At 39.5% G+C, this 72,089-nt stretch overlaps 5 protein-coding genes and 1 long non-coding RNA gene across 9 annotated transcripts in view; 4 read left to right on the forward strand and 2 right to left on the reverse strand.

The window, feature by feature from the left end:
- Positions 1-13,348, forward strand: part of si:ch211-214e3.5 (zinc finger protein 518A) — a 21,687-nt gene extending 8,339 nt beyond the window's left edge. Inside the window, exon 3 of the mRNA XM_010737129.3 lies at positions 5,180-13,348. Within this exon, the coding sequence (XP_010735431.2) occupies positions 5,200-9,366 (4,167 nt within the window). The 5' untranslated portion in view covers positions 5,180-5,199 and the 3' untranslated portion in view covers positions 9,367-13,348. The remainder of the gene's footprint in view (positions 1-5,179) is intronic.
- A 4,538-nt stretch (positions 13,349-17,886) lies between these two features.
- Positions 17,887-31,849, reverse strand: adgra1a (adhesion G protein-coupled receptor A1a). 2 transcript variants are annotated; one of them, XM_027289723.1, is made up of 6 exons: positions 31,731-31,849; positions 26,367-26,494; positions 24,702-24,825; positions 23,298-23,449; positions 22,685-22,780; positions 17,887-22,595 (listed from the first exon to the last, which is right to left on the reverse strand). In XM_027289723.1, exons 1-6 carry the CDS (start codon positions 31,731-31,733, stop codon positions 21,098-21,100), a joined length of 2,001 nt encoding a protein of 666 aa, XP_027145524.1. In that variant the 5' UTR covers positions 31,734-31,849; the 3' UTR covers positions 17,887-21,097. The 2 variants fall into 2 exon arrangements, with proteins under 2 accessions (XP_027145524.1, XP_027145525.1); XM_027289724.1 differs by lacking the exon at positions 31,731-31,849 and adding an exon at positions 27,832-27,878.
- Positions 31,850-31,966: 117 nt separating this feature from the next.
- Positions 31,967-36,033, forward strand: LOC113747906 (uncharacterized). Its single transcript, XR_003463983.1, has 4 exons — positions 31,967-32,050; positions 32,258-32,389; positions 34,765-34,889; positions 35,965-36,033. It is a non-coding gene; the product is annotated as an uncharacterized LOC113747906 (long non-coding RNA).
- LOC104935193 (transmembrane protein 26) lies at positions 35,064-40,002 on the reverse strand. Of its 2 annotated transcripts, none has more exons than XM_027289735.1 (6): positions 39,738-40,002; positions 39,511-39,574; positions 39,338-39,421; positions 38,062-38,264; positions 37,853-37,932; positions 35,064-36,229 (listed from the first exon to the last, which is right to left on the reverse strand). In XM_027289735.1, the coding sequence occupies exons 1-6, from the start codon at positions 39,923-39,925 to the stop codon at positions 35,979-35,981; spliced, it is 870 nt and encodes a 289-aa protein (XP_027145536.1). In that variant the 5' UTR covers positions 39,926-40,002; the 3' UTR covers positions 35,064-35,978. The 2 variants fall into 2 exon arrangements, with proteins under 2 accessions (XP_027145536.1, XP_010749301.1); XM_010750999.3 differs by having other exon boundaries at positions 35,072-36,229; positions 39,511-39,607; positions 39,738-39,997.
- A 2,291-nt stretch (positions 40,003-42,293) lies between these two features.
- On the forward strand, positions 42,294-47,899 carry cabcoco1 (ciliary associated calcium binding coiled-coil 1). Its single transcript, XM_010750997.3, has 6 exons — positions 42,294-42,580; positions 42,682-42,773; positions 44,892-45,061; positions 46,105-46,249; positions 47,348-47,420; positions 47,493-47,899. Exons 1-6 carry the CDS (start codon positions 42,515-42,517, stop codon positions 47,571-47,573), a joined length of 627 nt encoding a protein of 208 aa, XP_010749299.2. The 5' UTR covers positions 42,294-42,514; the 3' UTR covers positions 47,574-47,899.
- Positions 47,900-60,217: 12,318 nt separating this feature from the next.
- LOC104935189 (AT-rich interactive domain-containing protein 5B) overlaps positions 60,218-72,089 on the forward strand; it is a 33,066-nt gene continuing 21,194 nt past the window's right edge. The window contains exons 1-2 of one of the 2 annotated variants that reach the window (XM_027289709.1): positions 60,218-60,523; positions 60,737-60,991. In XM_027289709.1, coding sequence (XP_027145510.1) covers positions 60,503-60,523; positions 60,737-60,991 — 276 coding nt within the window. In that variant the 5' untranslated portion in view covers positions 60,218-60,502. The remainder of the gene's footprint in view (positions 60,524-60,736; positions 60,992-72,089) is intronic. The other variant, XM_010750996.3, reaches the window with a different exon arrangement.

Here is a 72,089-nt window from a genome sequence, read left to right on the forward strand (position 1 = left end):
AAATCTCATGCTCACATTTCTTCTTCTTGGACACAAACATTTCGCTCGCACTCAAATATGTCCTGTGCGCACTCAGATCTAAAGCTGATTCTCTTATTGAAATGTTTAACAAGAGATGATGGGTAAATAGGCTAGGCTACGTAATTTAAAAGGTATAATGAAAAATACGCTATGATGTTAATGATTTTTAGCATAACATTGGTGCATGTAATGCAGTGCATTATCTTCATCTACTACTAATTAGTTAGCCTATTTACGTTGACACCCGGGGGTCAAAGCCAGGGGGCGCATAATTAGGTTAGTGTTGGGTCTGTGTATGTTTTGGTCATTGGATCCGTTCGGAAAAGGATATTAAAAAACAAAAAAAATTGTGGTTATTTGATTTTCATTTTAAAATTAAAATAAAAAAATCAAGATATTTTCTTTATCAGGGTCAAGAAATACATACAACAAAAAAAACTTAACAAATTGGTTTTCATTTCCTGTTTCTAAAAACAAAAGATAAAATCTTTGGAAGGCTCCTGTTTATTCATATGAGGATAGTGCTGTGTATATGAGGGAGAATTTTGCCGCTGCTGTGAAAGATGATGGACATGGATCAGTACACTGTTTTTTGAAACGATAAAAGAGTGTACTGAAGAGGACATGACTGCAGAACAACAAAGCCGCATATTTCAGGTAAAAACTAAAAATAACTACATATAATCAGGAATTTTACCTCTTATTGTTATTATTATTCTTTCTCTCATATTCTTAGAATTAGATATGTTTGAGGCATGTGTGAGCTCTCAGATTGCGTCTGAACAATTCACACAGTGTTCGGAATTATTTATTATCTCATAAGGCTTATAAAAAATAACTAGTAACTCACATATAGGCTACGTTGGTGATGGACGCCTAACAGTAACTCCAGCACCCGCCTACTGATTTTTGTTGAGAAATATAAGCATATTAACATGCTCTGTGGTCAGACGCAAGCGAGGCCTGGTGACCGTCAGTCAAGCAGCCGAAAACACCCATTCTGAGGGGACTGACATTACCAGGATGCACAGGTACCTCCGAACTAACTTGGCCAGCCTGGAGAACCTTATTCCATTTACTTTCCACCAGTCTGTTGGGGTGCAATCTACAGTAGGGGTGGGGGTGTCTCTCTCAGAAAGTTCCAGTTCCGGATGCCAGTCTCACATTGAGTGAAGTATTGCTCCCCCTGGAGCAGTGCCATAACAGAGACCTGGGTGGCCGCTGCTCAAAGGTTTGCGCTCTCTTCGTTTATGTCAGACAACGCAGCCTCCTCTCCCCCAGCCTGTGGGATAGCCTCCACTGCCTCTCCCAGTTCAACCAGTTTCGCATTAGCAGCCACTCTCTGTGTCTAAGAAAGCCCAGGTGCTTGTGACGAGGGTCCAGCATTGATGAGATCATCGGGCGGATGACACAAACTCATCAGACTGAACCTGTAAATCAATAATCAGAAAAAACGCTGTATCTAAATATGCCTATTTACAAATAGCAACGCAAATAAGAGTAATGTGTTGTGGAAATCATGTCAGCTAAGTGAAAATGTTTAGCTTACATTCATTTGCTTGATGACGGAGGACCGCACTTTTGTCTTGAATTCGATGACTCCAGGCCGGTCTCCTTCTGTGCACATGAGACGGATATTGATGAGGCTCAAGGTGACGGGATAAGTGTTTGAGATGGAGGCGTCTTTCTCTGCAGACATAACCGTGGTGGCACATTTAATGCTTGACAGCACAGGCTGTGTGTCCTCTATCAGCTGCCAGTACTCCTCCTTCAACTCCAGGATCCTGGCATCTTGCAGCTTGATACTCTGACGTTAACCAGGGTCGGATGCACGTTGTTCAAGTGGTACATCAGTCGTGGAGGTGTTGTACTTATACACGGCTTCACAGTGAACTTCCTTATTTTTTTTATTCAAAATGGTTCCACGCCACACTTCGCTGTGACCTCTGCATGGTTAATTTTGAAATCTACGGAAACTCGCAGGCAGCTGTGTATACTGTTTTCTTAGTCAAATATCGCCCCCGGTTGGTAAAATGTTTCATTGCTGCCACACAGTGAAATTCATTGCATTGCTTCAAGACTCACGCTACGCAGCACAACCTTTATTTAATACAAAAGTTTTATCGATAAAAAATTCACATGATCGATACAATTCTTAACGATCAATTAACGATGATTGATTAATCATGCCCATCCCTAGTTCTGAGTTTGTCTGACCAGTTTGTTATTAATCGCCCAGCCAAATTCGATTGATTAAAAATATCAACAAGTTTATGAAATTAGATCAGGTCAGATTAGGTCAAAATCAGGTAAAAATGAATTCTCAGGTCTAGGACTGTGGGGGTGTGTCCACTGAATGCACTGAAACCACACCTACTCGTGGGAGCAATCAAGCAGCCATTTTGAAGTGACCGAAACTTGTCAGAGGAGTTCAGAAAATGACATGACTAACTTTGAAACACTCTGAGCGAGATGAATTCATCTCTATCTCTCTGCTCAAGGTGGCCTTAGCGTGTCATCGAGCCACCCTTTAAGGACCGCCCACAACATCCTGGACCCCTTTAAGGACCGCCCACAACATCCTGGACTGAAAACTGGTGAAAAACAGTTTGAACCTCTAACTCCAGATTTCAGACATATATCGTTCAAAGTCTTTTCACATGTTTTCAGCAACCATTTTCCAACATATTTAATGTGTTTTGAAGGAAACCTCAAAATTGCCTTTACACGGACTCAAGCTAACTGGTCCTCTTCAGAGTCGCTTTCTGAATGGGGAAAAAAGATGAAGAAAAGTGCAGAGCAGAGACAAGATGGGGCTGGATGACATGGCAAAAAAATCTGATCACAATCATTTATTCTCCATGAATCAATTAATATTGATGTTTATCACACTATATACCGATAATGCATTTTAAAGAGTATCCTGATAATGACTGAACCTTGAAGAAACTATAGGATTATTAGGATCATTAGTTTAGACTAACACAGAAAAGAGGAGGATAGTAAGCATTTAAATGTGACTGACTGACATGACTAAAAGAATATATCACATCTAAATGTGAACCTTTTAAATTTGCAAACACACCATCTGCATCAACTAAACAAGTTATCTTGTCTTATTTATTATAATAATGCTGTGGCTGCTGGGATAGAACCTTTTAGCAGCTGATGTTATTGTGTTGGTTTGGCACCGAACAACAGCATACAGTATTTTGCTGACTGTCTTAATCTGCACTTCATTACTTTTGAGATATCCAAACCATATCAATGGCAGAATGGCCAAAGATTGTGTTCTGCTTATTCAACAGGTGTTTGATAAATTGATCATACTGTCTCCCCTTTATTGCACTTCTTGATTATGAGGAGTGTCTTCACAGACTCCAGTAAAATGTATCTTAAAGCCTGTTCTATCCCCTCAACTGTGAGTTCTGCTCTGAAGCTGTCTGTGGAGGAGGAGCCTGGCCTTGCCCTAATGCAAACAGGCAGTGACACGGAGACAGCCCCTCACTTCCACTCATCTTTCTCATTCTCACTGCTGCTGTGTGAGAGACTACTAGATCTTTCTATATCGAGAAAAAGTTCATCATTGTTAGTGACCTAAATTATATCACAATCTTCTATCAAGATCGTTTTATCACCCAGCCCCTGAAACAGAAGTCGGTGTGTTTGTTTTTCAGTAAGTGGTGGAGAAGGGGAAAAAGTGTGTTCCTCTGTGGTGTTAAACATTCTGTCTCCTGTTATGGTGTAAATGCTGTGGGGTGCAGGACTATGTATAAAATGGTAGGTCTGTGTATAAAATGTGGAAATTTAAAACTAGCCATAAGATGGCAAAAATGTAGTATAGTTACTTTTTCTCTCTATCCAGCTAAAGTATAGCAATATCCCGTGTTCACACAGAAAGTCAGAACTGGCTTGGACATCATTTAGTCTGTAGACTGGAGCTTTGTAATTTAAAATCTGTTTTTAACTAGATACAGTCATAACAAACACTTGCTGAGCGTTATAAGAGGAATTTAGTGTGGTACACTTAAACTCAAATCACGTGGAGAAGCTGTGGTATCCTAAAAAAACTGAAAGACACAAATCAATTGCAGATCTTCAAGATCCTCAAGTGTAATCAATGATTGTATTAATATTATTCAGTGTTTTGAATACACCAAATCAGGTATTGTGGAGTGCAGGGTTGTGCAGGGGTATGGGTGTGTTAATGCAGTGAAAGAATCCTAAAATATTGGCTTCACCCTCTCTTCACTTGACCACAGCTGTTCTCTCCCATCCACCCCAGTGTGACAGCAGGTCGCATTTCTACAAAAGCATTTGTTTCTACATCCCATGCAGCCACCACTGCTGTAGCCTAAATGCCACCACTTAAATCCTCCAAGGCAAATGTACTTTGTGACTTTGAGCTATACAAATTGAATTGAATTAAATGAATGGGAGGGCAATGCCTAATTTAGTCTGCTAAAATAAGTGATACTGTCAGAAGTATACACCTAAAGTCATAATTAGAAGTCTGTCAACTCCAATACTGTGGTAATAAAAGTGAGTTGAATATAGACAGTATATAGGTGTATGGTGTGAAAACTAATATCTTACACTATAATCACTGCTTGTTCAGTTTGTTGTGTACAGCTTAAGTTTGTGACCAGACACCATTGTTTTGCTCAAGTTGTTTAGCTTTATCTGTTTGTGGTGAATTACTCTTAGTACATTGTATTACTACCTCTTTGTTGCTCCACTTCTGCCACTACCACTACTGTTTTTCTCCAAGGCCAAAGATCTAAGCCAGCCAGGTCTTTATGTATTTTTTACATCATGAACAACTTACTAAGTGGATTATGTTATGGCCTCACAATATATAGCATCTGAGGTATGAAATTGTATCTACTGTTTTTGTCCTGTCCTGTTTTTTTATTTTTATAAAAGTGTTAATTTCCTCTTATCAAGATGCCCCGCCTCTGCTATTAAATACAACACCAAACCCTGTGTGGTTTGAGTTGCCATGAAATCATGATGAACATGATCAGCACTAGCTCTGTACAGTTCATTATACATCAGTATTATTTGTCTGCTCTACAGCAATGTTCAGTGCATTTAGAATAAGTGGCATACTTCTTCCTGTATTAATGAAAAGCACATTTGATTTGTTCTCTTACAGATATCTGCAGGTTTACAATTATGGAAGAAGACCTCACAATACCTCATGATTCTGCCAAAAACTGCAACATATCAGTAACGGAGGATGAAAAAGAAAAGGTAAAGGACTTTGTGTATAAGCATTTCAGAGAAGTGACAGATGGGTCACTCTTCAATAATGCAGAAGAATCTTCTATTAAGGAACACGGGAGTTCCACCAAGAAAGATAAACTCTCTCTTAATAAGGGCCATTGTAGAATTCAGCAGGGGGCTGTTTTCTCTGGAAAAATTCTGAGCTTTGAATGCTCGGTGTGTAAAGATGCTTCCACATATAGCCCCAATGATCTCCTCAAACATTTTCGAGCAGCTCATAAAGGAACACTTCCGACATACCCTTGTGACCTGTGCAGTTTTGTCACACACGAATTCCCTGCTCTTCAACGGCATCGGATTGAGCACAGGAATACTTTGGTTACATGTGAGCTCTGCAATGATGATGTTCAGTACTCTCTGCTTTTGCTCACTAGACACTACATAATGTGTCACAGTCTAAATGGACATTTCAACTGTGACTGGTGTGAGTTTACTACGGTGGATGCAGGTACATTTGTCCAGCACATCCATCATCATAATGAGAATCATTGGAAGTGTTCAAAATGCAGACATATCAGCTTGACCGAAGAGGATCACCAAAAGCATACTAAAGCTCACTCGGGTACATTCCCCTTTAGTTGTCAGATGTGTGGATATGGTGCAGCAAGAAACGAGTACCTTAAAACACACATGACAGCTGTTCACAAAGAGGAGATGGAGAGAAGGAATGCATGGAAGGGTATAGAGGACAGTGGCACTCCAGCAAACTCATCTGCAAGCTTAAAACATTTGTTAAAAAAGAGTGGTGAATCGCAGGAGGCTCAGAGGGTATCAAAATTGAACTGTCTTTCTGGGAGTTTACCAAACCAAAATGGCAGGTTAATCAAACCAGAGATATCCTTAGAGGAGGTCCATCATGTTGCAGATGGGAATCTAGCAAAAAAAGACAACAAAATTTGGAGCAAAGCCTCTCATAATTCAGAGCAGTCAATGCCAGTAATGTTACAGGAGTGTGACAACTCTGCAATTTCTGATGCTGTAAGTCACACCAATCCTAATGGACTGACTGTTCTGATGGTTAAGAACAAAATCTCTCTTCCCCCAAACTGTACAACCAAAGTGATGGGATTCAAGATGGTTGATGGGAAAAAACATTTAGTTCTCAAAGTAATACCAGCAGCAAAGCAAGACTCATCTACTCAGAACCAATCTTTGGTTGAAGATGTGGGCTCCTCAGCACCAAATCCTTTGTCGGATAGAAGTAAAATCACTGAGAATGGGGAATGCTCTGATAGCAAGAGCTCAACGTCACATTGCTTTGCCGTTTCTCCAAGAAGTGGATCTTGCATACAGATGGATCAAGACGATATTATGGCAGTAAAAGTAAAGATTGAGGAGGAAGAAACCTCTGTTTGCAACCTTGATTCCAGCCTGCATAGAGATGATGTTGAGCAAGAAACTAATCCTTTACTAAATAGATCTTCAACATGTGCAGACACATTATATCCAATGGCAAATGAGTATGATCACATGGCTGACCAAAGTCATCCACGTCAAGCAACTTCTTCAGAGAAGAGTGGTTTTGATAGTAACTCAGTCTCTGCAACATTCAACTCTGATGCAACCAGTTATTGTGGTTTTAATAGCAGTAATACTTCAGCAATGTGTTCTGGCAAAGTCATTGGTTTATCTTCACCTTCAAAAGTTACTCAGGAAACACTGCTTTCCAAACAAGTCTCCCAAAAAACTGTTGAGAACTGTGGGGCTGCAGATGAGTTATCGATGGCTGAAACAGAAACAGACACACCCACTGACAAACACAAGTGGAACTCTTCTTTTCACACGATAGAAAATGATAACCAGTCTTCTCAGAGTACACCAGAAAAGGGCAATCTAGATAGGGTCACAACTAAGATTAAACATAAAAATGGCCAGAAAAACTTTAAAAAGCTTTTGACAAATCCATCACCTCCATCAGAGTCATCCCCACACACTCCCGGTAACTGCAGAGAAAGTGCCATGGGCTCAGAAAATTGCACACAAAATTCACCAAACCAAGAAGTATTTACTTTTCACAATTATTCTAAGGAAACATTCAACACCTCACCTAACACTACACAAAACTTTGAGAATATGTATGAACATTCAGCAGACAAAGAAAGCATTTGCGAATCATCGCACTTTAGCTTAACATTGGCAGAGTCTCCAGAATCATTCACAGAAAGTGGTAATGGAGACGAGTTAACTCTGGACGGCATGAAGAAACTGTCAGATAGTGATTTCGAAGTTAATGAATGCACAGCTGATGACCCTCTCACTGAGGATGAAAATCCTGAGTCAGTGCTCCAAGACTTCAATATTATTAAAATTGAAGATGAGACCATTCCAATATCCAAAAAACAGCCAGAAACAAAGAATAGTGCAACTTCCTTGGGTAGTTTTGTGGAGGAACACTCAGATGCAATCATTACCCAACAACTTAATAAGGAAAGAATTGGATCTTCAAGCAATGATTCTTCAAAACAAACAAAAACGACTCTACGAATTCTTCAATTACCAGAGGGTAAGCAGCCAGTGCTCTTGAGGACTACTGAGAATCGATTTGCCATGCCAGTGCAGGTCAAAGCCACTCCAGGTTTCAAACTAATAACTAATTCTGCAAATCCCCAGATCAATGTATCTTACATGACACCAGGGTCAGAAAGATCAGGTAACCCTACTGGCCTAACCCTTACTCCAAACAGCAGGAGGATAGGTGTATCAGCAGCACCAAAGGCAGGAGCTGCTGAAAAAGGGACGACCCTTCTCTCTGCTGTTCAACCAGGTGTTGGCACCACTTCAAATCACTACTTAATCAACAGCCCAGGTTTTAAGGGTCCTGTACTATTTTCAAGCACTCCACATAATGCCCCTACAGATAAAACCGCAAAGGCACAGCCAACTTGCTACTTGGTACAGAGGTCTGTTCCATTTGTTCAGACCCCAAGTACTCCTGGCCTCAGACTGGCAAGTACACAACTCCCACTGAACTCAAGGCCAGTTCTAGCCATGCCAGTGAGCTCTGCGGACAAACCTAGCACTCTGCAGACTGGTCGACAGGCATTCTTGCTTCGATACATTTCTCCACCAAAATCAGGCCTACTGTTGAACAACCAAGACACAAAGACTGGGACTCAGTGTAACCAAACCAATGAAACTACTGGGAACAAGGTAATATTTAAAATCGTCACTCCTACCGGTAGCATTCTTACAAGCGGCGCTCCCACCTCAAGCAATCAACCTTTGTTTCTGGCCACCAGACCTCAGACCCAGTGTTTTCTGGTGTCATCAAACAAAACAAATGCAAGTGTCTCCAATGGACTAAAGAAATTGATCACCATACAAAATACTGCACAGAAAGATGTCAAGGAATCTTGCATTTCACCCTCTCAGATGAATGTAAAGGTACCAACATGTGAAGTGGAGAAACCTATTCTAGCCCCAAGGCCAATACGGCCTCCAAGCCAAAGGAAACGGCGCAGGAAACCATTATTTGATGAGCTTCCAGCAACGGTGCATAAAGCTAGAAGACTCTCAAATAAAGTACTGACTGAGAAAGAGACTACTGTGTTATGGGAGCCTGTAGCCAAAGACGTAGAAAGGACATTAAGACTTGCCCCATTCACTTCTCTACAGCAGGTCAAATGCCCTCGTAGATACCAACCTGTCGTGGTGCTTAATCATCCAGATGCTGACATTCCAGAGGTGGCCAATATCATGAAAGTAGTTAACAGGTATAAAGGTGCTGTTACTAAGGTCTCTCTGTCTCAGAAAACAGTCCAAGCGCTCTGTGCTCAAGGGATGAATTCCTTGACCAAAGGTGCATCACCTCACAGTGATGATCCAAGCCCTCGGCCAGTTCGGAGTTCTGTCCGAGAGCGTTTCCTCCTGAAAATGAAGCTACGAAAAAAGAGCAAAAAAAAGTACGAAGTAGTCGAAACTTCGGGTTGTAGACAAGAACCTGTGGTGTTTGACTGCTGGTTTTGTGGTCGGCCCTTCAACAGCCAAGAAGATTGGATTGGCCACGGGCAGCGGCACCTCATGGAGGCAACTAGAGACTGGAATAAACTGTTCTGAAAGTTTTCCATCACCTTAAATGGGTTCATATTCTGCCATTTTTAAGGTGGAACAAATGGTTGAAGTTGTATATTTTTTAATGACCTTCCACTATACATTTTGTTCAATTTCTTTTCCTGTAAATATATATTCTTAAGTGAATCATAGTTTATCTTTTCATAGGTGCATATTCTGGTAAATTATGTACTGCAAGTATGGTTTTTATATCATGCATGCACAGGTCAGATTGAGCTGTGAAAATGGTACACTGTAATTGGAGTTATTGTTAGAGGACTAGCTGAAAGAGGGCACAATGTCAGCAACGGTTGTATGCAGAGTTGGTTTAAATTACTCAGGTGATTTCATATTAATCTGGTTTGTCATTTTTGCTCATAAATTTCAAAAAGCATAGGCCTAGTTTAAGGGACTTTTGTATCTTTTATTACCCTGCACGAGGACAGGCAAACTGTATTTGTATAGCTTAATTCTAAAGCTTGTAGACAAATTATTTTGCGCTTGTAATTAAAAAAAATGTTCTGGTCCAAATTATTCCTTTTTGTATGATGTTTTAATTAAATGGGATATAGTTTTACACGGTTTCCTTGTCAGGACTTTGTCAACTTGTAGCATGCATTTGACTACAGTTAAGATTTTTCACAGTAATTTCTTTGGTCTGCCTAGTGTTGCTGATGGATGGTTTTATAAAATACTTTTGCAGAAAAGAGAAATCCTGTATCAGTTACATAGGGATGTTGTCATGGCTCTCTGTCAGTACTTGAAAATTTTCGATCAGCCCATTTTACACTCTATGCAGTTTCGATACAACGGTATTTTTGTTTGCCTGTGATCATGTTGTGAATCCACATTTGATTAACAAATTTACTGATAAATGTCAAAAAATTCCCAAAGTTGTGTTCAGATTGTAATTCTTTTGGTTGTTAAAGTGTTTATTCATTTAATGGTGCAGGATGGTAAAATCAAGAAAGACGTCATGAAAATATGTCAGAATCTGTCAGATTTGGCATTCACTTCCAAAACCTTTAGATGTCAGAGTAGAGTTGTTAATTGTGGAGGTTATGAGTAATTCTACCCCATATGTCAATAATATTAGTTAAACTAGGACTACAACTAACAATTGTTTTCTCTATTGATTTAATCTACAGATTAACTTCTTGATTAATGCTCAGCTAACTGTCAGAATATAGTGAAAAATTACACCAAGGCGTCCCTTTGTCTGACAGGCCATTATTCAGTTTATCATTGCACAGTACAGAAAAAGCAGCAAATCATCACATTTTAGAATTTTCTTTAAAAAAAATCCTTTAAATTGTCCCGTAAACACAGCTTGTGAAGTAATGGCTATATCTCAAGAAATTATGTGACAGATTTCCAATTGTTTTTATTGTCACAGACCTTGACAACAATAAACTGTAATAATTTGCCATGCTCTACAAAATAACAAAAATTTAGCTGCTTGGACCACAACGACAGCACAGCACTTTGGGAAATGGAAACGATGTTTTTGCAGCTTGAACCCGTGTTCCCGCTGCTCATGCTGATTTAGAATAAGGCGTAGTTCTGATGGGAAGAGTTGGCTGGACCACAAATCCCAAATCATTTAGTGGAACTACAAAATGTGACAGGAAAACTTTGAAACTGTACAGGAACTAGATGACGGTGTATATAAAAATGTGACAACATTTTTGACATACATTTACTTTAGAACAAAGAGCATCCATCCATAAAGCAGATAAAACAACAGGAAGGGCATTTTCATGCATTTTTAAAACTTCTCTTGCTTCAATAAAACAATGAATACATTTAGTAGTGATCTAATAGTTACTGTGATGTTTGTTTTTCATGCTCTATAGACATTTTAAGTGTAGAAGGAACCCTGAACATAACCCATGCATTTGGACCCTGCATTAACTTTTGCCTTTTATTATATTAACGTTGTACTGTAAATCTGGTCACTGTCATCAAGTCTGTACATACATTTGTTTAATGTTCATTTGAAATACCATTTTTTGGGGTTGGGTTTTAACAATTGTGTTACAGGATGATTGAAATGTGGAATGAATGTTTATTTCCATTCAATATGCAAAAATGACTGAACAATGCAAAGCCATGCTAATGTGTTTTATTTTTTCATTCAAATTGAAACAGCCAGCCACTAGTTACTGAAGGTACACTTTTCACCAGCAGTAGCTAAATGTTCATTTAGGTCAACAGCAGGGCATTTCATTCTAAATTAGGCTCATTCCCTGAAGTAAAACTCCTGTAAGTGTAGCATGAGTGGTAGCTACATTCAACTGATACTCTTGAAACCAAACATACACTCAACTTTCTCTTGGTTCACAAGATGTTCTTAAAGGAATCATTCAGCATTTTGTGGAATAAGCTTCCCCTTGTTCAGAGATTGCTCTTTGATGTTTAACCTAGCTTAGCATAAAGACTGTAAGCGGAGGGAAACGACTAGCCTGGCTCTGTCTAAAGTTAAATACAACCACCAACACTTCTAAAGATCTCTATATCTTAATTTAATTTAATTTTCTGTGCACAAGCAGTAATGTAAAAATAGGTTTTAGGGAGAGTGGGTACCACATAGTTCCAACCACAGATTGTTCCAACCCCATACTTCACAGACGAACATGTCTGATGATTGATGTCCATCTACTCATCTCACACTCCATGAGCAAAGACGCAGATTTCACAATCATTGAGCTATTCCTTTAATCAAACCATCCGAGCCAGATGCAGGAAGCTAACTTCCTTGACCATAATATTTTTTTCCCAAGACGAGTTGATTAGTTTCCTTTTTTTGTTTTCCAGCTCAGTGTAAAGCTGTTTTAAAATCTACCCTTCAGTACAATTCAAAGTGAATGTGCAAGTCTCATTAAAGTGTCCTACAGCTTCTGTTTTATGGGGGGGAAAATTATCACAGCTTGACATTCAGTCTGCAAAATGTCAAACATCATTCAAACATCTTTTCACTTTGTTTAAAGGATTAAGTTATCTCATATCTGAATATATATGTGGTTAGTATTTCTTTCTTCAAATCAAGGAATGAAATTCAAACTACATTTTAGAAACACCGTACTTTATTAAGGTTCTTATAAAGGTTCTTCCATTTAGTCTTTATGTTGAGAGATCAAGTTTGATGTTTTTTTAAAGTGAAATTTCTCATCTGCATTATAAAATGTAACAACAGAGTTTTGTGAGAGTTAATCAAATCATGACACAACTGAGTACATATTTAATGTAATAACCTAACAGTAGCATGTTGTATTAACTACTTTTCAGCCCACTGATTTTTTAACTCCCTCCCTGACACAGACAGCTTGAATTGATCCCAACCCAAATGGATGCAGACACCAAATGAAGTGCAGGTCTTCTTTTAGTTTGTTTTCGCTAGGTTCATGTTTGTTTCTGATCACATGGTTTTATTTTTTCCATGATATTTACATGAAGTGTACATTGTGAAAACATCCCTGTGTTTGTTTCCTCTTTGTTTTCTGCTTCCTCTTCGCTGCTCTCAGGCCAAAGAACTATTGGATTTTATCACAAAATTTCAGAGTATTGTTTATGGGCTTTCTAACTGTACAAATGAGTTCTGCACTGTGACCATTACAAACCACTCATTATGGGAATACGCTACTCGATCAGCTTTTGTCAGTTTATGAGCCTAAAAACATAAAGTGAACAATCATTGAAATCCATTTTAATTTAAACACAAAGAAAACTGACAGTTCACTCCATTTCGCCCCTTCAGCTGTTAAAATGATGATGATGATGCTTGAAAACAAAATAGCTGATGCGTTTCACGCCTTTGAATGCTGAACTGATCATGTAAAGTAAACCGTTCCTGTCCAGCAGGCTGTTCAATCTTTCCTCATGCTAAGTGCCTCAAATGTCCTTTGGCAGGTTGACTGTGTACTGTATTCTTTTGTTCAACGTAGTGGTGCACTCTCCTCTAATAAATGTACATACCTTATGGAAACAAGCTGGTGTTTGTTTTTTTCCACTTATAAATGATCACAAATTATGGCACACCCATTAGTGACAACATTCTTTGTTAATATTTCAATGCTTAATATAGCACAGGGGTGAAAAAAAGTTTTTTGGTCTTAAAACAAACATCCACAGGAGGGCAGCACACGACAATCTGTTAGAGGCTCCTTATGAATTTTATTCAGTTGAATCATTTGCTCTATCAGTTTTCTGTGGATATAAGTCATGTGTTATTGATGTTGGATATTGTAGATGAGTCTGAACTGAGCCTCTACAACCAGGAGTAATGAATAGGCTGAGCAATAAACCAAACATTAATATGATTTGAACACTGAATGAATGATTTGTGTAAGATCACTTCAGAATCAGGGTTATTACCATGTAGGTTTTCACTATGTGGCACTCACCTTGGTGTTTTTTGTACATATCAAACATCAAGTAAAAGTGTTAGTAAAAATAAAAGTCAAGTGACTAGCAAACATAAATTTATGTATAAAAATCCAAAAAGCTGTGCAATAATGTGCAAAGTATTCACTAGTTAGTGAGCAAAAGTTCACAGTATGCAGAATATGTAAGTGTGAAATTTGATAATCCAAAAGATGTTGTCGTTATTAAAGGTTTTAAAAGGTGTGCGTTAATATAACACATTAGCAAAGACAGACATAGACCATCTTATTAATCTTTCTAAGTTACTGTAGCTCCAGTTATTACTTTTGTATGCATTAATAAATGACAGATTGTCAGTTTATTAGGTCCATCTAGGTAAAACTAATGTAGTCTAAAACAACATGTATATCAGACAGAGCACACAGACATCAGTTATACATCATAATTGTAAACTGTTTATGTCAATTCAGGAAATAAAAAAATAAAAAAACTGCCCTCTGATTAATAAGAATTCAATTTTATTTGTATAGCATCAAATCCTAACAGTTGTTATCTCAGGATACTTTCCATATAGAGCAGGTCTAGACTGCACTCTTTACTCAACTCAACAATTCACACCATGAGTAAATACATGGTGACAGCCACATATCCATCCCTAGTATCACACACACACACACACAGAGATTACACACAAACACATCCTACTTCATCTTAATCTAAACTCTATTCACAGATAAACAACATCATAACTGTTTTATGTTACTGTCTGTATGTCTGTTATGTCCATCGTGTTTATCTTCTGTCACTCTTTCTCTCTTTTGTCACGACATTAAATAAATAAAAATCAAAATAAATAAATGAAAATCACCCATTAAATTATCAATCACTTTAGCTCTAAAATGTTTTAGGGTAATAAATTTCAAATCGATATTTATATTAACTCTTATGTTATATACAATATCAATATTATATTTTTTTATTTAGAAGATTATTTCTACTTTTAAAATAAGAACTGGACTGCTTCTTGTCTTGTGTCATTTGCCCGTGAACGCTCAGAATATCAATAAATCATCACTACATTTTCCATGACTTGGCTAATTGATCAATCATCTAATCTCATCCGCTCTAAAGATTTTTAGTGTGATCAATTCCACATCAATATTTAATTTCAGTGATGAATAAAGAGTGAAATAATACAGTATGTAAGGCACAGGCACACAGTGAGGAGGGACCTGACTGTGGTCTAAATGCTCACACTGGGGATTTCACAGTTCTCCTGCATCACACACCGGCTTTGATGTATTTCTTCATATGATTGTATATATTTATCTATTATACAGACTGTGGTGCTTCTTAAAGGAAAATTAGCAGACTGAAATACACCTTACAAATTAAATAGAAACATCAAACTATTGCTAAATGATGTGATGTGCTCACTTGAAAGATATTTAGTTGTATTCTAAATATCGGAGGGTTGAAAGACTGAGTGGAAATATATTGTGTCTAAAAGGAAAGAGGTCTTATGAGTAGAGCTACATGTCCAGAGGGAAAGCAGCGCAGCAGAAAGATTGGACATTTGTGCAGAAAATTTGCAATCATTAGGTATGAATAGTGTAATGTAAAACTAAATGAAAATCTGTGTGTATGTCATGTAGGCAGATACAGGCAATAGGCTAACGCAGCGAGAAGACAGCCAGGTCTGCAGGCTTCTGTAGGGCTTCAAAATAGGTCATGTTCACATCAGGGATGTCTGCATAATTTTTCTGACTTCTCTGCTGCTGAAGTGGTTTAGGCCAGTGGCCCGTGGCTGTGGAGGAGAGCACCGTGCGGGGGGATGGGATGGATGGATGGAGGAGACCACTACATGGAGCTTTATCATCACAAAACACAAGAGATGAAGACTTTTCCTCTCAACATCAATGGAATTAAAGTGATTTGTTGCCCCCACTTTCAGAGTGTAATCCCACTGTGGTAAATATGGACAGCTGTACTCGAGTATTTGTTCTGATTACATTACTTATGATCAAAAACTAGCGAGTCAACATTGCCTTGACTTTGCACAACAGAAGCTGCAAAGCCAAGTTACATTGCTCACTCACCCAGCTCCTGTTCTGTCATGACACCATCTCCCCTCCACTGTCTGTAATCCACTAACACTCCCCCAGTGTTCTCAGTTCACAGTTTAGGCAGACTGGCTAATTGTATGCAATTGTACTCAGAGCACAGACACACCATTTATCAAAAACACTAACTTTCTTGCGATGGTGTGTTCTTTTTGGAGCTTTATAACCAAACCATAGAATAATAGTCACCATGTGACTGAGACAATATGGTAAATAGCAGTGGCTCTTCTCACCCATGTATGCGTGTCTAAGCCCAAATCATACTTTCATCATCTGCTCACGTCTGAGAGGACAAAACCCTTCCCCATAGTCAAAGTGGCTCTGGGAGAGAGTGAGAGGAAGTCACTGTAAAATTAACTTCTAAGTCCTTTCCTGGCCACTTTTCCTTGACCTCGATGGAAAATGTCACAAGGTCAAGGAGAGATGGGAAGGAGAATTCATAAGGACTTATAATAATCAGCGATAACCTTATGATGATCTGCAGGACGCTGGATATCACCGCTACAAACTGTTTTTACTGTCTGTGTGAACGCAGCTCCACAGTCAACAACAGAACACACTATTACAAAGTTTTTGTAAAGTTTTTACATAACGTCTTATTGCACAGCTTCCATAGTGAGTCTTTAACTTTCCTAAACAAAAGCAACAATTAAACTATAGTTTCTATCAGCAATATTGTGACATCTAATGAGATATACTCTCAATGAAAGTTTTAATTGTACGTTAATTAACATTAGTTCCTTCCTAATGTTGAACAGAAAAACAGAACTGAGGCAGCCTCATAGTTCAACATGTGCTCTGCTAGTTACAGTCTTTGGACATGTTTGTCTTATGAGCTTTCAATATTACCTCCACATACAGATATTATGACTACATCATTTTTTCAACAGCAACCAGTAAATCATTTATTAAGTAGAGCAAACTGCTCTGAGTTAAGTCAGTGAAGTGTGAGTGTTGGGTGCTATGAAACTGTAGGTGCTAACTTAAACATGTGTAACATGAACCAAGACTAAACTAAACACAGCCAGTGGGTGCGCTCGAATAGCCAGTTTTGCTTAGGAAGGTTCCTAACTGACCTGGAAGTATTAACGTAGCCGCCATGATGAGAGCTGTTTGAATTCTCTAACTGTTAAGGAAAAGAGCTTCAATGCTTCCTTTATTATCTCTTTTAGGATAGGATACACCGGACCATCCTTTACAAAAGGAAAGGAGGTAATGCGGCCCCATAATTCCTTGCGGCAGTGACAAAAAAATTGATGCGCTATTCAGTCATTCATAACCAGACATAAAAAAAAAACATTAATTTATCTAAACAGTGTGATGCAGACTGCAGCAGAGAGAGCGTGTGAATATGAACATACGTGTTGACGTGATGTAAAAACTTTGATCATCAAGTGTGTGTTCTGTTGTTGACTGTGGAGCTGCGTTCAGACACACAGTAAAAACTGTTTGTAACGGTGACATCCAGCGTCCTGCAGATCATCATAAGGTTATCGCTGATTATTATAACTCCTTATGAATTCTCCTTTCCATCTTTCCTTGACCTTGTGACGTTTTCCATCGAGGTCAAGGAAAAGTGGTCAGGAAAGGACTTAGGAGTTAATTTTACAGTGACTTCCTCTCACTCTCTCCCGGAGCCACTTTGAAATCACACCGCTTGTGAAGGCGTAAGGTCAGACAATGACCTGAGAGAGGAAATAGAGGAAGGCCAGGACAACACGTATACTGTGTTAAGGACTTGGGCTATCACAATACACATATTCTGGTCATGTGTGTGTGTATCCAGCTCCAGTTCTGTCATTCTTTCTTTTTTTGGGCTAAATAAAAATACAATTTAAATGTATTGAGGCTAAAAATACAGGATCTGCCTAGAAAATACACAGTATGTTTTTCAATTTGTAGAACGTGACTCACTCCCCCATATGAAGCTGCCAAATTTCCCGGGGAAAAAAAAAATCTGAGATTCCTCGATGGTAGCTTCAGCCTGTTACAGAAAGAGAACAATGACTCATGCTGTGTATCACAGTAAATCTTTATTTCTAGTGCAGACAACACAGTGCTCATATTGGTACTCCCTTTGTTTTACAAGGTGTCACATTGTTTCTTTACACTGCCGAGTGTAAAAGAAAAAATCCACAATAGAAGTGAGAAATGAAAAATGTCACATTAAAATGTTTTCATGTTTGGACAGCATCCTTCAGTGTCATTTCAACACTAACAGGTGAACCGGTCCTCGGTCTGGGATGAGGCCTTAAGCTGTCGCAACAGTGGGACATGACGACACATCACATGTACACAGTCATCAACGTCAGGCTCAGGGTTAGTGTCCGTAGATGATCACACCTACGCCTACATCAAACTGGGATATGTTGACATATAAGTGAACATCTGTGTTTAACTCACAATATACACTGTATAACAGAGTGATATGACTCTTTAAAGTAACACTAGTTCTGGTATGGAGGCCTGATTATCGCCATGAAGTAAATTCAAATGTATGGATGAGTTTTACTGAGCGACTTCTGCACTTGTTCCACTTGTGCCAATAAATACCATGAACCAGAGAGTTGTTTTATAAAGATGACTAGGAGAAGCAGGGCTCACCGTGAAAAGCCTGATTTCAGTAATCCTAGAAAACTGACCCAGGATCAGACCTGACAAAATAATCCTAACTTTCTCTAGCTCTTTCTGTAACTGCATCTTTCTGGCTTCATATTTGTGTCTTGTTTCTAAATGCATTATGGAATATTTTGAGCAAAAGTCTGAGAACGCATAACACAGCATATAATTCTTTACATTTCTCTACAAAACTGCTTTCATTATTTTTCTGTGCTAAACATGTCCCATTATGTGCTCAAAAAGGTGACACAAATATGATTCACTACATATCGCGGTCAGTTTGAATTTGTTAATGAAGGCTGTGAGACGGGGATAAAAGCTCTTAACATTATTTTGTCAAACTACTATTCCCAAGATGCACCTTTGATACACCTTTCACTGCCCTAGTATGGTGCTAGGAGGTGATCTAGCTCACTAATTAACACGCCACATTTATTTTTTCAATCCATACACAAACCAAAATGTAAACATGACAACTCTTTAGGGGGCCTGAACTTTATGCTAAGCTAGGCTAATCACCTCCTGGCTTTAGCTCAACACTTAACACAGTCATGGGGTTGATCTGTCTTCGCATCTCTCAGGCATGAAGTAAACAAGTGTGTTAGTGTAGAAGACTGTTTCAGTCTGACTGATGGCTTGTCACACTGGCACACAGACTCATTTAAACTGCTTTATGAAACAGAAAATGAGCTGCTTTAATTAATGTAGCGTCATGAAACAACTCAGTGGTGAAAACATATGGAAGTTTCTGGAACGACTTGAAAGGGTTGCTGATGATTTTCGAAAACCTGAGTTCAAGTTTGTATGATGCTACAAACTGTATGATCTCTAAAAACTCATTGAGAATGAGTTGTGTGTAGTTTCTCATCATCACAGTGAAAGCTGGCACATCATTTTGGCACTATACAGAGTTTGTGCTTTGTAGCACATTGCACTTTTTTTTTGGAATTATGATCTCACCATGTGAGGGTTACTGTAGTACATACTAGTGCAATATTTGTCAGACAAGAGTCTATTGGACTCCATTTGGCAGCATACATAAAGTGTCTCCATAGAAAATCTTCATAGGCTTCATAAATTAATTTTATCAAGGTAAATAAATGCAAAATTCTGCAAGGGCGGATCCATAATCATAAACACATAGAGCACAAACACACCACATTTGTATGTACCTACTCATGCACAGTTGCACATAAAAAACACATGCTCACACTGATTCACGTGTAACCACTCATAAATTTATATTGTGTCTAGCAATGCTATTAGAAATGTAATAACATTAACAAATATAGTTTTTGTTAAATGATTAATCCAAGTATTTAAAGGTGCAAACAGTAATATTTTACCACCGTTTAAGTTCTTAAATAAGTCTTTACAGATTGACTTGTTTTCTGGCATTCTTGACCCAACTGGGGACCTGAGACAGGGCAGGTTCAAATTATATTCAGTCTAATTTAATGACTCGATGTATTGCGCTTCTTGGCCATGCCCGTCCATTAATTTCTGTCTACCTGTGTTGGTGTTTTCTCCCTCTTGATGTCAGTTTTAGGTCGTCCAAATATAAGTTGAGCGAGTACTCGGCTAAAACGATAATGTATCATCAGAGTGAAATATGTCATTATGCATTTTCTAATAAACAACTTTAATATATATAATAATAAATAAATAAATAATCGTTATAAAAAAATAAAGCTGTTCTGTAAATAGTTTTCTGATATACAGTATATAGCAACTTTTGATGAACCCATATCAATTTCAGACTTAAATTGGCAACCTCTGTCAGTCCCATCCATGTCTGGTTTACGCCACCAGTCCAAGTATAGATATGGATACTGATTAGTTGGTTGAACAGATACAGACAATGGTGTAATTCTAGTTTCTTGGTCAAGGGCAAGGTCAATGCAGTTTCTAGTAACTGAGACCCAACTCAGGACCTGAGATCCTGGGCCGGGTGGGTCTGGTACTCAGTCTAATCAGATAAGGTACCATGGTGTTGTCGAAGGTCTCATTTTTGTATATCAATTTGTCTGATTCCTAAGGGGATCCAAGTGGACTCTCCATCACCTCTATCCTATATCCTTAGTCTGTTTGTGGGTCTATTTAGATTGGGTATATATTCTTTTGAAAATAGATTTATGCACATTGAGTTTGGTCTATTAGTTTTCCAAGTTTTTAATCAGTAAATTCTTCTAAGTAAGATTATTCCATTTACCTGACCTGTATGTATTTGAAGTATTGTGGAGCAGCTGATACACACTCCATAGAATAAAAGGTCCCAACTTTGTTGTTGTGACCAAAATAAACTACTGAGCTAAAGTCTCTCTTGAGAGAGACATACAATACTGATTGCAACTTTAAACTGCTTGGAGCAAAGAATTTATTCAACATTAATTCAACCTTTCTTGCATTTGAATGTTTCTTATAAAAAACGATTAGTAACACACTTGAATATAAGTTTGTCATAAAGGGTACTGAAGTATCATCAGGACTGAAGGCCTCACTGAAAACTGAACCTATGCTTTAAGGACAAAGCTGAAGGCATTGAGACCAAAACATTTACGGGGCGATTCAATTACAGGGCTGCTGGAGTGGAAAGTACAAGCATAATAGAACTATACGGTGGTTTCATTCTTCCATGGGCCAGTTCGTATGTTTCCTGTGGCATCAGAACCAAACAGACTGTCTTCTTGCAGGCTCCTATTTCGGCCAATGGTGCCTCGTCGGTTGACAGTGGCGTGCTGTCGAGGCAGAGTATTTCTTGGGAAACCTTGCTGCTCCACCTCTACGCAGAGAGTATCCTTTTCTTTGTCAGTTTTCTTTGACATGCAGCTGTATGTGTTGGGGTCTTGCTGATATTGTAAATTGAATGCATCAGGTTTCTCACAGCAACTTGTACTGGAAGAGTGATCAGCTGAACTGTACATGCGCCACTGGCAGGTGTGGACCCCATGAGAGGGCTGGAGGAGACTGTGACAGGAAGTAATGCTGTCATGCATGTTGTGTGTGTGGCTGCGGCAGGAAGTCATTGAGTCTTGTACACTGTGACAGGAGGTCTGGCGTTGCAAACTGTGAGAGGAAGCCAGCTGCTTATCCAAGTGAGGGCTGGGGCAGGGAAGCTGGAGGTCTGGGTGTGGGCTGTTGGAAACTAGAGGTGAGCCATCAAAGTGGTATGCAGCATGAGGACTGTCCAAGTGGGAGCTATGCATGCTCCCATCCATACTAATGGAATTCATGTGAGAACGGTAGTCCTGAAGGCATGGTCGTGGACGATTGAAGGAGCGTGACTTTGTTCTGTTATTAAGGCAGCTCTGTAGAGGCAGAGTTGGACGAGGAAGCTCGTCAGAAAGCGTCTGTGGTCGTGGTGAGGTTACTGACTCAGTGATAGGTGAGATGGGGGTTGGGGAAATGGGACCCAACATGGTTACGCAGCATGGACCTGTGTGATTGGGTGTGGGGCTCTGTGGAGGGGGTGTCATTTTGTTGTAAGAACTCTGCACAAGTTGAGGAGAGAGTAGTGGCTGCTTGCCTGAGCACGGGGAGCTCAGGTGGCAGTGTGGCTGATGGAGCTCTTGCCTCTGGCTCTGTCCTTCTCCATTCCTGTCCTCGGTCTTGGACTTAGATGGACAACAAGCCCACCAGCGGTGCCATACATCATCACGTTTGGCACAGTGCTGGATGAGAAGGAAGAGTCCTAGAGTGACACAAAAAGCCCCATACAGGCAGCTGAATATCATATCCAGGAAGTGTCCCAGAGATACTGCCAATGCTCCTAAAGCCCAGGTAGCCAGGAACAGAAAGAGAGTGAAGGCTGTGGCCCGGAGCTGAGATTTAAATGAGTGCTCATTGGCCAGAACTGACACACCAGTTGCAAATGGCGGACAGTCCCCAGCAAGCCCCGAAGCTCCCCCAGTGTCGGGGTGGCAGTGATGGTTTGACTCACTGGATGATAACTGCTGCTGCTCCTCACTCAGAAGTCTCAGCTCATACTTCCTCTCTGGGTGGCGTTTCAGTTGGATGTAGGTGCACAAGAAGTACAAACACATGACTAAGACCAGAAGACCCATGGGGCCATAGAAACCTCCCAGGCTTGGTTCCCATGCCATCCAACAACTGAAAAAGACAAAAGTATGAACATTTCTTTATTCTATTCATTAAGCAATGAATGAAAACATGATTATTCAGGAATAATGAGTACTTACTACAAAGCATCATCCCTGCTGCCGTAGTTATCCATACCAAATGCTGCTGTAATTCCAACAATTATGAGAGGGATTCCATCACTTACAAGATAAAATCTGCAAAAAAAAAATAAAAACATGAAAATGAATAAACACTGATGCTGGCTTGGGGATTTTGCATGGTAACAGAGAGGCAAAAGAAAATCCAGCTATCTCATCTGGGCACCAGATGCAACGGATTGCTATGAATCTGGTACATCTGGTGCCCAGAAGATGAATCTGACTGAATGACTTTGGTGATACTTTTTATCGAGCACTACCATCAGGTCAAAATCTTAATTTGTCCAAAACCTAGGTTCATGATCAAACACCTGCAAAACTAATGACATTCCCATCAGCCTCAGCTGTACTTTGTGTTCGGTGGTACAAACTACCATTAATAAGTGATGGAAACATCTTGAAAATAATTCAGTGCACTGAGATTTGTCTGTGTGTGTTGACACGGTGAGCCAATGGGGCAGCATCAAGTAACTGAGTACTGTTGTTAACTTTTTGCAAGTCTGAACGATTTAATCAGAACATCGCTCAGCCCAGCTGTGCACAAAAAACACCTGCTTACTAACTTACAGCATACCTGAGTACAGTTGGTTTGGTGCGAGTCTGGGGCGGCCCATTCCTGTCCTTGGTCCGAAGTGGGTCTTTGGAAACATCTTTAAAGAGGTTTCTAGCAGTAAACGTCAGCCACAGCATAGTAGACAAAGAGGCATAGTGGAGCACGATTCCAACCTAACACAGATAGCGATGTAAACATCATTAAAGCAGTATGAACCATGTCTGTGCATTAGTGTTTTGTGCATGAGATCACCATACCACCAATTATTTTTGCATCATGCTGCTAACTAAATAGTTACAATATTATGTAAATAAAGTGGCTGAGGACTGAATAAATGAGCACGGTCATCAAATAAACAGGTCCTTACAACTTGTCCACTGAATCAAGGTACACAGAGAGTCAGTGTGTTGCTTTGCTTTACTCAATTATTTTTGCACTGAATTAATTAATGCACTGAACGATACTAATACTGTGATCACATTTAATTCATGATTCACTTTGGTTAGAACACAGAAAGGCTGCGCAGATACAAAATCATTGAATGTTTAGGAAACTGCTGTAAAGTAATTACAGTCACTCATGTTACATACAGGATGATTTGTAGAAACTTAAACTATATTTTTTTATTATTTATATAACACATATTGGGTTAAACTATATTTATATATTAAACTATATTTAATTAATTGTTTAGTTCAGTTACGCTCTTGTCCTACCCGTGTGAGGATTATTTTTGTCCACAGGACCTTCATTTTACAAAATTCTGTGTCTGGATGTTAAAATGATTCCAAAGGGTTATACAGGCATGCCAGCCCAGTAGGTGACCATAAAGTCTACATCAACGACATGTCAAATACCAGAAAAGAACATTCTGAGTGTATGCAGTGAGCTTATGTTCCTAACAGCACAAACTCTTAATGTGCAAATCTGCACCAACTTTTTCAAAAAGTCTGCATTAACCATTTCGATATATAAGTTCATAGGACTCTTAACATTACCATTGTGAGCATATAACATGCTAATGTTAGCTTTTAGACACTGTGCCTAAACACAACCTCACGGAGCTGCTAGTGTTGCCGTAGACTCTTTGTCTTTTTTCAAAGAAAAAATACAGTCCAGTGGGGTTGAATAACTTTCAGCCAGAACAAAGTTTACACATGAGCAGCCTGAACATAGAAACCAGAAAATAGCAAGCCTCAACAATTTCCGCTCATGGAGTAAAGAAATGGTAGTGATTTAACTTCACACTCAGTGAACATTGGCTTTGAAGCCTATAGCTGCCAGTGACCTTAAAGCTGTCTGAAACTGCTTAACCAACAACTGAGGAAGCTTTCAGTTCTCTTGGGACCATCACAGTGCAGAACACATTTTTTAAAGTGCTGAGATATAACACTATGCTGAGAAAGAAGGAAAACAACAACTTACAATTTGACACACAAAAGGGAAGTTGATCTGATTGATGCCCCCGGCAAAAACTCCAAATGTCAGCCCCGTGTGAAAGAGGAAGTTGAGGAGTGTGTGCCAGCCATTCCTGCTGATGCGGATCACACTGCAAATGATGAATAGAGTTACAAGTTACAAAGATGGATGTCCTCTTATCTACTATGTATCCACTGCTAGGCAGTCACAAAAGTGAGTTGTAGAAACGAATGCTTTATTACTGTGGACCGTCACACTGCAGTCATCTTCATGAGAAATACTGAAGGGAAAAAGTAACATTCACCTGTGTATAAGAGTGACAAATGAAGCATTCATGTGAGTGTAATGAGATGTAGCATAATGATTTCTTAATTCAAACGTCTGTTTAAATAAATATATTATTTAATTGAAGGCCTATTATTAAAAATGTTATACTTTCCAATGGTTTCTTGCATCTTGACTAAAAGTGTTCACTGTGAAGATTCAGAGATTTAAATGTGCGTGTTTTTGTTAATGAATATGTTTATATCATGAACTATTTGTATGCTACACTTTTTTTATATTCATTATATATATTGGTAAATGGAAACAGATTATATTCATACACTACTTTTCTTGTCCACTGATCCCTAAAAGTGTTTACAACACTTGTAACATTCACCCATTCACACATTGATGCTATTCAAGGTGCCAACTGGTCATCAGGAGTGATACAGAGTTTCCTATCCAAATTGCCATCCACACGCACAGATGGCACAGCCATTGGGAGCAATTTGGAGTTCAGTATTTTGCCCAAGGACACTTCAACTGGACTGGGGGAGCTGAGAAACGAACCAGTAACCCTCCAATGACAAGAAAATTTACTCTATCACCTGAGCCACAGCTGCTCCATTGAACCTTTTGCTGCAGCAGTCTACAAACCATAAAATAAGAGGATACACAGATGACAGACTATTTTACTTACAGAACCTCAACACATGAAACAATTAACCTATTCAGATTCAGAAGATCCTCTAAAACTACTACTACAACACCATTAACTGGTTCAAATTCACAGTTACCTGGAATCCTGCAGCTCTACCATCAGCCATCTCTCATAAGATACCAGGGTATTAATATTTAACCCAAGCTGTCGGAGCTGCTGCACTTTTTCAACCCACTTATGAATGACACAAACACAAACAGATGGATGAATCTACAGTCCTCACTAACTGGCAGACTGCAGTCACCAAGATGACAATACTGCCAAAATAAATAACTATTTCAATGATTGTAGTGCACCCACCATCCTCACAAGGTCCAACAATAACAAAATTCTGCTGGTAAAACAGAAAACTGCTTAAAAATATAAATATTGCTATAGCTCTAACAGAGTTGTGGAAATTACTGTATCACAGTATGAACAGGAGGAATGTTCAAGACCTCAGTATGCTTCAAACAGATCAGCGTGTTGTCCGACCACGTCTGAAAGGTGAAGTGGTCACAATGACCAGAATGAAGGCATTCATGCTGTTGTGCTCAGCTGTTCCCATGAAAAGTAAAGACACTTTCAAGAGGAGCATAGTGAGGTCTTGACGGTGACCATTATCTCTTTCAATGTACAGTATATGTGAGATTTTAAATCATTGATTTTAAAATGTGAGGCTGTTCTTTACTACATCTTCTTCTCACCTGTGGTGGACAATATAGGTCATGATGGAGACAAGCAGACAGAGCAGCATGACTGCTGTGCAGGCATACACCACTGGATGCAGGTAATCACCGGGGTATGGTGGGAAGGACAGGACTCTCTTCAAATCCTGCAGAATGACACAAGTTTACAAATAGAACACAATTATTAGATCCACAAAAATAGATGACAGAAAGCAAAAGACATAGATATACGCCCTCTTTCAACAGAAACAAAAAACAAAACAATGCAGACTGAAGATGATCTGATCTGCTTCAGTGCTACCAAAAGTTATTACAAAACTGTACAGATGGTCCTGTGTTGATCTGAGCCAATCAGGACGTGGACAGGAGTGTGTTGGTGCATTGGTCTGCCTACATTATTCAGTTTAAAGGCATTTTGAGTGTTATATGTTCATATTGATATTAATCTTGTGTTTTTGTCTTAATTACAGAGCTGGACTTGGTTAGTCTAAACACTGTAAACAGACTGATGGAGCTAGCCTGACTATAAATACGCTTACTGACACCTCTAAACTCACCAACTACTGTAATATGTTGTGTGTGATTTTTTTATTCTGTGTACAATCAGTATAAATATAAATCAGTATAAGTATGTTTTAGGGGGCGTTACATGCTGGAACTATCGCTAAATCACAGTTTACGTCTGTGCAGTGTCTCCTACTGTAGTTAATGTGGTCGGATGCAGTCAGTGAGCAGCTCATGATTTGGTATACAAGCATGATTTAGCAAATCTGGCAACCTCACTGTGATGATTTTATGATGTGAAAGTGACACACGACTCAACAAAACTGCACACAGTCACTGCAGCGGGATGTTCAACAAGACAAGAAATACTTACAACAGCTCCACCTAAGACTACTAATTCTTTCTGTTCCTTTATGAACTCAAGCAGCTGAACCTGTAGTTCTCTGTCTTCAGCTTCTGACACGGATGCCAACATGCTACAAGCAAACATACAGCCAGTGCTGCATTCAACAATGTTACCATGGACCATCAGCACTCATAACATCCAGCCTCACTCATGCTCATCAGAATGACTATATGAAGCCTGCAGACTTGCTGCTGGAGGATGGAATGTTCTGCATGTTTCCAAAGCCTTGCACAATTACTCAAGCCTCTTTAAATATGAGTGCATTAATGAAATCTCCTAATGGGGTCCCAGGTTCTAACAACACACACCGAGTGACTGGAAAAATGAAGCTACGTGTGCATTGTAGTGCAATGTCAATGTAAATTAGTATAATCATATTATATTGAAGCCCCCACCCCCCACCCAGCCTGTCATGGATTTAGACTGTACTACAGCTTACTGTATTTGTAGAGATGCCTCACTGCCCTGACATCACTGTCTTAAAATTACTCGCTGCACATCATCAAACATGTAAAACATGATAACAGGGATTCCACTGTCTCCTGAAATATGAAAAGCAAAAAAGTTCATTACCAGACCTGGTTGGGGGAATTGTAGCTGTGTCCACTTTTCTCCTTTGAGAACCCGGCTGCACTTTTCTCCAGCCAGATACTATCTAGTGATCTGACAGGATGAGAGGAGCTGGCCATTATTAAAGACTTAATCCACCAGCTGATAATGTAATAATGCTGTAAATATGGCTTATTTTCATTATTGACTAATCTGAAGATTATTTTCTCTTAATTGATTTTTTTTGTTTAAAATAGTAAGAACATGTAAATGCCATCACAATTTCCCAAACCCCAAGATGAAAGCTACTTTTTTGTTTAACTAAAAAAAAATTTCTAATTAACTATCATGCAAGACACAATCACATTTGAAAATGACATAAAGCTGCTTTAACTGATTTGAAGGATTAGAATGCTTCTTCCACCAACGGGTATCTAATCAAAGAGAACTCACTGTCTGCGGGTACACTACCAAACTCTGACTGCAACCAAATTTTAAAGCTGCATATTACCATTCTTTAACATTGATATGGTGAGCGTGTTAGAAAACACTTCCTCGTTTAAACATCCAGCAGGAGAATCTATGTTTATTCTTCTTTTTCAGTCGTTCTGTTTTGGTCTCCATCCACTTGAGAACAACCTTAGTGAAATGTGTTAAACCTAAATTGACAATAGGAACTTGTATTTCTATGTAATGTTCTTTGATATTATTATTGTAATCTGTTAGTACTCCCAATCCGATGAAATCCGATGATATATATATATATAGTCTGTATTCACTACCCTTCAGCTCTGTTTTGGTCACTTTCTATTCTGCCTCTTTAGCCACTAAATGCTAAAGCTAACCAGCTAGTTTGCTGCTGCTGCTGATAAATGCTAAAGCTAACCAGCTAGTTTGCTGCTGCTGCTGACAAGAGCTGGATTGATCTTACTAATAAGCAGGCAGACTGGTGTACAGTAGCTCATTCTGTCATACCAAAGGACCCCCACTGTCACCCAAGAGCTGTCACACTACAATGTCACAGTGCCATATCTCTTCATTAAAACACAGCCAGTGTAGCATACAAACAGTTCATGATAGAAACATGTCCATTAACAAAAACACGCACATCCAAATCTCTGTGAATCTTCACTGATGACACCAAACTGTCCACTTGCGTTACAGTGTATGCACATAATGACGCTTGTGTATATCGCCATTGTCACTCTCCCCTTGAGTGGCAAATGCGCAAACAAACAGCATCTGTCATCATGCGTTTACTGAGAAAAAACATTGAAATCGGTGTGATCAACTGCAGATTCAGAAAGAATGCAATGTATTCTGGTTGGTGTGGTCACACACTGGTCCCACACAACAGTGAGACACGACAATCTTTTGTTATCAGTCTGAAATGATGGCACCCAAACATGAAATTGATCATGTTAAAATGATTCCTTCATCTACGCTTATGATTGACATTTTGTTTAGTCCTTTTGGATGATAGCAAATCCATGAAGCTACCAATAAATACGTTTAATAAAATGTGAATTGTTGCACATGTATTAATGTTGTTTAGCCGAGCTCAGACTTAGCTGTGGAGGGAGGGATGTGAAGGAGGCTTAGAGAACGTGACTCATGTACAGTAAGATGATGTGCATCTCCTGGACAGGTGTAGCATTCCCTCTGTGTTAAAAGGTAAAATGTGCCTTTAAACAACAGTTCAGGCCTTATCCTTCTATTCACTGGAACACACTCCTACATGTGCATAATTCAAGCTGAGGATTCCCATGGAGGCAGGAATCAAGAGCTAACTTGGCTCCGTCTTTACGACAGCGTCAACTCGCTTTTCCTTTGTGTGCAAAGGCCTTGTATTTTAGAGACACTGTCACGTCTTTCTCCTTGCATCGCTTTCTTACTCTGGGACAGCATGCTCTCCCATCATGCTCTACTGAACAGCCCATCTATTAGACAGAGCATGACTGATTAAATCCTTTGCAGATCCCATAAAATGGAAAAAATAAATAAATATATATATATATATATATATATATATATATAGGCGTGCACACACAGCAGAGATGGGCGCGCACTACACTCCACTTATCTCAGCTGACTGCCCGCACGCTGTGCCATGAGGTAAGATTTTGTAATTAGGCTTTTGTTCTGAGTCTGAATTTAGAGCATCAGAGCTTTTCATCAGCTGACAAGTGTCGGCTTACAGGGACTCCAGATACAAAATGAAAAATCTCATTTTTTTCTAAATACATCTGACTGCTCGAATCATCCCTCGTTTGTATTTTCTTCTCGCTCCTTGGTTTTTCTTCCGACTGCTAACATTTCTGTGAGATGTTCAAGCTAAATCGAACACTGTTGAGGATTATCGATCTTGAGTGGTTCAGACACATTTCATTAGTATCAGGAACGTCCTGAGCCGATATGCTTGATGTATTAGGGCTTTTTCAGATTTATTGGTGTCATCTACAATAAAGTCTGATTCTTTTTCAATTCAGCTACACCAACTCTCAAGAACACCACTATGTACTCCTAACTAGGGGTCTTTATGGCTCCACATTTTTGGACCTGATCTGGAATGGTTCAGTGGAAAACCTACATGAACCCAACATGTAAAAAGAGAAGGATTTTAGTCCCAAAGGCCAAGCTAGTAAGTGACTCCTACGTAGTCCATGTCTCCATGTACTTAGGCACAGTGGTGCTTTGAGTGAAATGCTGACATCACTTTGCTAACATACTCACAATGACAATGTTAGCATGTTCATGTTTAGCAGGTTGGATGTTTACCATATTAACCATGTTAGTTTAATCAGTGCATTAGTATAGCTGAGGTTGGTAGTGGTGAGGATGAGGATGGTAAGGTGGTCATTAGTTTTTCTGGTGTTTGGTCAGAAATTAGGCAAATGTGACATTTGACTTGAGGGGGCTGCAAGATGAAAAGTCAGAGCATCACAACGTTATTGTAATTCATTTTGAAGGGAACATGAATGTCTTTAAAAAATGTAATGACAATCCACCAAAGTTGTTGAGACATTTCACTAAAAACAACACTAACCTCATGATCCTGAAGCAAAAGTCACTAAAGCCATGAGGATACAGTACATCCTATGCTCACCAAGAAGGTGAGCATAGGTCAATTTTTTATAACAACTCATTCTGTATTTGTTGAGAAATTTCACTTAAAACTGACCAACAGACTGAAATTGCCACAGAAACACACCTTTCTAAAAAAAAAACAAAGCTCCAAAACACAAAGCTCCTACACTTCCCATAATGCATATTCCTACTTTCTGTTAAAATGTGTTGTCTCCAGATCTGGGTCAACGTCACTTGAGTAATTTTGTTGAAAGTGTCATTTAAAGCCTCCAAAGACACCGTGCAATCATTTTCACAGACTTTGGCTTGTAAAATGAGTGAAGTGCACCTTTAATCAACACCTGTCCAGTTACCAGAAACTACCACGACTTTAATAGCTAACTAATTAATAACTAATCAGAAAAAAAGGTTGCAGAGACAGGGAGGTCAACACGGGTCCAAAGCTCTTTTTATTTTTATTTTTTAAATTTGGATTCTGGATTTATCCAGCCCTGCTTGATGACCTCTGTTTCTGACATGCAGCTTTAAAAGTACTAAGTGCTTCGCCTGAGTTCAACGGTTTCAGTGAACATCATCTGACAGTGAGTGTCAGTGAGCAGAGCCATGAGTGACAGAGCAGAAGTATTTCAATAACACCAGCTGGAAACTACATTTAAACTTCAATATTTCAGTATGTGTCTTGTGGTCTGGAGGATGAAAAGGATAGAAAGTTCAATTCATGTATAAAATCAAATCAAATCTTCACCTGGATTTGAAACACATTTAAACCCTTAACAATGAGGCAAAGCATCAGGTCTGATGATGATTATAAGGGCACAGTAGTCAAAGCCTCTCACCATTAGCCTTAGTGGAGTTACTCTTGAGGTGTGAAGCTCTGGTCTCTCCCGGAGTCTCTCCCTGCTGCCTCCCCCTCTCTTACCCTGCTCCCTCCGGCTCCATGGAGAGGAGGAGAATGTAGAATCAAGTTGTCGTTCTGTCTCAACAGAGGATGATCGGATCACAGGAGTTTGTCCAGCTCTGAGGCTCCAGGAGAACCGCTGACGGCCAGCCACGGCCTCCCGGTCCCGACTCCATCTGCACGGATCAAAGCAGAGGATTCATCGTTAGAACAACCGAGCCCACACTTTGCATCCTCCTCCAGCTTTGAATGACACGAGTGAGTGTGGGCGGCGGGGAGGAGGAGGAGAGATCAGGTTCAGGATTCATCACACTGTCACAGTAATGTTTTATTACAGAGGCGAGGTGAAGCCTGCTCAGCCTGGCTCGGTTCTGTTTGTTTAGTAAAGAAACGTGCTTATTAACATGTTCTGCGTCTGCGCTCTGACTGTGACTGCAATCAGAATTATTCAGCTATTTCCCTCAGTGCTCTCCATCAGAGATCAGATGACACATCATGAACGATATGTGATGAGAAAGCAAAGGGCTGAGTTACCTGCAGTGATGTCTTCTCTCCTCTCAGCTGAGCAGAATCCGGACCAGACCCTCCTCGATCCAGGTCAGAGAAGATAGTGGCTGCGCTTCATTTGCCTGTAACGATGTGCCGCATGTTACGTAGGGAGCCTGGGCGGGGAGTGGAGGGTGTGACGTCTCAGCTGACATTCAAACAGGTTGTGGAAAATGTGATGGGAGCTATCATGAGGATTAGGATACAGAGAGCTGTTAGAGTACATGTAGTGATCTGCTACACATATTTCTATATTTCTATTATCTAATCTATTATCTAATATATATATATATTATTACCACCATATATATTCATACACTCCACCACCTCTTTGGAATGTGACCATAGACAGTATAAAACATGGACGTAGTGTCCTTGACGTCAGTCACAGGTGGTAGCTCTGGTCATTGCCATCTTGGCAGTTCTGCCTGCCTCAGTCGCCTCCGGCTAATCCAAAAATGGGCACAGAGGTGAAGCGTGGGTGTTGCTGAGGTTGGCTGAATCAAGCCTGGCTGCTCAAACAAGCCACTTGTGCTGACAATAAACGCAGCTTAAGCCTCAATTTAATTTGAACAGGTGAGTTGTATAAAAATTCACCCTCAGTACAGTTGTCATGAACGGGGAAATGTACTGCTCGTCACACAGCCTGAACTGCCTGTCATGTGACAAATGAACCAGAGACTTGAGGACACATAGTTGAGTCGTGAACTAATCATTTCTGTTTCCTGTCCTGACTGAGCTTATGCAGCTGCCATGTGACGAGAGAGCATTCTGCATGAAAATGAACGAATCACTCACTGAGACTACTCATTACTCCTGAGTCATATAAAAGACTGGTTCAAACTGAACAATACGTTGACACACTACACCTGAAGTTGGATAATTTAACATGAGGGCTTATGGAGATTGCCTTATTTCTGGAGCCAGCCTTGATGTGGCCATTCAAGGAACTGCAGTTTTTGGCACTTTACTTCAAGTTCATAGAGGTTGCCACTTTACTATAAAGTGCAACCAAAGAGGAAGTAGAGGTGCGCCTGTATGTCTGTAAGTCTGCACGCTCCACACTCTTTTCCCATTTTTTATTAGCCAGGCAGGACTGCCGAGATGGAAACAACCAGAGCCACCACACTGTGCTTCACAGCTCTTCAGAAACCTGTGGGACTATATCCATGTTTTATACAGTTTATGGGTCGATCAAATGCCCCAGACAGAGCACCAGCCTTAGAAATGTAAACATGTTTATTTCTGCTGTGAAGATTTTAACATGGGGGCTTATGGAGACTGACCAAGCAGTAACCTCTGTCGCTGTGAAGTGACGCCAGCACGGAAGTGCCAAAAATTGCAGTTCCTTGAACAGCCACTTGAAGCTGGCTACAGAACTAATCAATCTCCTGCTAGTCAGTTAAAGGCATCAAGACAGATGCACACATGCAACAACAACTCATGACATCAAACTCTGGTGATTAAATTAGTGTATGAGATGTCCTAAATCTCCTGCTATATACAGTAGAGGAAGACTCTCCACAGCCTGCCTCACCTGCTTCCAAAACCCCTGCTGCCTCTGAGGCAGGATCTGGTCCAGGTGAAAGATTAGCCAAATGGCAAAATATCCATGTTTCTATTTTCAGCAACCAAAGCCCTTACTGTACAGTGATAAATAACCTTTGGCTGGCCAGCATTTGTTTCATAAGCTGTTGTTTATGAGTTAACATAAACTGCTTGACATTTGCAGTTTTGGACAGTGCTTGGGTTTCTGTTTATGAATTGTGTGTATGTGCATGTCTGTTATCTGACTTGTTACAAAATGATTTCTCTGCCGTGTGTGTGTGTTCTCAAATCAGGTAACTGGTCAAAAGCAATGGCATTGAACAAAACAACTGTAATCTTAAAAACAGTTTTTTTTATATGTATGATTTAATACAAAGAACGGAGGGTTTGTCTCTTCCGTGCTCTTGTGTACACTTGGCTGTAAGTTACATAGTTCCTTTTAATTAACAGGCAGGCATGGCATGGGCAGCTTGGCAGTCCTGCCTCTTAAAAATAGCCAAAAATGGTTTTATCAAGAAATATGTCTTCATCAAAAGCATGATGTCCATGATATCACAAGCGATTTTTTACATTTGTCACATAATAAGCAAGATTCTTATACATGCTAATATAAATACAGTACATTACCTATGGAAAATTACGTTTTGTAACCAGCCTCAAGTGGACATTCCAGGAACTGCAGTTTTTGGCATTTCCGCATTGGCTTCAGAAGTTGATGGCTAAATCCATGTGACACAAATACACAAAGTGACTCATCAGTGAAGACTGTTTCTCTAAACCATCTTTGATTTAAAGGTTCAGTGTGTAGGATTTAGTGCCATCCAGTGGTGAAGTTTCAGAATTTACCCGACTGAATACCCCTCTCCTCTCCCTCTCAGTTCAAGTGTGAAGGGGAAACCACAGTGACAGTGAAACTTCCACTCCGTGGAGGAGGACCCGCTCCCTCTGCAGATATAAAGGCTCATTCTAACACTACATATAACAGAACTATTCTAATTTTCAGGTGATTTTACACTAATGAAAACATAACTATGACGATTATATTTTATTTCTGTCAATAAATCTCTGTAAATGTTACACATTGGACCTTTAACAAAGTATCCTAGGCCTGCTGTTCTTTGTGGAGGAAACTCTAGTGAGAGATGAATAAATGAACAACGTAAGTCTAATATTGTTTTTGTCTTTGATTTATACAACAGAGTGAGAATAAAATGAGGTTAAGAGGAAATTAAGAACATACAACTGCAATATGTAAGAACATCATGACCAAGAATATCACTGAGAGAATACCAAGTCAAGTATTTTAGCTGAAAGGTCAGAGATCCTCGCACACAAAGATGTTCAGAGTCTGACAAAGAGTAATAAAAGTAACATACATTTATATAGTTCCTGTCCTTCATTTGACGTATTCAGAAATATTCAAGTTGATGACCTAAAAGTGCCTTGAGTTGTTGGAAGACTAGAAAGGTGCTATATAAATACAGCCCATTTACCATTCTACTTAAGACCGGTTCCACTTGCATGTAAGGACTAATATCTGTATCATGTAAATAACAAAAATGAATTTGGGGACTTTCAAAATATTTTGAAAACAGAAGATAACCTCCAAGACTGATAATAATCTACAGCCCTGATTTAATTCAATGTTTTCAGCACCCTCTAAGCTCACAGCATACAAACAGCTTCACAGCAACCTAAAAGGACTTTTACTTTGCACTTCTTCCACTGAGAATGAAACAACATAACTCCAAAGCAGAGACTAATTTATTACTTAGTTTCTGATCTTTCAACAAGAATTATGTCTTCATCAAGATTAACACATGAGGTGCACGGTGTCACAATCAATTACTTTGCAAGTGATTGTTACTTTTGTCACATAATAAGTAGGATTCTTATACATACTAATATACATACAGTACATTACCTATTGAAACTGCGTGGCCTTTAGTAGAAAACTGCAGTATCTTTCATAGTAAAATAGCAAGTTAAGAAAAAAGAATTACACTAGAATGTGACATGCAATCACGATGGCACATCAAGTAACACAGTAACATCATTACTGTAACCTTCTGCACTAGGATAACATCCAAATTCAGGAGGTCTTGTCACAGATGAGGACACAGAGGCGGTAGATGTTGAGAATGACAACCAGGAAGTTTTTGATGGCGAAGAAGATCAGCATCTGGTGTACCACATTGAAGTAGATCATGACAGTGAGGCGGACCACCAGGAAGGGCCCATCCTGGATAAACAAAGCTTCCACAGTGCTCCAGATATCAGTCCTGAGGTGAGCAAGGCGGGAGGGTGCAGGTTCGGAGAGGTCGTCTGAGGACGCACCTATTACTATTGAGACAAAGGAGGAAATAACTTTGAGTTGACTGCATTAGCTCAGTTGCAATCTGCCATATTCTCATTGGAAAGATAATTCTAAACTATGGTCGTTGTTGGGCGAGCTACTTGGAACGTGTAGTGAGATAACCTTAATGCCAAGCAAGTCATTGCTTTGCTTGATGTAGTGAAAAGCTGTTGTGGAAATAATGGGTTTCAGGTTTCAGAGTGCACTGCCGTGTTGCGTCTGAAAGGGCTCATCCTGAGCAGTTTCTTAGCAGATTCTGTTCTTTTTTATGGAGCTGCACAGTGGTACATTAAGTCAAGAAAGTTATTTTCAGGCATGCAATTACCCATATAGGCTTCCGTAGTTCATACAGTAAGCACACAAGAGACTTCTGCCGGCCAAGCAGTTAACTTCCTGTTTAGCCCTCTGCTAACTTGAACAAATTGTGTCAATGAGTCATTTCGTTGTTACGTTTAAAAAAGCTGCTTCTGAAAAAAGGTCTTTTTGGGCCAGTCATGTATCATGTGCCTGGGGCTTCGGATCTACCCATAGACTATAAAATATGGCCATAGTCTTCGTGATGTCCCCCACAGGTTTCTGAAGAGCTGTTGTAAAGCTCAGTGTGGTAGCCCTGGTTGTCTATCTTGGCAGTCTTACTTTTGCTGGTTAATTTTGTTTTGTAGTTTTGTACCTTCTTATATTTTCTACTTCCAAGCCAAATGTGGAAGTGGCAAAAACTACAGTTTCCCAAACGTCCTCCTGAGGCTGGTTACAGATCAAGTCAGTCTCCATAAGTCCCCATGTTAAAATGTCCAACTTCACAGCAGAAATAGGCATGTTTACAGGTTGGTACTAAATACAGTTTTGGTCTCTATAGCTAATTTCCTAAATGCTTACGGTACTGAGGGTGAATTTTTATAGAACTATTAAGAATAAGAATTAAGAGCACGGTCACTTTGATTGACATGTTGGTGCTGTCACCCATTCGCTCATTTTGCCTCAGCTTCACCCATGCTCCACGTCTTTGCCCGTAGCTGGGAGGCTAGCTAACAAAGGCAGGACTGCTAAGATGGCGGTGACCAGAGCTACCACATGTCACAGATACGACGTCCATATTTATGCTGGCTATGTTCACAGCAACAGAGGTTGCCATTTAGATCTACTATATTGACCACACTACTGCCTGTATTGATACTGAACGTTGGACACAGATATTTTGTCAGTGAATATTCGTTTGCATATTGTACATAGTGTTTTTTTAGATACTTCACTTATTTTCTTTTTTTTCTTTTATCTCTGCTGATATTTCCTATATTTTAAATATACTGTATTTATTATTTCTATGGATATTTATATACTGGGAAACTCGTTTTTAACTGCACATATGACAATCATCAAATGTGAATGTAATTCCCAGAGATCCTGTGCTGCTACATGTACTGTATTGGCCGTTGGGATCTGTACAATGCAATATTTAGGTGCCCATAAAAATAAATGTGGCTGTTCTCATCAACAAGCGGTGGAGATGCTCAGTGGTTTGTAGATGTGTCTGTGCAAAGCAAGATGTTGCTGATAAAAAGCACTGTATCTTTAGCAAAATCTCAACTGAAAAATAAATAAATGTACTGAACCTGAGAAATGCAGTGGAAACTGCAGCATGCTCCAAGTCCACACTGCCAGAATAATGTAAACCATGGCTGGACTGCTGTCTCTGTATCACAGACACACACACACACGCACACACACACACACACACACTTGTTTTCACTTAAATCTTTTACAAGACAAGTTAAATGTAACTTCTTCCTTCTGTCCTGTCTTTTGTTCCCTTCTTACTCACTTGATGTCAGACAGTGACTCAGAGGTGAACTCGAGTATGTCAGCAGCAGTGCCTACAAAGATGAGCAGTAACTGCGAGAGTTGGTCCCTGGTCAGCTCTCCAGCAGCCGGCAGCAGCCACTTCCCCAAGATTAGTAAAATGAGCAGGATTTGGTGTAAAGCCAGGATCCAGTCATTGGCACACACTAAAGACAGAGGGATCCCCTGTGTAGTGTGAGACATGGAAAGAAGTCATAGAGAGAAACGCAACAGGATCAGATGTTGTTCAGGCATTTGCATGATTCACAGTACAAAAAAATATAATCTCATATTCTTTCAAAGAGTAAATTATTAACACCATTCTGTAACGCAGTACTCTCTGTTCTGTCTGTTTAAAAGTATCACCCAGTATCACTGCCACACCCCCAAGTACACTTCCACCTTACTGCAGCAAGGTGGGAAGTTGCTGTTTAGTTACTCTTTAAAAAGAAGTCATTCCCAAGTCCCAAATAGTTCCAACATTTTGGGAATAAGATGAGAAGATCAGATTCACATCTTGGGTCAGGATGTGGTTAGCTTATAGCATAAACACTGGAAGAGAAAACAGGGAGGAAACAACTCCCTGGATCTGTCCAAAATTAAAAAATATACAGACAATAATCTAAAATTACCCAACTATTGACAAGACGTCCCGGTTTGGCCAGGGCACGTTTTACTATCACTTTTAATCAATGCTCTAGAAATGATTAGCGGTCAACGTTAAAGAAGTAATGTGAGTTAAAATATTCCTCTTTAGTGAAAACTGTGAAGAAACTCTGGTCAAAAGATAGAATATATTTCACAGTGCAGACGTGTTCAGCTTGTAATTGTTTTTATTGAGGGTGGGTCATTTCATTAAAAGCAGCCGGCTCTATGAATGTGCTCGGGTTATAAGGGGAAAAAAAGAGCAGCGGCCTCACAACAGCCTCTTTGAGGTGAACCAGCATTACCAAACACTGTGCAAAAAAAGAGCCCCACTGTCTAGACGTGAGGACACAGAAAAGCAAAAACAGAAGTGCAGAAACTACTACAGGGAGGATCCGAGCAACAATAACGATCTTTATCATTCAGTAACATTGAACAATCTGTTCAGACCACAATCCTCCCCTGCCAAACAATATGAATCTGCTGAAATATATGTAATATATTAATAATTCAAAATTGACCTCTGTAACTGAACACTCGTCTCTGTTGTATTTATTTGAACTAAAGACACGTTTGAGAAAAGGATTCAAATTTTTGTTTAACCTCAAACCCACCTGGAGTGGCTCACTGCCATTGGTTGAGTTCATCCAGAGTCTGAAAAGACTCTTAATATTTTCAGTCGAGTCAAGTTTTTCACACTACAATGAGAGAAAATCATCAATGAACACAGTATTATGCCACGAAACCAGAATAGGAGATATGTTAGAATAAAATCCATGCATGATACCGTTGAGTCAGCTGATTTGTTCTCCAGGTGGTGAAGCTCTAAAATCCATAATGATGGGATAATACTGATGAGAAAAAGGAAGATAGCTGGAGAAAACCTGTGGGGGAATAAAATCATTCCTGAAATATTATTTTAATCTTAACTTCTATTCCCTTTACTGGACTTTACAGCCAGCCAGTCGTATTTGAGCTGAATATAGGATAATGATGGAGTACAGGAGCTCATACCATTTATAATCGTTTCCACTCCTTCTTTTCAGGGTGAGGATCATCTCAGCCACCAGAGGCAGGTAGAGGATGGTAAGAAACCAGTAGAGTCCATTGTTCTTCACCCACACCACTCTCCACACCCCTACGAGAGAGATGAAGATAAAGAGACACCTGGTCACCACAGCACAAAAGAACTTGAAGAACATTATGAGTCCTGAGTTTGAGAAGCACACTGGAGGAGCTCTGGCAGTCCTGGCTACTGCAGGGGACAGAGGAGTTATATGTGAAAGGTCTGAAGGAGTTCAGTGTTACACAGGGTGGAGAAAAAAAGAGCTGGGGCACGCCTCCAGAGACTACTATGTTTTTGTTTCATGCAATGTTGCTCCAATCTCTCAGTAGCCTGCAGAGACATGCAGTTGTTGACTCTAAATCAAAGTAACCTGTACAGAAATAATCCTGAGGTCTGCTCTTGCAGTCTGATGTAATTTTGAATGTTTCTTCATTACCATGAACACAGACACTGTAGTTTATTTTTAGTTTATCATGAATCCCACATAAACCGTCCTGCTGCCAGAAACATCCACTAGGGGACCAAATGTGGATTAGTCCGCCGTTGAAAATAGTCCCAAACAAATTCCTTGTTCTGTTTGAGTAACTTTTGCTCAGAAGGCTGGTAACAGTGGGGCCCAGTGCGAGAGTTTTCTACATCATGCACACAGTTTTACAGACAAGGTTAACTATAACTATGAACGAACTAATGTGAAGCTGTAAGACGTGAACCAGTACTTATAATACACAATAATTTTAATCATTGATACAATGCTGTGTGATTTACCGTAGGGGAGGGGTACAGTGAGGGTGAAGATTGTCCACCTGTTTAATAACTTTGGTACTTTAGATAGTATCAAATATATAATTAACATAAATGATTAAAGTAGTTTAAACACTAAATTCAGTGGAGACACTGGAACTGGTCCACAATGCGCGTTCAGCAAAGTTTTCTGTAGCAGCACTGTGTCCAGGTTGTTCATTTACAAATAATGATCCATCATCACCAAAGTATTTGTCAGCTTAAAGCAGCAGAGTGATGTGATTTTGGGGAATTTTTTAGTGTTTTAAGTTGAAGAGGATCTTGTCTTTTTGTCTTCTTTGCAACAATGTTCCTCGTTCTGTTTCCAGATTTTATGTTTTTCCTCGTCTACAATCTTTGCAGCTTTACACTTTTTTTAAATCAGTCTGATGTGAAAAACTAACCTCAAGTGCAAAGTAAGAGGAGCATTTACTGTTTGTAATAACAGCCCCTAGTGGATTATAATGAAGTAACATAGTAGTAATAATACAGTGAAGTAACAGCCGAATGATGTTGAGTAACCTAACATTGTTACAGGAGTTCTTTCCAGCAATAAATGTCATCAATTATACAATTTGGAAAGATTTTCTCGAGCCTTAAGGCCAGTATTTTGCATAAAATCTAAATTTAGCAATCCTGGCTTAGCATAGGATGAACACACATCCCCTGATTTATCCTTCTTAAGAATCAGCCTAATGTTAAATTGATTGATGTGTTCGTTATTTTTGACCAATAATAGATTAATTATTTAGTCTTAAAAATGTCCATTGCCTTTACCCAGAGCCCAAAATGAAGTTTACAAATGTGTTTTTCATTTTATCCGACCAATGGTTGCAATACAGACTGATTTGTTCCAAATACATCTGACTGATCAGGATGAGATGATGGGCCCTAGTACAGCTGCACTGCTCTTATTTCTGCTGTTTATGACCCATTTTTAGAAGAGAGAAGATTTTAGTTATTTGACCCATTAAAATATTTTTTTCATTCCCCCTTCAGTAGCTTTATGGTAGAAACATCATCTTATTTCACATAGACTGACAGTATCTCATATATCCTTTGTCAGCTTTATCCAACTCCCAGTTGAAGCCATATGATAATTAGACTGAAATTTCCCCAAAGCCTGACATCTTTGGTATCTTTAGAAGCTCCAGTAGAATACATAATAAAGTTCTTTGAGTTTGATTGGCTGCAGATTATTGCTTTTAAGAGATTGGAGAAACAATCATTAAGTTTTGGTTTATTAAATTCATGCATGTGAAATAGTTCAGCATTTTGTGTATTCATTTTAAGAATGAGTTTGGCTCAAACACAGCCAAAATCTTGGATTAAAAAATGGCAGACAGAGCACTTCTGCCGTCTGTCCACTCTTAGAGGGGGAAAGATGTCACTTTTAAAAAGGAAAAATATGCCCACGTGTGGCCTAAAAATCTAATTCATGTAGTTAAGTGGATGATTATCAAGAAGGTTTTACTTCATCATTAAAGTATATACCAGATATCTTAATGTATTGATAGATTACTCAGCAGCTTCTCACTGGATATCAGCAGTTGAATAGACTGAATGATAGAACAGATCAAACCTTTGGAAAGGAAGCTCACTGTACTGAAAACTATGACCACACACCATGGTCATCTTCGTGTGTACAGTATGTGTGTCCTGTGCTGACTTTGTCTGTGTGTGTACCAGGAGGAGGAAGTTGGCTCACTGGAAAGTCTCTGCTGCAATAAATGGAACTTAACCCTAATTAGTATCACTGGAGACACCTGCGTCGACCCGACTTTTCTTTCCTATGTCATAATGGCTGCTCTCTAAAGGTATATTATTATTAAAGGTATAATATTATGTACACAAGTCAAACGGAAGTACAGCAGTGAGATTTTTAAAAAGGACAGGAACTCGAGCAGTTTGACGGGGTTGCTATGGCAACGACTAGAGCGTCAACATGTCCGCAGGAGCGACCCGTCGTGAAAAGACAGACAAAGCAAAAGTCAAAGACAGTAACCTAGAGGTAATAACTAATGATTTCCACTCGGAACGTCGCGTCTGTCGTGTTGTATGCGTGTATCTTATGTGACAAACCGCTGCCGGTCTGTCCTCCCTCCTCTTTAGAAAGAGGAACCCGTCTTCCTCCTCCAGTGGGACGCGCTGCCACACCAACAGATCCCAGAGCTGCTCCACAGAAGCGGGAATGAACTTCAGGCGTGAGTAGTGTCAGCCGCTATAACTGCGTCACAGCGAGCCAGCGTGCAGTAATTTAACTGCGCTAAACGTGCACCTGCCGCTCCTACGATATCACACTAATGAGCTGTCTGCTGGTTATGGCTATAATGTTAATATTATTGGTAAATATATATCATTATGCTTCACTTTACAGCATTTTAATCAGAATTATCAATACATTTTGATTCCTCAGACATGTCTCTTCTCCCTTTTTATTTTTACCCTAACATTATTTGTGTTTTTTGATATTCTGTACTGCATTGTACTCTGTTTTCAAATCCAAGACCATTGTCCAACATTAAAGTTCCTCAGTATTCTCAGAAAAGTTCATGTCAGCAGTCTCTATTATGTCATGAGACACTTTTGATGAAATGTTTTTTTATAATTTTGATTTTTTCACATTTTACTTCCTTGAAATTTAATTTCTCAACAAGAAATTGTAAAGGTTTCAAGCTCTTCTCTATATTGCCAATAATATTCTGAAGGAGTAATGCTGAAGTTTTTCATCATTCATTGTTTTGTTGGACAGATTAATATCAAATAAACACTCTAATAACTCATTCAATTTAAAATACCCACCTCATATAAGTTGTAAAAACTTTTCTTGTTTATCGACTACTCAAAGCACTTTACAACACTTGTCACATTCACACACTGATGGCAAATGATGGAAGGTGCCAACTGCTCAGCATGAGAGACACAGCACTTCCAATCCAAAGTGCTTACAATGATAGCTTATTTGTGCACACACAGCCATCAGGAGCAATCTTGGGTTTAGTATCTTTCCCAAGGATACTTTGACTGGACTGGGAGAGCCAGGAATTGAACCTGTGGCCCTCTGATTACCTGCCCTGACACCAGAGCCACACCCACCCCTGTGTAAAGTCTCCCTCAGTTCCTATAACCAACACATTAACAAAAAAGAAACAAAAAACATACTGTTGGCCCATTAAAGTGCCTCTGTTTCAGTACATAATGACTAATTCATCCATCAGCAAACTGTGACATCTCAATTGGTAGCTCATATACAGAAGGTGGAAAAGAGAGTACTCACAAGTAAGAAATCTAAAGAAAGAGGTCATGAAGTCATGCTGAGAGTCTGTCAGCTGTTGGAATGAAGGACCTGTGGTAGAGCTCCTTCTTACATGGTGGGTGTAGCAGTCTGTTGCTGAAGGAGCTCTTTAAGGCCTCCACAGTCTGATGAACGGGGTGAGAGGAGTTGTTCATGATGGATGTCAGCTCTGCTGGCATCCTCCTTTCCTCCACTTCCTCTATGTATTCTAAGTGGCAGTCCAGTACAGAGCTGGACCTCTTCACCATTTTGATGAGTCTTTTTCTGCCTCTCTCTGTGCTTCCCCCTCCCCAGCAGACAACTGCATAGAATCATGCAGATCCCGCACACTCCAAAGAACTTCAGTGTCCTCATTAAGTGGAGACGACTTTGACCTTTTTGTACAGGATGTCTGTGTCGTCAGAACAGTCTAGTTTATTGTTGAGGTGAACACCCAGGTATTTGTATGCTCCCATCTTCTCAAAATTCAATCCCTGGATGTTCACCGGTGTGGTCTTGAGTCAAAGACCAGACCACAGACTACACCAACATCCTGTCAGGAGAAGTAATGCTGACGTTTTTCATTATTCATCTATTTCTGGGACTAAAGATATCAAATTGAAACATACTGAGACCTGCTGGAATTTAAAATACTCAGCATGTTGGCACTTCAGAGGGGGGAGGTCGAGATGATGGACCTCAGGCTTTCACGTTGAGAACCATGTTCCTTTTTTTTTGTTCAGGAACTGGTATTGAAGTCAAGCTCTCACTAACAGCTATAGAACATTTTACAACAATCCCCAGCCCTAGGGAGGAGGCAATATTTTTAAAACCTCAAAACTTATTGGGCTTGTAGAATGAGATCTGTTAACCATTTACATACCAAGTGATTTCATCAGACACTGACAGTGGTTATATTTAAATGATTTTATTCATATTATTTTGAGGGACGGTTCAGTAGTAGCTGGATATGAGTGTGGACATTTCCCTTATATTTACTGCTGCGCTGAAAGAGTGTTCATCCAGATGTGCTTTGTGTTGTCTGCAGGGAGTTAAAGGAGATTCTGGGCTTCAGGAACTATCAGACGTGTATGAAGGAAGCTGCCCTACTGGATTACTATGTCTGTGGTTTCTGGTGGGCAAAAGAGGCCAACTTCACCCCCATACAAATCTCCTTCACCATGGCTGTACTGCACATGCTGCTAAATAACATAAGAGGTGGGGAGGACACACAGAGAAGGAGGACTGTAATTCACAGCTGTCATTTTAGTAAACAAACATTGCCAAATTACACCCCTTCCTATCTTTCCAGAAGCTAAAACAAATCCTCTGCGTTGTCCCCTCGTGTCTAGACCATATAAATGCTCTTCACAAAAGTCTTCTGCATCATTACTACTTGTTTTAACAATTCTTCTCTGTCTTTTACAAATGTATAAAGTTTTACTTACTGACTGGATACATTTGTATTGTCAGGCAGAGTTGGATTTGCAAAAACTCCTTGGATGAACCTGTCTGGAACATGCTCAAACTAATCACTTACTCTGCATTTACGTCACAATTTTATGCTTCATCAGATCAGATTAACTGAGATCAAACTAGACCGAGTCCAGCCAGCCATTGGTTTCCATTAATATCTGCTCAGTAAGAAAATCAGGTAGCATACTTTTGACTCTACATTTGCCAAATTTATACATTTGTTACCTTATTGTTTCATAGTAAGGCAGTTGAGTATTTAGTATAATTACTATGTGAAGATAACGTAACTCGATCTGAGTCTGACAATTGATTTTCATACTGCATGGAAATGAATGGATAGTCAGGCTCAGGTTACATATAAAAATATGGATGTGTAGCATCATGACTTTGGTCATTGCTGAGACTAACTTTCTCATCTATAAAATGCTAAGCATTGCATTTTGGGATTGTAAGCAGAAATTATACAGTATGTGCCATAGATATGTGACAGAATGTCTGAGGGCACTATATAATGGTTAAATTTACACACAGTAATAATATAGGGGGTGTTTTTCACAACCTATTAGGTAGACCCATATAATATACAGCAACCCTGATACAGTAGCCCAGGATAATAGACTCAGAATCAGAAATACATCTCAGTAGTTCCTACAGAATGACTCTTTTAATTGTACAATGCAGAAAATGAGTAAACTAACGTAATCAAATGCATTCAGTAATCACTACATACCCTGTCAAATACATCAGAAGTCCAGCACTAATCTGTGCTTTTTGCCATATTCCAGAGAAACAGATGGTTTTGGTGGAGAACTTGATGGAGTTTGCAAAGGCCTTAGGTGCTGCCTGCTGCTGCTCCACTTCAGAGACAGACACCACGTCACTTCTAGACAAAGAAGATGCCATGGCACTGATAAGTTACATCAGAAACAGGTGAGAAGATTGTGTTGTATTCACAGGTACAATCTAACTCTGCATGACTCATTCGGTGATGCCTAAAATATTATGAATGCATACCTCCTCTAAATCTCAGCCAACACGTCCATGTGGGCCCCGCATGGGTTAGTGATATGCTGGCATGGAAATGTGAGCATTTGTTCTGTGCAGGCCCCATGTGGGTTACAGTAGTATACGCTAACCCATGTTTAACCTACATGGGTGACAGCACATATCAAACATAGGTCTCCATTTGGCACATAAGGACCCCATTTAGTCCCTTAATTGGCCCAGTCATTATCCCACATGACGTGACAGGAAGTCCTGCTGCTGTGCTCCACCTGTAACCTGCACTGACATTACTTGCCACACACAGGTGGTATAGGCGTATATGAAGCAGATCTTTATGCCAGGCTAACACGGGCAGCGTGGGCGGTGGGCATGTTGACTGGGTTCATTCTGGACAAACTAGTGTCACATGATGAAAGGCTGTCGCAGCACAGGAGGTGGGCAAAGGAGTCAAATCTCAAATCAAGCCTCTCATTCACTTTCAGGAGAAGGATAAATCAAGAGCCCAGATAACTGCCCAGAGTGGGCTCATTTGTACTACTTTATGTGTATGACTATGTAGTTTAATATATAATGATGCATTATACGATATATGATGCTTACAAGCTGATCATATGTTTTATGCTGTATATGAATTCTTGATAGAAATTAAAGATTAAAATATCTCATAACTAAAGCCACTGAATAAAAAAGTATAGTTCCCTGTGAAATGTTGCAGATGTTTAAATCAACAGAAAGAGGAAAGATTCAGTAAAGTACCACAGAAATGTGTTTAAGTACTTGAGTTACTTTCCATCACTGCAAACCCATAATTCATCTTATGTTCATGAACAGAATTGAGCACAGACCTGTGGTGGATTACACAGTAATGTGCTGGGGAAAAGAACAAACTCACTTGAAACTACACGCAGTACACTGTGATTTTATTGTATCATTTAAGATAGATAGGTGAAGTAGCTCCGTGCTCTTGTAGGCTATATTGTGTTTGAATAATTAAAGTGACCTCATGTGTTCTGTTTGCTGCAGTCTGTTTCAGAAATACACACTCTACGAGCTTCTCTTCACGACATCCAGAGAGGAGCTACTGACTGGGATGGAGGTGAGGCAGCTTGTGTGTGTGTTCATGTCAATATAAACTGAAGTAGTATTTTAAATGTGCTGTGTGTTCCAGAGGACCATCGAGGTGTTCAGCTGTCAGGATGCTCTCACTCCGCTGGAAGAAGGCATTTCTACTCACATCTGCCTCCAGTGAGTGTTTGTGCCTGCTGTCCAGAGAAAGATGAACAAAGAAAATGAACAGGTGTTGACTGGCAGGTGGTCAGACGGACAGACAGCGTCAGTGTGAGTTGTGATTCAGTCATTATCCACAGTGAGGCGCTGTCTGTCTGTTGAGTCAGACTACATTAAGCAGTCCACACTTCATCTTCAGCTTTTACTGTTTTACTGTACATGGACCACATAACACATCAGTTTATTTAATGTTTGTATGGGTCAGGTGGTATGTAACAGAAGATTACACATTGTAAGGTGTACCCACAAGAGATTGGTTGCTTCCAAATAATAATAAAACATGTTTTGACCAAAGATACATTGTACAATCACTTTACCTTCCTTTTCTGTGTAGCAAAACCAACCTAGGACTCTAACATCTCACCCTGACCAACCAAAAAACTCTGGATCTTAAATGTAAGCATGACAGGCAGGACTTGAAAATGATCTGCAGAATCCAAAAGGAAGAGTTCATTTTAGGTAATATATTTTAGGTCATATTCACTTACTCTCTGAGACCAGGATGAGAAAATCAACATGGATCTCACGTCTGTGTATGAAGTAGAGAGCTGAAGTCAGGATGTGGAAACAGTTAGACTGTTCCAAAGATAAAAAATACACCCACCAACAGCACAGAGGCACACATTTACATGTTGTAGCTTGTTTGTTTAATCTGTGCAACAATTTATGGAATTAGTGGGAGACTACAAGAGTATGAAATGTCATAAGCATATTATGATTACACTCTAATTGTTAAAAACAGTATAACTCAAGAAGTTGGATGAAGTTGGATCTTTGACCACTGTACAGACATACTGTAACCCAGAGCAGATTAATAATGCAGGCAGGAATGCATAAATTTCAGATGGGATTTTAACACCTGTGAATAATGCATGAGCTTATATTGCAAGCTTATATGTTTGCATTCCATAAAGTGCAGACATTTCAATAGTTTGGTGTTTGTCAATTCAGCAATGAGATGACATGTAGTATAATATATTGACACGAGGAAATGAAAGCACAACTTCAGAAATTCAAATGTAAATTTTTAATGTTGAACACAGATTTAATAGACGGGTAACCGAACCAAGTTTTTTACTGGGAACTATATGATAAGTAAGAAGTCCATTCTGTGCCGTAGGTGCTTTCAGCCTTCATTCAGCCGAATATTTCACTTAGAGATCTGTTTTTAGCCTGTCACAGATTGCCTGTGCTGTTCTAGTTTGCTTCCTTGTAAATGGTATTTCTCCCTCTCTTTCGCAACTGTGGTAATAATAATCACCGCATGTTTTATTTATAAAGCTTTTATCAAGGCAAAATCTCAAACTGCTACAAGGAAAGAAAGTGCAGATATGAAAAGCTCTCTGTGTGAGTGGGAAAGGATATTTGAGTTTCCCACTAGGCATGTGGCTCCCATCAGGCCTTATAAGGCTGATGTTCAGAAAACTGGCTAGTGGAGCAGACTGTGAATAAAAAGTGGGTTTGGAGGAGCTTAATTTAGAAGTATACAGTGAGACCAAATATATTCAACAATGCTGTGAGGCTGGAAACACCATAGAATGCATGTGAAGCCTCTAGAGTCACAGTGTTGTTGTAATTAGGGAGTATAGGGAAGTGAACTGAGATGCATTTCCTGGAAAAGAAAGGGAGTCAACAAAAATCACCTGTAATGAAGATAATAACCGTCAAGGAACTGTCATGAACATGAAACATAATGTAACCTCAGAAAGAATGCCTTTATTACACCACAGAATTTAAGTAAAAATGATAACGATACATTAGAGTTGTAGTCAAAACTTGTAAATTATATGTGGCATGTTTCTGTGATCCTGGATGATCTTGGATTGCTGGAATTTACTAATATGAAGTCTTATTTTAACTTCATGATGGTTACCTGCCTGCTTTAGCAACTGGGTGAGTACAGTTTATATTTAGCTACTTATCTGTTTAATTTAGGTAGATATATTTGAAAATCTACCTACATCTTTATGAGTTGATATTCTTATATGGATGTTGTCAGTTGTCAGATACAGTCTGCCCTCTTCTGGCCAACAATGCACATTATACAAACTCAGAATATCATCACGGAGCCCAGCTTTTCCTGCCATGTACTGAATCCCAATGCTGACGTGTAAATAAATCAGTGTAAGGATACGTGTTAACGAACAAGCAGAATAATGCTCACTTTGACTAAATTTAAGAGGATGAGGAAGAGAATTATTACCCAAACTGTCTGTTATTAACATAAAAAACAATCATGCTGTTTTACCTCCAAATAAAGTGGCCAGTACATACAAGTCTTATCCTAACATGTCCTCACATGGAAGGGAGGTTGTAAGTGGAAGTGGTAAATGATGTGATAATAACGAGATGTGGTTGAAGGCTCTGAAAAAAGCTAGTGAGATTATTTTGTCAAACTTGTTTTGTTTTATTCATTATTTTATTCCTCTTCTTTCATTTTTACATGATGAATGTGTTTTTAAAGGTCCAGTATGTAGAATTTAGTTGCATCTAGTGGTGTAATCGCTGCATTGCAATGGGAATAATAGCCCGGTGTATTAGTAAATAAACAAATTCCTACATTTAAAACCATTCCATATTTTAAAACGCTTCCTTTCTCTATCATGTTTCCTTGAAGGCTGACATGCATTAGTTTTATATAGGAATGACCTGATCCTGCATACTTCAAAAGCAAGACAAAACAAGACAATAAAATGAAAAAGCACAAAACAACAAGAACAATTTGTGTCTGGAATCTGCTCATGTCAGACTGTCTGGAGTCCCATAAAATACAGTAATGTTTGATTTTTCAGCTGGAAGTCCTGGACAACTCACTCTGTCCTGTTCTCACACTGACATCAGTGTTACTCAGCAGCTTTGGAAACATGAACCCTTAGTCTAACCCAGATTTACTGCTTTTAATCAGTGCAGAAATATGACTGCTGAACTCGTAAACTAGATGTCCAATTACGGCCCTCTGAAAAACCTCAGCCTAAACTGGCTTACATTACTCTCCAGAGGTTCTATGGATTTCCACAGGAGAATCCAAACATGAATGAGTTTGGATTTAACTTGTTGGGTTCACTTGTTTAATCCTCTGTACTGACCCAGTGTGGTTCACAATGATCTGACTCAATAGATGCACTTCATTCATATTGCAGGTACTGCTTTCAGCTCTGATTTAACAATGTAGGAATTGAACTATCATGCCACAGCACCAACAGCTAGATGTATCTAATTCTTGAAAGTACACCTGTGATAAATTTGCATTGATTTCAACAAAGCTGATTATCCAAAGGCAGGCAATATACAGTGAGGTCACCAATATAAGACAGAATCAAAGCACTTTCAGAAGACAAAAATTAACTCAAAAACTTGATTTTTTTCTGGGCTTTCAGCCACACTTGTGACCTTCATCAGTGGATGGAGATGTTTCAGAGGTCACATGAGCTAGGTATGGAAATTCCTCTGCTGATTAAGGCCACAAACTGTGGCTGAAGGTTTGGGAATAGATGGTGAATGAACCTTGAGTTAAAATGATGGACTGAGCTTGTATAGATCTTTATTGAACCTCATATTACCATCTATTGTATAAAAATATGAAATATTCGCAGTACTCTGTTCTGATGACAAAATATTGTTTTGGCGTACTTTTTATATCAAAATCTATTTATTGAAGAATTTTCAATATATCCAAAGTGCAATGCTTGAGTGGTCGTTACAAAAACATGAGATAGTTTTGCTTTTTCAAATATAAGCCCTGTGTACCACTTCGAACTGAATTAAGCTGTGACGTGCACAGAGGGAGGTCGAGTTAACAAATTTAAGTATGGTAGTCCGTGTGTCTTCTGATAAAGAGAGATCCAAGTCTTCCTTCCATGCTGTTCTGATCTGTGGAGGCTATCGACTCTATCAACAATGGTCAACAAATGAGAAGAATCAAAAGGCTACTACTTACTTAAACATATCTGAAAAAGTTTGACTCAGGGAGACTGTATTTTTCACTTAGTTGCTCAAAAGACGCCTATGAACAGGTCTTTAAAGATACCCTTCCTGTGCCATTCATAGAAGACAGAGCCCTGGGAGAATGGTTTAAAAAGATGGTTTGATGCACTGGCGTACTTTTTGAATTCTGATTTCTAATGATACGTTGCAGTCGTTGCATTATATACAATCCCCAACACACTAAAACAACTGCTCCAGTAAGTGATCACTGTTGATAACACTGCTGATGAAGAATTGTCTTCATTAACACTACACTTAATGAAAAAGCCAAGCACGCCAAGCAATGCAACGCGTTCCTCCTCTGGCACAGACGCCTGAACCAGCCTCTGATATATACAGTATATATAGTATTAATTTGTTCCTTGCAGTGTTCCCGCAGCTCATGTTTAATTTGTTTGCAGCTGGAGTAAATGACACAATACAGAAACCAATACAGTGGTCTTGCTGTAATAACATTACTACAAATATAATCTCTCCCTGCGGGTGAATTTACAGACACACCCACACTCAGTTTCAGTCTAATGTGTCCAGATGTTGTTGGTGGTGGTGCATGCCTGCCTGCCTGCTTCTCCTGGCTTCCAGCACATTCCTACTACACCATGTAATATAAAACCCTGTTTTCACTGCAGAATTACCACCACAAACCCCACCCTCCACCTCCACCCCTCCCAAATGAAAACCAACCCTGCCACTGGCACTCAGCAACTGCTCTTCCATAAACTGAATTTAGCATTTTTTTAACCATTTTTTCACATTAACATGAGTCACAGGCTCGACTTCAAGTAGTTATTTCTTCCGTCTCACAACAAATTCATTAAGTGACACACTTCATTACCCCCTGTCTTAATTTGAACGTATTCCTCATCTTCTCCAGCTATATTAATGTTTCTTACCTAATGATAGAGAAATTGTATTGCTCTCTGTATTTATCATTCATCCCTCTCCCCATAACATCACCCTGCAGTGACTGCAGTAAATTAGCTTTCTGGACCTCTGCCTGACTTTGCTTTATTACTTTAAGTGCTATAACGCTGTGGTGATATATGGGTGGGGGTGAGAGTAGTGGAAAATAGTGGCATGAAAACTATGAGTAAAAATAAAAAATTGTGACAAAGGTCAGACTTTATGGACGTATATATATGGGCTCTGTAGTAGACATACTAATGCTGGGATCACTCTGCAGGATATTTTTGCCTTCTGAGGTGATCATTGTGTCACATTTTACTGTAGTTTATTTAAAAAACTAATTTTAAAATGACTGTGTTTGACAGCCTAAGGACGAGCTTGGTGGGTTCATGATTTGTATGACGTACAGTGAGTTTACTGTCCCACCTGTCGGCACCATCAACCATCATAACTGAAGAAGTACTAAGATCTTTTACTGAAGTAAAAGTAGTCATTTTTGTTTGTATAGTTTAGAATCATAAATAATAATTTGCGTCAAGGGACTTTAAATACCAATGCCAGAAGTTATTAATTCCCCTTAAGTACTTAGCTGATAATATTATCAAAGTGTTGTAAATGTGACTGATATTAATCAAATCAAATCAAATCAAATCAATTTTATTTGTATAGCCCAAAGTCACAAAGTACATTTGCCTGGTGGAAGAAACCTCAGGAAGAGCCACAGAGGAGGGATCCCTCTCCCAGGACGGACAGACGTGCAATGGATGTCACATGTACAGGACAAATCAACACAAACATATTGTACAATTACAATGACTGACAAAATGACAATGAATCACAATGAATGATAAAATGACCACAGTAGCAGATATGGTAGTAATAATGACAGAAATGATATGCGTAGTGGACGTCGTGCAGGATCACAGCAGCAGCCACGATCCACGAGAACCTGCTGGACGACAGAGCACAGAAACTCCGGGGAAGTTTGGTTAGTAACATGCATTAATGAGACATGTCCACAGATGGAGAGATATGGAGAGATATGGAGAGATATAGAGATATAGATATATATATATAGAGAGAGTGAGATATAGAGAAATATAGAGAGATATATAGAGAGAGAGATGGATATAGAGATATATATATATAGAGAGAGAGAGAGAGAGAGAGAGAGAGAGAGAGAGAGAGAGAGAGAGAGAGAGAGAGAGAGAGAGAGAGAGAGAGAGAGAGAGAGAGAGAGAGAGAGAGAGTTTTCGGTAAGGGAGATGTGTGCATCTTCAACCAATACCGTGCCTGGCTAGGCATAACCCTCGGTGGGGTCCCCCGGCAGTGTAATCCTATGGCAGCATAACTAAGGGATGACCTGAGCCAGCCCTAACTATAGGCTTTATCAAAAAGGAAAGTCTTAAGTCTATTCTTAAAGGTGTTGACCGTGTCTGCCTCCCGAACCCAGAAAGGTAGTTTGTTCCACAGAAGAGGAGCCTGATAGCTGAAAGCTCTGGCTCCCAATCTACTTTTGGAAACTATAGGAACCACAAGGAACCCAGCGTCCTGAGAGCGCAGTGTTCTAGAGGGGTAATAAGGTATTATGAGCTCTTTTAGATAAGATGGTGCCTGACCATGAAGAGCTTTGTAAGTAAGGAGAAGAATTTTAAATTCTATTCTAGATTTAATAGGTAGCCAATGCAAGGAAGCCAAAATGGGAGAGATGTGATCTCTGATCTTGGTTCCTGTCAGAACACGTGCAGCAGCATTCTGAATTAACTGCAAAGTCCTAAGAGACTTATTAGAGCAGCCTGATAACAAAGAGTTACAATAGTCCAGCCTTGAAGTAACAAATGCGTGGACTAGTTTTTCTGCATCCGCCTGAGAGACAATGCGTCTGATTTTAGCGATGTTACGTAAGTGGAAGAATGCAGTCCTCGAAATTTGTTTTATGTGGACGTTAAAGGACAAATCCTGATCAAAAACAACTCCAAGATTCTTTACAGTGGAGCTGGAGGCCAGGGTGATCCCATCTAAAGTAACTAAGTCTCTAGAAAGAGAGTTTCTGAGGTGTTTGGGTCCAATTACAAGAACTTCAGTTTTGTCTGAATTTAACATCAAAAAATTGTAGGTCATCCAACTTTTTATATCCTTAAGGCATGCTTGGAGTTTAGTTAACTGATTGGTTGCATCAGGCTTGATCGATAAATATAATTGGGTGTCGTCAGCATAACAATGAAAATTGATAGAGTGATTCCTAATAATGTTCCCTAAAGGAAGCATATATAAACTGAATAGAAGTGGTCCAAGTACAGAACCTTGTGGGACTCCATGACAAACTTTGGTCTGCATGGAGGATTCATCATTGACGTGAACAAACTGAGATCGATCTAAAAAGTACGATTTAAACCAGCTTAGGGCGGTTCCTTTGATGCCAATTCGATGTTCCAGTCTCTGTAAAAGAATTTGATGGTCAATGGTGTCAAATGCAGCACTAAGATCTAACAGGACAAGTACAGAGATGAGTCCTTTGTCTGATGCCATTAGGAGGTCATTTGTAACTTTGACTAATGCGGTCTCTGTGCTATGATGCACTCTAAATCCTGACTGAAAATCCTCAAATAGACTATTGTTATGGAGAAAGTCACACAGCTGATTAGCTACAGCTTTCTCAAGTATCTTAGACAGAAAGGGAAGGTTTGATATCGGTCTGTAGTTGGCTAAGACCTCTGGGTCTAGAGTGGGCTTTTTAAGAAGAGGTTTAATTACAGCTACCTTAAAGGACTGTGGTACATATCCTGATAATAAAGACAGATTAATCATATCCAATAACGAATTACTAACTACAGGTAAAACATCCTTGAGCAACCTGGTTGGGATGGAGTCTAAGAGACAGGATGACGGCTTAGCTGCAGAAATGATTAAAGTTATTTGATGAAGGTCGATGGGGGAAAAACAGTCTAAATACATATCAGGTTTTACAGCTGTTTCAAAACTTGCTGTATCAGAATGCAGATCAATGCCTGTTGAGGGCAAGAGGTGATGGATTTTGTCTCTAATAGTTATAATCTTATCATTAAAGAAGCTCATGAAGTCATTGCTACTTAGACCTAAAGGAATAGATGGTTCAGTAGAGCTGTGATTCTCTGTTAGCCTGGCTACAGTGCTGAAGAGAAACCTGGGGTTGTTCTTATTCTCCTCAATTAAAGAAGAGTAATAGGCTGCTCTGGCATTACGGAGAGCCTTCCTGTATGTTTTGAGATTATCTTGCCAGACTAGATGAGATTCTTCCAGTTTAGTGGCACGCCATTTGCGTTCAGATTTACGTGCCTCTTGCTTTAATTTACGAGTCTGCTGGCTATACCATGGTGCTAGCCTTCTTTGTTTAATTATCTTCTTTTTCAGAGGTGCAATAGAGTCTAGAGTTGTCCGTAATGAGCCTGTAATACTATCAACAAGATGGTCTATTTGTGGGTGGCTAAAGGAAGTAGACAAGTCCTCTGTTACAGTTAGACATGGCATTTGATTCAATGCTGAAGGAATCACTTCCTTAAATTTGGCTACAGCACTATCAGATAAACATCTGCTGTAGAAGCTTCTACACAAAGGCTTATAGTCCGGTAGTATGAACTCAAAGGTTATTAAAAAATGGTCAGACAGAAGAGGATTCTGTGGGAAGACTATTATATTATCAATTTCAATGCCATATGAAAGAACAAGATCAAGAGTGTGGTTCAGACAATGAGTCGGTTTATTTACACTTTGACAAAAGCCAATTGAGTCTAATAGAGAGATAAACGCAGTACTAAGACTATCATTGTGGTTGTCCACATGAATGTTAAAATCACCTACAATAATTACTTTATCTGTTTTAAGGATCAAGCCTGATGCAAATTCTGCAAATTCAGATAGAAATTCAGAATAAGGACCAGGAGCTCGATATACTGTAACAAATAAAATTGGCTGTAAAGTTTTCCAGGTTGGGTGAGTGAGGCTAAGAACAAGACTTTCAAATGAATTATAATTTAGTTTAGGTTTAGGATTTATTAATAGACTTGAGTCAAATATGGCTCCAACTCCACCACCTCGACCAGTACTTCGAGGAACATGAGTATTATAATGACTCGGAGGAGTGGATTCATTTAAGCTAACATATTCATCCTCCTGCAGCCAGGTTTCAGTGAGACAGAATCCCACTGTAATTAATGTAATGATACTCATGCATCAGTGAATAAGCAGCATTTTACTGTCACTGCTTAAGATATGAACAGCATTAGTTAATCCAGTGGTTACCAACATAGAGGATAAACCCCTTCAAAGGGTCACAAGAAAAATCTGAGGGGTTGTGAGATGATTAAAAAAACTGTTCTGTTCCATAGATTTTTATTTATTTATTACTTCTCAATTTGTGATATCTTTTGCAGAATACTGGATAATCTGACCTCTTTGAACAGTTATTTGAGTAAAACTATGTGAGGTGTTTAGAAGGGAAATGTCTGTTAGAACGTTGGAATGTGACAACTATACAGTGGTCATAAGCCCGAAGTCCGAATTCACAGGTTTAATCTTTACCTGTATGTAAAATCTTAATCTACAAAATAACTATAATCTATAAACTATCTGATAACTCAGATAGATGTAGCATAGAGATGTTTCAAGTGGCATCAAATTTAAGTGAATACTTTCTTAGTAACTTGCTTTTTAAGAAACTTTATTGAAGAAAAAATTGCAAATATAGACAAAAAAACAAAGAATACAATACAAAAAGATGTATAGATACACTCAACGAAACAGTACATTAAAGAAACGAAATACACATATCCATAATTACAATACACACACACACACACACACACACACATACATACATACATATATATGTATGAACATGTACATGTATATATATATATATACACATTATTCCTTCTCAATCAATAGAAAGAGGGTGATCGTGTAGGTTAGTAGCATATATATGTGTACAGTGTATATGGTGATGCAACACGTACAGGCATGTAGAAAATGGATTTTGCCGTTGATGCTCTGGCACGTGGCCTTTTCCCCCTCAGAAACATTGCTCCTAATATTACGCAATTTCAGGCCTGGTTGGCAGGATGTAAAATTTCACAAGAAAAGTATGAAGCAAGACCTCTACAGGGACAAGAGAAGAAACTTTAAAGGTTAAACATTCAACTTTATTTCTTCCTGTTTGAATAAAATTTTCCTAAAAACTACATTACCAGCTGTTTGAGGAAATTACTGAGGTTTTTTGTTTGTTTGTTTTTTTAAGTCTCATAGTTCCTCAGGAATACTAATCTAAGACCAGAGCATTCCATGAGTGCTGCTAATGAAATGTTTAATGCATTAATTAATTGAAAAAGCCTGCTTTGAATGAACGTTGACTTTCATTCATGGCTCAAATTATTGCATTAATTTAGTCAACAGGCCAGCACTGAACTACAACTAGGAACCTCATCAGACATCATGTCTCAGGGAGCCTGGGAGCAATATGTACAAGGTATTGTCTTCTACTTTTCAGTTTCTCAAGTTCAAGTCCAAGTGTAATCATCACATATAGCCATACAGCTACAGTCATAGCCACTGCTGCTGATGGGCAATGGTAGGCCTATAGAGTACTTTTATTTTTAGAAAGTTGCCCAATCAAAACAAGATAATTCATTATAAATAAATAAATACAAAAAAATAGTTTCATATAAATAGCCTTCACAAAGTATAAGATTTAACTACCCACAAAATAAAAACTGTAAAGAAGAGGTGGAGACAACAGGAGGATCGCTTGATGTTGCTGAAGTGGAGATAACTATAGATGGCCCAGGATTGACAGGGTGGGTTCAGATATCTCAACAGCACTGAAGAGAGAAGAGGAGTACGTGACACCATTGGGTATCATATACAATGTAAGTTTTTCTGATATGCAAATTAGATTAGATTCAATCTTACTGTCATTACAGTGAACTGAATGTAAAGTGTTTAACACTATAAACACACTTTAGACAATATGAACTGTAACACAACAAACAAACAACCTTACACCTCTGATATATGAAGGTGTGGAAAAACATTTTGATTGATTATTACAAGCAGAGCAAACGTTAGATAACCACATGTCAATGAAAATGCAGACAGATGTAAACACCTGCTGAACAGATCTAATCATTACAAATGGGCCTGAGAAATGTATGGTGGGAGGAGTTACCTACATTATTATTTTCATAACAGCTGTTCAGCCCCTCCACACACTCACACTAACTGACATCATAACAAGCTAACTCTATTTATTGATTATCAAACTGTGTTAGGCTGAAAGTTACTTTTTTCTTTTTTTTTCCTCCTCTTCTTTTCTTCCTTCCCCCGAGCACCAGAGAGTTTTAGTCGTTTTCACATTATCATATTATATTATTAAATAGGCTTTGCTGTGCAGTGAAATGAATGTGGGCTTCTTTTTTCATATTATACTAGTTTTAGTATAAGAATAGTGAAAGTTAAACTTTGTTTTTTCGTCCCCCTGGATGGACGGTGCCCATAGCATTTGCCTACACTGCCTATGCCACGGGCCGGCTCTGGGCCTGTATCTTTCAGTGAGTGGAGATGCTGTATGCCCAGTGCTCAATGCCCCAACTCAAGATGTCCAAGACTCACCTGACCCATGCGTGAGTAGTACTTATTATGTGAAAAACACTGTGTGTCTTATGCAATCATTTCTACCTTTGTATTAGCATCTGTGGTGTTCTTCTGTTTGCAGTGAGGTGGCACCAGCATGTCTAGAACCATTGATGAGGAGACTACAGTATTCCTGCAGTCAATGAAATGCCAGAAGAAAGAACAAGTACTTCAGCATGGAATGAAATAATTAACTATTCATATTAACAACAGCATGGTGGATTTATTTCTGCTTGGGACGAGCGGGAACAGGAGAAACACAACTATGCATTTTCAGAATCAGAAGTGTATTGCCAAGTAGATTTGCACTTACTTATTAAGGAATTCGACTTGGTGTAATTGGTGCAGAATAAACATTAAGTAGAAAGAAAACTATAAAAAAAATATGAGAAGATAAAAAAAAAAGTATTAAAATATAAACAATATAAATATATATACAGTATCTTCTTGGAAACACTAAAACTCTCATTGGATTAAACAGGCACCATCTTTGGGTCAGTTATCTGGCTCAGCATCATCCATGAACTTTGCATGGTGTTAGCTGGTTGTAGCTGGTTAATGTACTTGCTGATACTACTGTCTGGAACCATCACAGGCTAACATGAATGCTGGCCTTCCATAATCCACCAATATTTGGGCCTGACCTAAAGACACAGAACAATTTGACATTTGTAACATGTTTTTCATTCCATTCAAGCCATAAAAAAATAATAATTTACTTTAAAATTATGGATCATTTCCTGTGTTTATCTTAAGTACAGCACACACACACACACACACACATTCTCACACACATGTGAGGACACACACACTCGAATACACACACGTGCGCGCGCACACACACACAGACGTCCTTGTTGCAGGTCCTGGTAAATGCATAGAGTGATATTAACCCAGATGACGACGTTAAGCTGTTAAAATGACAACAATAAAAACATAAGCCGTATGAATATTGCTATAAAACAGCCTCGCGTCATGTTCATGCCGGTTGGTTGTGTTGATTGGTGTTTTTTATATTTTCCAGGGCTGACATCAGGTGGTCAGAGAGGCTGCCGGAGCTCTGCGCGGCGGCGTCTTATTCTAAAATGATTCCATCGGATGAAAATCACCAAACAGACCGGCTGCGTGTGAGCGCGGAGGAAGGGACAAATATTGGGTGTTATTTGCGCACATTTTATCCGCACCCTGCGTGCGCTGTCCCCGCTTGATATTGACGAGGAGCCGCCTCCTCTGTGCGCTCAGCCTGCAGCCTGTCAGGACCGATCCGCAACCCCAGCGAAGCCGACAAGTTTGGGGAGAAAAATGTTTGGAGTTTGACGATCAGTCTGCGGAGACGAGATGGAGCCCGGCTCACTCACGGTAGGCTCGTATCGATTGATTATTGTGATTTGACTGTGGTCAGTCCAGTGTCTGCGGGCTTGTTTAACGTGCGGGAGAATGCGGTGAAATGTATGAATGATTTGTGACGATGCTCATAAAGTGAAATCTTTGGATTCTAGAGACAAACTATGATGTGATGCTCTGCGTTCATTCTCATTCTCTTGCCGTACCCCTGTGCTTGTTTTCCCGCAGTGGCTCGGCTCACCTTGCGGTTCGCACGGACCGTATGTCTTCTACAAAGCTTTCCGCTTTAACCTTGACGGTAAGAAGCGGCTCCTGTCGCTGGGAGAGTTCTTCTTGGTGCGCTGTCAGCCGGACGAGCCGCTCTGCGTCGCCGAGCTGCAGCTGCTCTGGGAGGAGATGACCAATCACCAACTCCTGTCCAGCTCCAAACTTTATTTTCTACCAGAGGACACCCCGCAGGGGCGGAGTGCCAGCCACGGACAGGTAATGAAACCTACACACCTATTCCCTGCTGTGTTCTACTGTAGGTGTAATGTTGTCACATGCTCATCTGAGTTTGATCCATTTCTCTTACAGAGCCTTAAAGGACCAGTACGTAAGGATTTAGTGGCTTTCAGTGATGTTTGTGATTGCAACCCTCTCATGTCACCCCTCTTCTTCCTAGAGAAACTTGTGTCCACACAGTTTGTGAAAAATGGTACATGTTCTATCTTGCAGTTTAGTTAGTCTGTTCTGGGCTGCTGTGGAAACATGGCAGATGTCATGGATGTGGAAAGAGCTGGATTCAGAGTTGGAGCTGAGGCTTCATTCATGCTTACGAAATTGAAATTCCACCGGGCACAGCTGCTACGTTGCCTATTCACTCACTCATTCATAGATGAAGAACATAAAAACCAAGAAAAAAAAGACTAAATCTGAGGAAGTTAACAAAGTCTGGTGGTCAAAAGCCTATTTATTAATATAATATAATAATGTGAAACACAAAGTTTCACATCTTTAAAAAAAAAATCTAAATCAAACAACCAATCGGGGTTTATCAGCACTAAAACTGGCCAATCACAGTGACTCTATACAAACAAAGGTTATCCAGTGTGTGTTGGTGTCTTCCTTCACTGTTGTTTCTGTAGTCAGACAGGACTAGCCAGCAGAGCAGATGTTAACATTGCTAAACTTTGAGCCCAGTAACATGCACATACATGTTCATGTATCTAAAAGTGAATAGATAGAAAGAAAACAAGAGCATATACTAGCTGAAACACAGAACACCTTTCACCCGTTACAGCTATGTGTTTATGTTTCTGACACATGCTCATGTTCGATAAGAAACTTGATGTTCCATACATTCCTGTGCTGTCGCCAAAGATCTAAAAACTATGAATTCATAGACTTGGTAAGAAGAACTTAATGAAAATAGTGCGGTCATGATGTGCTACCAACTAAACTCAGAAGAAATCACAACATTTATATAAACATAAATAACAATAATAATTGCAGTTTTCAGTTGTTTGGTACATATTTTATCTGCTAAAATGTTCAGAGTCCTCTCTGCACTGTGTACAGTATGTAATTCTGCTGCTGGAGAATACAGACTCCTGTTTGTTTGGCCCTGAGGCTAGGAGAGAAGTGTTGTGTGTGGACTGCAGCTTCTGCTGGACTGTTATGAGAGGAAACTGACTCACATGTTGGAGATTTTGTATTTAGCAATGATTCATATCACATGTAGCAATCTGTTCCGTTTTCTGCCTGCTGTGACACAATGTCGCTGATAAGATAAGCTGCATATTTCCCTTTAATCTAAACCAATGAGACTGTGATACAAACAGTCGCAGAGAGGACTTCCTTGAACAGCTCACATTTTAATGGCACGGCTCAAAAAGTGCAGAAATTACACTCGACTATAAATCTGATTATTTCTGTGTGTGTGCGGCGTGTCTGTGGGAGCATAAACTAAGAGTAAGTGACAGCTGAAATGGGCAGGTTAGAGCTTGACAATGTGTGTTTGGGCCCCAGCAAGTTTAGTCATCACATTTCAACTCAAATAACTGCTAACACTCTGCCAAACAAGAGTGAGGCAATAACAAACTTTCCAATTTTTATTTCTCTTATTTCAAGATTGTGATTTGAGCCCACGATCACTGAAGATCAGCATGTGACGATGTTGTTTAAAAGGACATGTTTTGCCTCGTATGCAGCCTGTAGTAAATTAGAAATGAGCTGGTGCTCTGCTGCTCTCTGTCTTTATGAATTGATTAATGATGGTTGTGCCTTAAAGGGAGCTATTGGCATTTCTGAAGGTTACTGTGTCACAGTGCTGCAGTCTGCAGATTAATTTAATTTTACAGCTTCAGTGACTGAATGAGCCTCTGTGTGCTATTAATATTAATATTAAGGCAATATTATGCAGTGCACAGCACGGTAATTTGAGATGCACTGACAATGTTGTGGGTTGGGCTCTCTCACAGTGCTACTGAAAGTACTGTAAAAGGTGTGAGTCTCATTGTTTCCATAATTACTGTGACCTTGAAAAGCTTTATATAGTCAGAGACTATACTAACAGACTAACAGACGTGTCAACACGAAACATCCAACGCCTCGTTCAGACAGCACACATTCGTGTTATTCTTAGGACATAACACTTTGAGGAAAATAACCTTTGTGGGTAGCATGGTGGCAAAGTGGTTAGCACTGTTGCACAAAGGTTCCTGGTTCGAGTCTGGGCTGGGGGGCTTTCTGTGTGGAGTCTGCATGTTCTACACACTGTCTGCATGGCTTCTCTCCGCGTACTCTGGCTTCAAAGACATGTACGCTAATTTGGTCATAGGTGCCCAAAGTCAGCCGGGATCAGTCAGCATGTTGAAATGTCCTCGGACAAGATACTGAACTGAAAAGCTGTCTGTGTATGAATGTGTGTGAATGGTTAGCTTTTACAGACTGATAAGTAGTTGGCACCTTGCATCGTATCAATGTGTGAATGAGATATGTAGTGTAAAAGAGCTTTGAGTGGTCGGAAGACTAGAAAGGAGATATATGAGTACAGTTCTTTGAGAAACTGGAATCAATAAAAGTTTGCTTGAACATCTTCATATGGGTAGTTTTGCTTGTGCCAAGCATAAACACAAGAGCAGTTTCCTTAAGATATTAGACAAGTGTTATATGTCACATATTCATGTATTCATATATAAAGAAGGCATTCAGAAGTGTTGTTTTATTTACTGATAACAGGTAGATCCTGTACATATCGGGTCAGTTCTGGTAATAATGACAAACTGCTGGTTTCAATATGTGTGTCATGTGTGTGTTGTTCACATTGACAGTGTTTGATGCAGTTGACAGCTCTGCACTTTGCTTCAGCAACATTTCAATAATGAGAGATCAGTGAAAGTGTTTATTGAGGTCAACAACAGAGAAGAAGGCGATTGGACTCCATTGGTGTGATGCATCTTTAATAAGCACTGGCTCATGAAGATATGAGATAGGAGGAGTTAGACTCTCCAGAGTGTAGACACTAGTGGTGGTGGAGTACAAACCAGCAGATGGAAGGTGGAACTTTTCAGTTCAAACACCTGGATCATCGTGAGGGACCAGATGGTGACTGGGAGGTGGTGGGTTATACAGTGATAGGCCTGGCTGTCTCCAAAGTGGGCGTGGGCTCCTCGTCCCTAGTCTCCAAAACTTGTTTGAGAGTGTTCTGAATGTTGTGTGGATTGTGTTTTACCAGAGATGGTTCTGAAAGTTATTCAAAATTTTCCAATGACTGAGCACCGACAGAGAGAAGAGGTGTCTGTGCTGCTGCTGAGACACAGACAGGTCTCAGTCAAAGTTCATTCTCTCCTGATTTGTCTGAAAAACATGTTTTTATTGTCTGAATCTTCAGAAGATATGCGACCTGTGAGAAATGAGTCCAATATTTCCTTCAAAGACCCTGAAGATAAAGAATCACTCATAATCTGAGCTCATGTTAACTTCTCCCATTAGAGTCAATAGACTCAGAATCAGGAACATGTTTACAGCCTGGTACAAAAAACAGTTTTGGTCTCTGTAGCTAATTTCCCCTGTTCATGACAACTGTACTGAGGGTGAATTTATATACAGCTCACCTGTTCAAATGATATTAAGGCTTAAAGTTGTGTAGGATTATTTCATGCCAGCTGGATCTGAATCTGGATGTTCTTCAGAATACACTCTGATAATTACATTTATCATCAGTATAAGTACAGCAGTTCATGAGAAAATGAATCAGTGGACCACAGACTTGAGTCAGCTTCTCTCTGACGCAGTCTCAACAAAAATTGAACATATTCAGTTTCATGAAGGTAGAATTTATTGCAGGGCTGTTTTGTTGGATTGGTTTACTTTCTCCTGGTGTGGGGGGGTCTCACTTAAGCATATCATTGTATCAAATATTTGTCATTGCCACAGTATAGTGTATATATCATACTAGATGCTGTCAAAGACAGTTTCACAAAGTAAAATAATAATGCCCGGAACAAAACATGAAGGAGATAGTAAATATCACACAGTCACACTGTTGATGTTGCAGTGCAGACCAGAGGTGTCGGGTGGTAAAATGTGGGTCAGCAGAAATCTTCACAACAGCATATTTTTCAATTCACACGACGCTGGCAGTTAACTATCATCCTGTGTAAATCCTCTGTGCTGCATTCACAATCAAAACAATGTGAACAAAAGAGACAGATTAATCTTGTTTAATACTTAAGGCTTCCTGTTTGAACTCATTGTATGTTAATCATACACAGCGGTAATGATTTCTTCTGTGTAAGAACATTGTTACAGAGTTATGGATACAATATGTGTACTGACCCTGTATCATGTCGTCACTTGCATAACAAAGCACTGACATGTTCATCCAGTAACACTGGTAATTTCTTGGAAACCTCTCGTCTGGATCTATTGTGTAATGGTGAGCTAATCTGTGTCATCTTGTTTCTGCTCTTGGTTATTGTAATTATATGAGTCAGCCCATATTACAAAAAAAACAACTTCCCCGATCTCCCCACAGTGCTTTTACTTTTCTCCCCTGGCAGGAGCAGATGATTGGATTACTGTTTTTAAAATCTAAATTTGTTTGGGTAAATCCTCAGATCTGCAGCCAGTGTAAGATTTCTGAAAACACATTTCACCTGCAGCAGAAAAACAAAAAACAAAGCATTTATCCACAAGATATTAAACTTCCTAGTTCACTGTAAATCTGCCATTTGACTTGTGGAGCTCTTTGGAGGCAGTGATGAGTTCTTGTACATATTTGTGGCACATCATGGACTCTGTATCCACATTCCAAACTCCTGCTTTGTTACCAATTCAGGGATTCAGTCAGACACTTGGCCAACATCGAGGAATTTATAGCAAATGTTTGTACAGTTACGTAGAAAACGATTTGTCCTTCATCAGAGCAGCAAAGATTATTCTGCTGCACATGAACATTAAATATTAACAATGCCAAAATGTACAGCACGTATAAGGACGATGGAAGGTGCAGAGAGTACATGGTGCCGGTATGAGCTTATCAGGACGCTGTTCTTCAATAGTGGTTGAACTAATTCAGGATGAACAGCTGTCCTCTTTTGAAAAAACAGCAAAGTGACTCATTGAAAGCACGGTCAGCACTATTAGATGTGTGGGAACCCTCCCAGCATGCACTAAGGCTGATTCATGTACAGAAGTCTCATTTTATGTGTTTTTTCAGTTTTACTGTATTATTATCATTATTACCATTACCATATATTACCATTATTTTGTTCCAATTGTGCTCCACAATGTTTCTTTTCAGTGATAATCAGAAGTCTGCTGTGAAATGAAACCATAATCCATAAAGCTTTCAAAGCTTTATTGTTTAAATGACATTTTTTTTATTTTAGTGTTCAGTTTTTGGTGTTAGTGAAATTTGAGAATAATGCAAATCCATTATATTTGACTCTAACTTGAAAAGTAGTTGGTGTCGAACCTGAGTGCAAAAATGAAGCATCACCTCTAAGTCATCTCCAAGTGTAATTGTATAAATATTAACTCTTACTCTTAACTCTGATCCTGGGTTTTACACTGGAAATGCTCATGTGTATTCATGTCATGTCACTGCATACACACAGCGGTCAGCAGAAGGGACTGACCTGCATCTAAACTTTAACACTGTTTGATCAGTAAATGAAGTAGCATTTTTAATGTTATATTTTATATTGATATTTCTCTTCTGGCACCTGGTTTTGTTTTGCAGTGGTGATCCACAGTAACTTTAACAGTAACACTTTAGTTTAGGGAACATATATTTGCCATTAACTACAAGGCCCCAATAACCGACCTGTTATTCACATCATTATTCAGAAACAACAATGCATTAATTTACAGTCAATAAGCAATAATTAGGAGTTAATAGGAAGAATAATTCATGGCGTAAGAGAGGTAGAATAAGGCTATGTAGAATATGGTGTTAATATGTGCTTAATAATTACTAATAGAGGGCTAGTATGCTATTTATATGTATATTAGTAAGCACCTAGTTAATGGTGAATATGTGTTCCCTAATATAAAGTGTTACCACTTTAACTGTTCCTGTTTAACTAGCAGTTGGCATGCTTGCCTGATCTCACTGTGACAAACACATTTACAGCAGTGAATGGTCAAAATGTGACCTGATATTTTGTGAGTGAGAAAAGTCAAATAGTGTGAGGCACATAGCTGTATCTGTTATCAGTTGTTAACTAGCAATGCAGGTTTTGAGGTTGTTAGGCAAAGGAATTGTGAAACTAAACTCATCTCATGTCTTGAGTTATTGTTGCAAGTAGCCTTCTATGTGACATTGTCCTGTGCTGCAAATGTCAAAATAAATGTTAAAGTCTGTGTAAAGTAAGTAAGTCTTTTCACATGTTTTCAGCAACTATTTTCAACATATTTAATGTGTTTTGAAAGAAATCTCAGAATTGCAAGTAACAGAAAAGTAACACTAGACATGATTTCCTTTATTTTATTTTTTTTAACCTTTTTTTAATGTTGTGGGTCTCACACTTGTCTAGTTAACAAATGATCCTCTGAGAGAGTTATTGTCTCACATTACATGAAAGTGTTGAGAAAAACTAGCACTGGTCAGTGTTAAGTGTTTAACACTAATTCATTTTAACTCCATAAAGAGTTAAATTAACACTCTGTGCTATGGACCCACATAGACACTTTAAAAGTGCTGAAATCAGCTCTGGCAATGTTAATTTGGGTATGCTGATTTTACTGTGTCTGTTCTGCCTTTTTGGTGAGAAGTGTCACATTATAATGGCTGCGCTGTACACTTGCATTTAATATGACTGCATGTTGAGTGGACAATGGTAGGTGTAAAGTGAGCTGATGTAGACACGTGTACTCCAGAAATGGATCAGAAATGAATTTGGCTTTATGTCGGTCATCCAATATCAATCAATTAAAGAATCCACTACACATCTTGCAGATCAGCTTCTGCCATCATTAATGTAATCCAATATGTTTTCCACTCAGCACATTTGAATACAGGCATTTTGTATTCCTGCTGCACTCATAGTATCTCCTCTCTGAACTCTGTATTCTGCACATCATCTTTAACAATCTCAAGAATGAAGACGAGTGTTGCTCATAAATCTTAAAACAGCCGGGCGTATGAACTTATTGCTGATGGCTGAGTGGAGAAGAAAAATATCATATCATAACCTTTGTGTTAACCATATTTTCACAGACGACTGCCTGCATACAATTCAAAGCATCGAGAAAATGAAAGATATTTACATAGCTCCAGTTTGTCTTCAAGGCCTTCCACTCTGCACAGCATGCAACACCCTCAGTATGTAGAACCTTGATTCAGATAAGGTAAACCTATCAGGGACAGCAACAGAGCAGGGACCCCTCTTCCAGACAGACATGTAGTCAATGAATAAACAAAAGTAGTATATCACTAGAGTGTGATATAAAGCACATATGTTCGTAATAAATATTGTAGATAAGTTCTCACCCTCCCTCTCATCAGCCCTTCCTTTATTACTCCCTTTCTCCCTTGTTTTTGTGATTTACCAATGTCCCCTCTTTGCCCGAGGTGTTCTATTAAGTAAGCTAGCAAAGACCTGGTAAGAAGACAAAAATAAACTTTGATATCTGCTCCATTTCTTTATATTTTGTCAGCAGGAGTCGACTCAGTCACTCTCTCGGTTTCTGCAGTCATAAGTCCTGCATGGGTTTCAGTCAGTAGAGATGTCAGGTCAAATGCAGATCTAAATCCTGTGAGAAGCAAACCAAAGCAATATCTATCTTTATCGTCTTAGCTGCAGCATAATTGGTATCAGACCTCTGATTTTGTTTCTGAGGTATAAACTTTGTCAGACTAAACTAAAGGCGAATGCTCTTGACTTCTTTTAGAGGAGAGATGTATTGTGTGTGAGGACCAAACTCCTTTCACTGGGTGCATGTCATGTGTTCATGTTAACATGTGGAAGCCGTAGTTCTTATGTTGACATGCCTGTGACAAAATGTGCTCCTGATTTATACATTATGGAATTGTTGGAGAGAACATCGCAGTGCAGTTTTCTGCTACAGTGAGTCGGATTGTGTAATCAAACAGAAAGCAGGAGAGACGGAGCTCATGGCCGTGGTGTCACATCCTTGATGTTCACCTTTGGCTGGTGGAAAATTAGCACCATATGGCTGATCTGAATATCAGTGTGACTTCATGTCAGAACTGTGTCACATACAGTAAGTTGAGAAGCCCAGTGGTATCAGTGCAGCAGAAACACAATGTACTCTGCATACTGGAGTATATACATGTGCATTTATCAGCTGTATGAAGGAACCACAGGCCAGCCAACACCAACCTCTCCATACTTTTTCTGCCTTTCTATCATATTACAATGTAGAGCTCACTTTGTAAATTTAAACTTGGCTCTCTTGCACATGCAGTTGCCTAGAATTTCTGGCTGGTCCATGAAGGGCCCTCGCTTATCTGAGTGGAATGAATGAATACATCAGCTGAGAAGTGACTGCTACTGCACATGTACTGTATTAGGTGAAGGGTCAGTACAGCGCAGTTGTTTCTGCCTCTAAAGAACATGTAGGACGTCGATCAGATTTTCAGGAAGTACAATACAGTCTTGTTTGTAATTTGCTGACTGGGCATCTTTGTTGTTGTAACTGTCTTTCGGAAGCTGCAGGGTCAGATTCATGCAGACATAGCTGACGTGCTAATTCCTTTATTTGATCATTGCTCATTCCTTACTTAAATCATACATCCTGTTCTTCTTTCAGTGAAGGAATACTCGAAAACCACACCCTAGCTGACAGTAGTTCCTCAAAGAACACTGATTGGTTCAAGCACAAGTGCATAGCTTAAATCCTGGAAAGATGCATTCTCACGTGATCTCATGAATGCAGCAGCCCGTCAAGGTGAGGGAAGAGCTTTTTGTTGTTGTCTTCCTGACCACACTATCCTGAGTGGGTCTTGATACAGACATGGCAGCCTTCTCTGACACCCACTTCCATGGAGAACTATAAAACAAAACAAACTATGTGCCAGCCAGTACACAGCGGTTAATATCTTGTGTGACCAGCCTTGAGTGCGCTATGAAGACAGAAGCCTCCATGGACTGCCTGCAGTGAGCCATGAGGTCCTGCTGCATATCAAATTACACTTAAAGGTGTGGTGAGTCATACTGGAGAAAGATTGTTGAGTTTCATTCCCAGGAAGACAAACACTAACACAAATGGGAAACAAACAGAGCAGCTCGGAGCAAGCCACAACACAGCAGGAGGCGTTCATGCCCATTCACATCAGTATTAGACATCCTGGGAATCAACTACTTTCTCTAGTATGACTGACTCCGCCTTCAAATAGCTGGAACATCCACATTTTACATCCACAAAATAAATTTTCTCATGTTGTTATTTTCCATGGAATCACTACTCTGAACTAGTTGCACCATAAATGTGTCGGCGTGTGTCGGCATTATCCGGGTTTGACAGGAGCTCTATCCTGGCTCAGTTTTAAGTAAGTTTTTAGTCTTTGTTTTAATCTACTGACACTTCTTAATGGGCTAACAAAGATTCTAACCCTTACACCTTTGATGGACACTAGTTGGTGATCGATCAGTTCGATACCAACACGATAGCACCATTACCTCTTACACTCATGTCTCCGGTGGTCTTGGATTCCGCGGCCACCCTCTCCTGGCCGGCAACGATGCACACCGGCACTTTAGTTTTACCTGCCTGCCCGGAGAACCGTCCATGTTAAAAGAGTGGCCTCTCCTCGGACCAGGAGCCGGACGTGGAGACCACGAGCACCACCAGGGCTGAAAACACTGCACTTACTAAGCTGCTGGACTGCATTACAGATATAAAGCAGTGTCTGGCACTTTTTGGATCTTTTTGCACTTAAATGACAGCAAAACTGCATTTTGTTTGGTTCCCCATCTATGTTGAATGTTTTCACCACACACTCTGGCACTCCGGCCCCTCTTTTTAAATCACATGTCAAAAATTTTGGGGTAACATTTGATAATAGGCTCAAATTTGCTCTGTTGTCAGCATGAGCTTTTTTCAGCTCCGTCTCTTGGCAAAAGTGAAGTCTAGACTACTGCAACGCCCTTTACGTTGGCCTTAGTCAGTCCTCTATTTCTCGTCTCCAACTTGTGCAGAACACTGCTGCCCGATTTTTAACAAACACGTCCAGACGCTAACATATTACCCGTGTGCTGTTGTCACTCCACTGGCTTCCAGTCCGTTGTAGAATTGATTTTAAACTTCTGTTGTTTGTTTTTAACGCCATTAATGGCTTGGCCCCCTCTTACCTGTCAGAGATTTTCATTTTTTGCAATTGTGGCAGAGCCCTGCGCTCTTCGGGTCAGTCCCTAGGTTGAGATTTAAACAGTGGGGTGGTCGTTCGTTTGCCGTCGCTGCTCCCAGACTGTGGAACAAACTGCCCCCTGACATTCTTAGGTGTACTTATTCTGTCTGCTCCTTTCTATGTATTTCTGGAAGGCTTTTGATACCCTGCAGCGCTCTTAGCGCTACAGCATTTTTAATTGTATTTATTTGTTATGTATCTGTTATCTATCTGTTTTATGGCTTTGTTGTAACGCACCTTGGGTACCATTCGGCTATTGTAAAGGGCTATACAAATAAACTTGATTTGATTTGATTTGATAAAATATGTGTGACACAGACCATGTGTATGTGTGTGTGTGTGTGTGAGTGTCTGTGTGTGAGTGTCTGTGTTCACTGTGAGTGTGCAGGTAGGCTGTTGTTTATGCTGTGAGTTATATCTGTGGGAGTGTCACGTCAGAAAAGATGCTGCACACTGGAGTGACAGCAGATCCAGCAGTGTTGACGTCAGAAGAAGTCACCTGTGATGACAGCTCATCTCATTTCTCTGTGAATGTGAAAAGACACAAATGAGGAAACCACAGTTCTGAGGTGCCTGATGTACTTATTCCCTCCTACGAATTTACGATTGATCAATTGTTTCTTCAAACAAAGGAGCACAACGCCAGACCTATTTGAATCACTGAAGAGTTGAGCGGTGATTCAGAGGTCTGTTACCAGGATACACAAAATATTCAAATAA

Source organism: Larimichthys crocea, chromosome XVI, assembly GCF_000972845.2.
Source record: "Larimichthys crocea isolate SSNF chromosome XVI, L_crocea_2.0, whole genome shotgun sequence".
NCBI lineage: Eukaryota > Metazoa > Chordata > Actinopteri > Sciaenidae > Larimichthys > Larimichthys crocea.

Bases quoted from the DNA above. Each gene is read 5' to 3' on its own strand.
- LOC104935193 (XM_010750999.3), bottom strand. From the start codon at position 39,925: ATGTTCTTCAAGTTCTTTTGTGCTGTGGTGACCAGGTGTCTCTTTATC. The intron at 39,608-39,737 runs GTATGAGCTCCT...ATTCCCCCACAG, and splicing joins AGTGGAAACGATTATAAATG to GTTTTCTCCAGCTATCTTCC. The intron at 37,933-38,061 runs GTGAGTAAGAAG...TCTGTGATACAG, and splicing joins GAGTCACTGTCTGACATCAA to AGACAGCAGTCCAGCCATGG.
- adgra1a (XM_027289723.1), bottom strand. The intron at 23,450-24,701 runs GTAAGTTGTTGT...TATCTGTGTTAG, and splicing joins TCCCTTTTGTGTGTCAAATT to GTTGGAATCGTGCTCCACTA. The intron at 22,596-22,684 runs GTAAGTACTCAT...TGTCTTTTTCAG, and splicing joins AGCAGGGATGATGCTTTGTA to TTGTTGGATGGCATGGGAAC.
- cabcoco1 (XM_010750997.3), top strand. From the start codon at position 42,515: ATGTCCGCAGGAGCGACCCGTCGTGAAAAGACAGACAAAGCAAAAGTC. The intron at 42,774-44,891 runs GTGAGTAGTGTC...TGTTGTCTGCAG, and splicing joins AGCGGGAATGAACTTCAGGC to GGAGTTAAAGGAGATTCTGG. The intron at 46,250-47,347 runs GTGAGAAGATTG...TGTTTGCTGCAG, and splicing joins ATAAGTTACATCAGAAACAG to TCTGTTTCAGAAATACACAC.